This window comes from Zingiber officinale, chromosome 8A (genome assembly GCF_018446385.1).
Source record: "Zingiber officinale cultivar Zhangliang chromosome 8A, Zo_v1.1, whole genome shotgun sequence".
Lineage (NCBI taxonomy): Eukaryota > Viridiplantae > Streptophyta > Magnoliopsida > Zingiberales > Zingiberaceae > Zingiber > Zingiber officinale.
The window spans coordinates 599296-663067 of NC_056000.1; the positions used below are offsets into that span (position 1 = coordinate 599296).

General features: G+C 36.7%; 4 protein-coding genes across 8 annotated transcripts; 3 read left to right on the top strand and 1 right to left on the bottom strand.

The window, feature by feature from the left end:
- The first annotated feature begins 8264 nt into the window (after window positions 1-8264).
- LOC122011732 (phospholipase A-2-activating protein-like) lies at window positions 8265-36970 on the top strand. Of its 3 annotated transcripts, XM_042568104.1 has the most exons (22): window positions 8265-8414; window positions 8490-8824; window positions 10238-10341; window positions 11925-11993; window positions 12989-13049; window positions 20536-20675; window positions 20901-21090; window positions 21568-21629; window positions 21970-22058; window positions 23483-23555; window positions 23645-23704; window positions 24066-24212; window positions 24301-24339; window positions 24476-24513; window positions 25190-25276; window positions 25768-25930; window positions 26137-26214; window positions 26358-26491; window positions 33807-33883; window positions 35458-35527; window positions 35704-35769; window positions 36606-36970. In XM_042568104.1, exons 1-22 carry the CDS (start codon window positions 8355-8357, stop codon window positions 36738-36740), a joined length of 2277 nt encoding a protein of 758 aa, XP_042424038.1. In that variant the 5' UTR covers window positions 8265-8354; the 3' UTR covers window positions 36741-36970. The 3 variants fall into 3 exon arrangements, with proteins under 3 accessions (XP_042424038.1, XP_042424040.1, XP_042424041.1); XM_042568106.1 differs by lacking the exon at window positions 36606-36970 and having other exon boundaries at window positions 35475-35527; XM_042568107.1 differs by lacking the exons at window positions 33807-33883; window positions 35458-35527; window positions 35704-35769; window positions 36606-36970 and adding an exon at window positions 33674-33700.
- A 1084-nt stretch (window positions 36971-38054) lies between these two features.
- Window positions 38055-38737, top strand: LOC122008041 (putative calcium-binding protein CML19). Its single transcript, XM_042563616.1, has one exon. It carries the CDS (start codon window positions 38093-38095, stop codon window positions 38648-38650), a length of 558 nt encoding a protein of 185 aa, XP_042419550.1. The 5' UTR covers window positions 38055-38092; the 3' UTR covers window positions 38651-38737.
- A 59-nt stretch (window positions 38738-38796) lies between these two features.
- On the bottom strand, window positions 38797-40743 carry LOC122008042. 2 transcript variants are annotated; one of them, XR_006119177.1, is made up of 3 exons: window positions 40433-40743; window positions 39110-39433; window positions 38797-39015 (listed from the first exon to the last, which is right to left on the bottom strand). XR_006119177.1 is itself a non-coding variant. In XM_042563617.1 (2 exons), exons 1-2 carry the CDS (start codon window positions 40582-40584, stop codon window positions 39355-39357), a joined length of 231 nt encoding a protein of 76 aa, XP_042419551.1. In that variant the 5' UTR covers window positions 40585-40738; the 3' UTR covers window positions 39127-39354. The 2 variants fall into 2 exon arrangements, 1 of the variants encoding a protein (XP_042419551.1); XM_042563617.1 differs by lacking the exon at window positions 38797-39015 and having other exon boundaries at window positions 39127-39433; window positions 40433-40738.
- A 6308-nt stretch (window positions 40744-47051) lies between these two features.
- LOC122008147 lies at window positions 47052-51301 on the top strand. Of its 2 annotated transcripts, none has more exons than XM_042563757.1 (12): window positions 47052-47727; window positions 47841-47965; window positions 48211-48283; window positions 48522-48605; window positions 48739-48855; window positions 48993-49397; window positions 49483-49889; window positions 49978-50077; window positions 50169-50228; window positions 50341-50427; window positions 50546-50674; window positions 50834-51301. In XM_042563757.1, the coding sequence occupies exons 2-12, from the start codon at window positions 47847-47849 to the stop codon at window positions 51146-51148; spliced, it is 1896 nt and encodes a 631-aa protein (XP_042419691.1). In that variant the 5' UTR covers window positions 47052-47727; window positions 47841-47846; the 3' UTR covers window positions 51149-51301. The 2 variants fall into 2 exon arrangements, with proteins under 2 accessions (XP_042419691.1, XP_042419690.1); XM_042563756.1 differs by having other exon boundaries at window positions 47053-47727; window positions 47844-47965.
- Window positions 51302-63772: the final 12471 nt, after the last annotated feature.

Here is a 63772-nt window from a genome sequence, read left to right on the forward strand (position 1 = left end):
AGTCCCAAAGCCCCAAACCAACATCCGGTCAATCCTTGACTGTTGGAACATCATCTAGCATCGGTCACCCTTGACCTAGGGCCGCCTCCAAGTGTTTGGTCAATCCCTTTGACCCACCAGACTTTTCTTCATCTTGCGGTATCGGTCCTCCTTGACCTACTTGGACTTTCACTTGGTCAACCTTGACCTACTTGGACTTTCACCGGATGTCGGTCAACCTTGACCCATCTAGATTTCTCCGTGCGACTTCACTCACGGGACTTACTCGCTAGCTTCACTCACTAGGACTCCTCTTCTGGCTTTCACTCACGGGACTTTCACCTAGCTTCACTCACTAAGATTTTCTCCTGTAGCTTCACTCACTAGGTCTTTCACGGCTTCACTCACGGATTTTTCTCCTACCTAGCTTTACTCACTAGGTCTTTCATTGGCTTCACTCACCGTGATTTTCTCTGCTAGCTTCACCAGGTCTTTCATACGGCTTCACTCACTAGGATTTTCTTTTCCTAACATCCAGTTAGGATTTCCCGTCAAGTATCCGGTCAACCTCGACCTACTTGAACATTCTTCTGACCAACTGATCGGACCACGATCGGAGGGAATGCAGACAATCTCCCAAATACTGGCTGCATTATCGGAAACCCGAACTAAGACTCAAGCTTGGTCAACTCAGTTCCAACAAGAAGAAGAGAAGAGGAGAGGTAGAACCTCTAGGGCCGACCACAACCAAGGAAGAAAAGAGAGGAAGAAATAGAATAGAGTTATTATCCATGAAGGCACCTCTATCCTCTCTTTTATATTCCTTAGTCTTGGCAAATAAGGAAATTTAAATAAAAACCTCCTTAATTCCTATGCCATGAAAAGGAAAATTTAATTGATTTAAAATTAATTTCCCTTTTCTTAAACAACATGCCCGGCCACAACCAAATCTCCAAGCAAGGAAAGTTTTAAATATAGATTAAAACTTCCTTATTTGTTTCCAGAAATTTTAAAATAAAATTTCTCTAACAATTTATCCCTTCATGGTGGGTTATAAAAGGAAATTTTATAAATTAAAATATTTCTTTTAAACATGTGGATGATTTCCAAAAAGGAAAGTTTCTCTAAAATTAAAATCTCCTTTCAATCTACAAATAAGGAAAGATATCAAATATTCTCTTAATCTTTTGAAGAAACTTATAAAAGGAAATATTTAATTTTAAAACTCTCTTTTAAATCATGAACATGGTTAAAAAGGAAAGTTTTATTAAAATTAAAATCTTTCTTTCAATCTACAAATAAAGAAAGATATCAAATCTTTTCTTAATCTAGAAAGCTATAAAAGGAAAGATTTAAATTTTAAACTCTCTTTTAAAATCATGATATCCACATAAGAAATAATTTTAAATAAAATCCCTTTTTATTTTCTAGTGGTAAACCACCTAAGCTTGGGACCCAAGCTTTGGCCGACCACCTAATTTGGCTCCACCATTAGCTTTGGCTGGCCCTAGCTTGGGCTCCAAGCTAGCTTGGACGACTACCTCAAGGTCGGTAGAAAGGTGGATATGCGGTGGGTATAAATCTCTATATACAAGAGACTATGATAGGGACCGAGATGAGGAATTGATTTTCGCCTCCCGATGAAATTAAGATTCCCGTGTTCTGAACACCAACTTAATTTCATCAATAATAACTTAAAAAATTATTATTGAGCTACCGCACAATCCCAAATTACATTTTGGGCTCCTTTTATTATGAGTGTGTGTCTCTGTGTTTAAGATGTCGGATGTCCACTAATTAATTGAGTTCGACAACTCATTTTAATTAATATCTTAGTCCAATTTCAACCTTATTGTCATGTCGGACTAAGTCCCTGCGGGGTTTAACATCAATCCTTATGAGTTCCTCTTGGGGCATTCTCAACCTAGATTACTAGGACAGTTCCTTCTATAATCAACAACACACACTATAAGTAATAATTTTCCCAACTTATCGAGCTTATTGATTTATCGAGCTAAATCTCACCTTTGATAAGTCGAATAAATAAATACTAAATATATGTGCTATTATATTAGGATTAAGGCACACACTTCCATATAAGGTATTGTTCTTTTATTAAGTCGGTATAAAAGAACTTACCTTAAATGATCTACTCGATACACTTAGGCGTACTAGTGTAATTTATTAGTCAAGATAAACTAATACCTAATTACACTCACGACTTTCTCAACGATTTGTTTCTTTACATCTTGGTAATGTCAATAATTTATAAAGAAATAACATGATCTTACGTATGTGTGACCACATGTTATCTGATATAAATTAATTGAACAACTACATTAGCAAATAAATGTAGACTTTTGAATGTGATTCTATTTCTAAATAAATATTAGGCTTTTAACACTCAACCCCGACTATGCCCCATTTAGGAGAGTTTGGGTCTTGAAAAGAAAGTGGACAATATAGTATACGCTCGACCCCTTAGCAGGGGTGATCGCGGATCGAGTTGGTTCGGTTATTGGGATAAAAAATTATCCGACTCTACTAGATTAGATAATGCAATATCAGGGCCTACATCCGACCCTATATCCGGCGATTTTTATGTATCAAATATTCGACGAGTTGCAAGTTATTTGGATATCCGACCCTATATCCAATGAAATATAAATACAACAAAAAAATAAAATATTTTAAAATGATAGTAAACATTACTCACTACACGTTGTAGCAGCTAATCGACAATAGTTGTTACAATGTGTAGCAGTTTATTGGCAGTAGCTGCTACAACGTGTAGCAGCTTATTGACAATAGTTGCTACAAATAGGGGTGATCTCAGATCGGGTTAGATCATTTATTGAGATAAAAAATTATCTGATCCTATTAGATCAGATAATGCAATATTACATCTGGGCCTATATCCGGCGGATTTTTTTTCGGTTCGGTTTGGGTCGGTATGAGCAGGTTGGTTGATTTGACGGGTTAACTGCTCACCCCTATGTGAGGTTGATATCACAATCGAAAGGATCTCACTATGCTCTAGTCGTGAGAGTTTGAGCCCTGAAAAGGACGCAGATGATATGATATATGCTCAACCCCTTAGCAGAGGTGAGGTTAATATCGTAGTCAGAAGAATCTCGACCTTGACTATGCCCCAGTCAGGGAGTTTGAGCCCTAGAAAGGACATGGACAATATGGTATATTTCGACCCCTTAGCATGGGTGAGGTTGATGTCGCAGCCGGAAGGATTTCGACCTCGATTATACCCTAGTCAGGGGAGTTTGGGCCCTAAAAAGAACGTGAGTAATATGGTATATGCTCGACCTCTTAGCAGGAGTGAAGTTGATATTCTAGCCAGAAGGATCTCGACCCCGACTATATCTCAATTGGGAGAGTTTAGGCCCTGAAAAGGATGCGGACGATATGGTATATGCTCGAGCCTTAGCAAGGGTGACGTTGATACCGCAATCAGAAGGATCTCGACCTCGACTATACCCAGTCGAGGGAGTTTAGGATCTGAAAAGGAATTGGGAAATAATGGATATGCTCGACCCTTTAGTAGAGGTGAGGTTGATACCGCAGTCGAAAGGATCTTGACCTCGACTATGCCTTATCCAGGGGAGTTTGGACCCTGAAAAGGACATGGATGATATGATATATGCTCGACCCTTAGCAGTGGTGAGGATGATACCACAACCGAAAGGATCTCAACCCCAATTACATCCAAGTCGAGGGAATTTGGAGAATCAATCTCAAAGAAAATGCTTTCATTCATGCATAATTAGTGAGTACATACTGTAATAAAAGGAAATATCATAAAAAATGACAAACATAATGATTAAATACATAAAGGTACTTGTTGGATCATTACGCATGTGAGAGAAGGGAAGATCATGTGATTTTAAAAATCTTTTTTTTTTTAATTTTTAAAAATAAAGCGTGTGCAGTGGAACAAAAAATAGAAACGGAAAAAGTAAGAATTCGATTGGTTACTTGGTTTGGAGCCTTCGACCACTCCTGCTCCAAGACCTACAATCTCACTGATCGTATCGATAGGCAATTCACTATAATCCTCTTCTGGAACCGCTATAAAAGGAAAATGAGTACGATAGAAAAGTTAGGATAAGTATAACAAGCTACACTTTCCTTTTAAGCAATAATTAAATATACAAAAGAAAACTTTGTTACCCAACACTTGTAGATGATCGGATCAAGCTTAGTGTTGGACGACTTCTTAGCAATAATCGGGTGCAGCAACGTTGTACCAGAGTAGCAGCATGAAGTTTGGAGCGATCGGAGCATCGAATGAATGCGTAAAGGCTTATAGAAGAGTTGTGTATGAGTTATACTAAACCTAAAACCTTTTCCTTCTAGTGTTTTCCGTCAAAATTCTAGTTTAACTTTTACTCCTTCACGTATTTTATCTACCAAAATAATATCATCTGCAAATAACATGTACCACGGTACTGTGTCTTCAATGTGTGTAGTAAATTTGTCCATAATTAGTGTAAAAAGATAAAGACTTAGAGTTGATCCTTGATGTAACTCTATCTTTATTAGAAATATTTCAGTTATTCCGCTTGAAGTCTTTACTCTGGTCATTACATCCTAGTACATATCCTTAATTAGTTTAATATATATTACGTTAACACTTCTCTTTTCTATAATTTTTCATATATTTCTCTTGGGACTATATCATAAGTTTTTTCTAAGTCAATAAATACCATATGTAGATATTGTTTGCTCTTGATATTTTTTAATTAGTTGTCTAAGAAGATATATAACTTCTATTGTCGACCTTCCAGACATGAACCCAAATTGATTTTCAATTACCCAATCTCCTTTTTTAATTTTTTTCTATTATTTTTTTTAAGTTTCATGGTATGACTCATTAGTTTAATTCCCTTATAGTTTGCATAATTTTGTGTGTCTCTCTCATTAGTTTTATTTACCTTCTATTGATCAGACATTTTTTTTTATTTTTAATATCATGTTAAATAATTTTATAAATCATTCAATACCTTATTTCCCTATGTACTTCCATACCCCTATCAGAATATCATCTGGTCCAATAATTTTTTTATTGTGCACCCCATTTAAAACTTGTTCTACTTTTGAAATTTAAATTCTACAATAAAAATTTAAATTTCTATTCTCATTTGACCTATTTAAATTACCTAAGTTAAGTCGATCACCTAAATCTTCATTAAAAAGTTGATAAAAATGTCTCTTCTATTTTTTTTTGTATTTCTCCATTATTTACTAGTATCCTATTACATTTATTTTTTAATATATTTTATTTGAATAAAATCTATTGTCTTCCTTTCTCTCACTTTAGTTATTCTAAAAATATCTTTTTCCCCTTCTTTTGTATCCAAATTTTGATATAATCGTTTAAAACTTTTATTTTTTTAATTCACTACTTTTTTAGTCTATTTCTTGACTATTATATATTTTTCTTTAAGTTTTTCTTGTTCTTACAAATATATAATTTTTTATAAGTTATTTGTTTTTACTTCACTTTCTCTTATACTTTCTCATTCCACCACCAATATTCCTTACTTAGTGGTGCATGTTCCTTTGATTCACCGGGTACACTCTCTTAGCTACTATTTTCAACTTTAATGTCATTTTATTCCATATCATATTATAGTCATTATATATTTCACATAATACTTGTACTTCTACCTTCTCATTAAATATATTTTGCTTCCTATCTTTTAACTTCTATTACTTAATTATAGGAGTCGTATATATTTTCTTTCTATTGATGCTTTGGTTGAGGCATATATCCAACATTACTAACATATGTTAGATAATTAAGCTTTTTCCAATGTTGACCTTACAATATTTACAAATCTTTATGTCTTTTTTCCTAACCATATGATTTATTATTCTCACTTTTGAACGTGACTAAGGGTGCGTTTGGTACACGCGTTTTTCATTTCCATTTTATGAAAAACATGTATTTTTTGGAAAATGATGTTTGGTTTGTGTTTTTCGTGCCTGTTTTTTAAAAAAATAGACAACGTTTTCTAAAAAAACAGAGAATGACAAAAAGTCATTTTCTATTTTTTAGAAAACACGCGTTTTTCAGAAAATGAAAATAAAAAATACGCATACCAAACACACCCTAAGTGTTTTCTCTTTTCTTAAAAAATGTATCAGCTAATATAAGATCATATGCTATCACAAAATTTAATATATTTTTCCTTTATTCATTTCTTGTTCAAAACCTATAACCTCCATGTACCATATCATATTTCTCATTTTTTACTCCGACATTCCTATTTAGATTACCTCCTATTAAAATCATTTAATTTGACTAAATATTTTGTAATATTTCATCTAAGTCATCCCAAAACCTTGATTTGGTAGTTTCATCTAATCCTACTTGTGGTACATATACGCTAATTATATTCATAGTTTCTTTCGTTACTAGTATTTTAAGGGCTATAATTCAATTCTCTTTTCTAAATACTCGTGCAACTTTATCCTTTAACAAACTATTTACAATAATACCACTTCATATCTTGTTTTACTATTTCTGCGTGTCATAACTTAAAACTTGAGTTTTCTATCATCTCTGCCTTCTCACCTAACTATTTTATCTCTTGCACAAAATATTAATTTTTCTCCTAATCATCGTATCTACTACCTCAATCGAGTGTTCCTATGTTCCATGTTCTATCTCTTGAACTATTAGTTTTTCTATCATATTTATTCTTATCCAATCTATGGTGTGAGAATTTTGTCTATTTAACACTATGCCTAAGTTATCATGTAAATATAGCGATTATTGTCGATACGTTACAGTCAGACCCTACAATGCGATTTTTTACATATTTAGCACTATACCCGAGTTCTGGAGACGTAGCAGTCCTTACTGAAATATTACAGTCGGACCTTACAACACGTTCCTTCCGGGGAACAACCTAGCGTTATGATAATAATTTAATGGATTCATTTATTGAACATTTACCATATTTTTAACAATGGTTGACAACCTAACGCAACACTCTTCCTTTATCCAGATTTGGGATTGACCATGATTGATTCAGGCGAAGTTATTTTTAATAAAAAAAATATTAACTTTAATTTTTAATAAAGTTTTAAAATAATTTTAAAGAATTTATCAACAGTTAAACACTTTCATTATTTTTATTAATTTTTATAAAGTCCTAACTTTAAAGATAATCTTAATGGAATATGAAATCCTAGCTTAATTAACTTAGTGTATTTTAATAATTTATCTTTTAAAAGATCATTTTGAATAATTTTTTTGAATATAAATATATTTAACATATTAATCTAATCATTTTAGTGCTTTTGCTGGATAGGATTACTTTGTTTAATTAAAGTTAGAAAGATAAAATTCACCAAACTATTTATGGAAATAATAATTTAAAATAATAATTATTTCTTAAAAAAATTAAATTTTGTATTTTGATATTCTTAATAAAAAAGATATCGTTTAAGAATATTTTAATAACTTTTCAAAATGGTTTAAAAGATTATTTTTTATCAATATTAAAACATTTTTATTATCTTTATTTAAATGATGATTTAGTAAATAAAACCAAATATTTTAATTTAAAATATCAATTTTTTTTTAGAATTCCTTAAAACTTTTTTATACATGAAATAAATCAACTAACATTAAAAAAATATTTCCTAACTCCTAACCAAACTAAACTAAACTAATCTTCAACATTTTTAATATTAAGATTTCAAACTATGATAATTTTTAAATGATAAAATTATGTACTCATTATCATCTATTAGAGTAGAAAATGATATCATTTATTTCAAATGATTTAGTATCATTGGCCCCAACCGCCCATTGTCATTTATAAGAGCAAAGACGATAATAGTCACCCTAGGATCTTAGACGATCTAATATGTTAACCTCTGACTAAATATGAATAGATAAATTATAAAAGATATTTTATCCTAACATAATAACTCTTATACAAATAAAATACACCTAATAAAATATTTTACACCTATTAACTATTAACTATTAAAAATTGATTCTAACACATAAGCAACCAACCCATTGTATTGAGAGTAGTATAAGGGACCTAAACAAACTGTTTGCCTACCATCAACGTGCAGCACTTTCATTTATTTTCATTAAATAACCATTTTTTTTACTCTTAAGAGTAAACTAAATAATAAATTAGAAAATAAAAAAAATATTTTTAAAGAATTTTTATAGTCACTTAAGACCTTTTCTTTTGTATACAATAAATCAATGTTTAAAAATATTTTGACAAAGGAATTAAAAAAAAAGCTATAAAATCCCATGTTTATATTTTAACAACAAACCCTCCAGCGGCCCTTGAAGACTGAAGATTCTCGCCGGCTGTTTGTCGATGACGATCGACGGCTGTAATTACCGCCTTAGTTGCACACTCCGTGCTCATGAAGACGATGTAGGCCTCCTTTTCCGTTTCCTCTGTCGATCTTTTAGTTCAATTCAAGACTTTAATCTTTGATTTCGATTTTAGGTTCGTCGAATTTGCTTATGCGGGAACTCCGGAATCGCAACTTCCTCGAGGGACAAAACGGTTAGGTTCTGGGTTCCTGATCCGGAGAAGAAGCATGGCTACTTGTTGTCGAAGACCCTTGCCGGGCATACGAGTTTCGTTGGTCCTCTGGCTTGGATCCCTCCTGGGGAGCGGTTCCCCGAGGGCGGGATCGTGTCGGGCGGCATGGATACGCTTGTATTGCTCTGGGACTTGGGCAGGGGAGAGATTGTGGAGAAGTTGGAAGGCCATCAGTTTCAGGTCACTGGTATTGCCATAGATGACAATGGGGACATAATCTCGTCGTCACTTGATTGGTACTGTTATCTAATCTTTGTTATGAACTGCAATATTTATTCTTGTGCTCCTTAATCTTCTCCGGTCTTCAGAGATTTGCTATCATTTTTTTTTTGGTTTGTAAATGATGTGACATGGAAATACCAGCTTTCTTTGTTGTCATTTTTAAATGAGGGCACTTGAAAATTCTAAACATAGTGTTGATTTTTCCATCAGTCATTCTGAAAACAAATTTGATATTGATTACTTCGGTGAGGCTCTGAAATGCATTTTATGTATCATTTGCACCTCTAGCTGCATCTTTTTTACGCATCTAAACATCATTTAAGATCCAAGTGAAAACTGATCTGAGCAATCTACTGAAGTTGTTGCTTTTTCCTTTCTCTTATGGCACACCTTCACCTTTATCATAATCATGGTATGCATGTCCCAATTATCAGAGTCCCTTGCTTGTGACTGTCTTGCAAGTATATTTTATGATGTGATGTTCCATGGCCAGTTCCTTATTTTCTTTAGAGCCACATTTGCTCTCTTTTTCTGTTCTTGTTCATCTATACTCCCAAACATCGGGTAAGTAGCCATGTCAATATTTCTATCTTTATGTTGAATTAACAAGTCAACAAAGCTTAACTAGAGTTATTTTGGTGCCATTTAGAGGTTGGGAAAAAAAAAATTCTTTGTCAAGGGGTTTAAGGGAATGTGGTTGTACATCCAAAACCAAACAGTCAATAAAAAAAAACTCACATGGCACAAAGGTTTTGATAATGAAGATGCAACTCCGGCCGGCTACGAATTAAGGGTGCCAACACAGATTTGACACGCTAACAATCACAGCAAGAGTAAACAAATCGCTAACCATCCCCAATTACACGATCTGCAAGCCTATGACTATAAACAATATAACAAGATACATAAAGGAGAACTCACCAACTGGGGAAACCTAGGTGGAATCCAGATTCCACTATGGTCCAATGGCAGCAACTGCGCAAGGGTGACATGATGCCACTTTGTTAGTTGATGGTAGAAGAAAAAGTTTTAATCTTGCTGTACAGCATGTCGAATAAAGGTTTGCAAAGGGCATGGCAGTTTGAGGGAAGGAAAATACAGTTGGGGGTGTTCATGGCAATGTAGAACTTGTAGCGTTTATGTGTAGAGGGAGGGCTCAATATCTAAATGGGGTTGATAGAGACTTGACCAGGGTTCAAGAGATTGTGGGAGAACCAATTTAGGAGTGTGACTAGGCTTGCGAATTTCAGGTGTTGCAAAGGATTGGTATTGACTGCTGCACTTGAGTTGGGGGTTAATGTACATTGAGGGTTTTGACTGAGCCATTAGATTCATTTATATTCTTGTTTTGTTTATTTAATTTACTTTAGGTCTAATTCTTTTGGTTTTAATTGCATTGATATTATTTAATTGGCTACGTATTGCAGTACAATACGTAGGTGGAGGCAATGCAAAACTGTTGAGTTTTGGGAAGCTCACAAGGTGGCCATTCAAGCAGTCCTGAAACTATCATCTGGTGAATTCGTTACGGGTAACTTCTTTTCTAATTGTTTGCATCGGATACTTTCCTTAATTTTAGTGGCTTAACTCTGACTCTTCACATTTGAGCTAAAATTTCTAGCATTTCACAGACTTCTGTGCTATCATATGACTTTCAGCTTCTCAAGAGATTCCTTTCTCCTTGGTCTTTGGATAACTTGTTTGGTGATATTTATGATCCATGATATCATAATATAACATGGCTTCCGATGATTAAAGGATATTAATTCTTTAATTGGCGGTTGCATGCGCTATGTTGATTTAGTAGATCATTCCTTTGGATTAAAACTTTGATGTGTGTGTATACTCATCAATAGAAATCTTCTTGTTGTGGGAATAAATGTGAAAAAACAATTTTAATAATTACATTTTGAATGTAATAAAAATGATCTAATTGTGAAACAACATTCAACATCCAAAAGATTGTGATAAACCGGGGTGACAATGATGACAAGAAGATTATGTCTAGATTAGACATGAACAACTATTTTTCTGTAGGTTATGGGACGACGATGCTGATGGTGAGATAGTAAATTATACATTTGGCTGCTCTTCCAGCTTACCTGAGGCAATGTAAACCATATTGGTGGACTTCATGCCATACTTATTGTTTCTGATCTTCCTCATCCACAAGCCGAAAAACATGATTGAAGTCTTCTCGCACCAAAAGGCAAGGGCAAAGGCTTTGTTCCACTTTCTGAGAGTATCAATGAAACTTTGTTGTGCTGCAATTGATTGATTTGGTGTGCCAAGAGAATGCAATGAGTTCGACATTTTGGATCTCACAAAGAGAAAATTCTATGGAGTGGGTACAAATCAAAGTGAGGAGCCAATTCCCTAGCTGTCTTGCCATCAGATCAAATGTTGCAGAAAAAGCACAACAAAATGCCAAGAGACATTAGAGCACCTTGAATCGACAAATTATCCAGGGTGTTGGACTAGGGCCATTTGGGGTTTCTTAGAGGTTCACTCTCTCAGTTTCATGTTCCTTCATTTCTCATTCGTCTCACAAGTAATTTTGGGAACAACACGTACTTCACTTTATACTCCTCCCCCAATTCTATCATATTCATTTGGAGTGACTTCAAAACCCATTATCTATTGGATTTTGCTAGTAGGAAAGTCTTTCCTGCCTGGTGAAGCATCTGGAACAACATGGCGAATGTCAAAGTTTTATTTCAACAAGGTCAAAGTAATACATAGAAATAGAAGACTTACATTAAATAACAAAGAAAGAGCAGTCACACAAGCACTGGTAGCTGAACCATTCGAGTTGTGAACAACTATTGTGCTTTTCTGTTATGATTTTAATGCAGATTCTTATGTATCATGTTTCAACATTCAATTGTTTGAGTCTCCACATTTTTTGATTCAGTTGTGTTCTATCTAACAATTACTGCACTTATGATTGAAAGATGCCATCATGCGAGTGTGAAAAAGTGGTCAAACACTTGGATTATTATTAATCCAAACTGTTCTCTCTTCTCACATCATGCTATCAGAGTTATGGTCAGCATATATTGTACCTATCCATAATGTTCATTACTAAAATAGTGCTTTTCATTGCTTATATAGGCTCTAGTGATTCGACACTTAAGCTCTGGAGAGGAAGGACATGTATACAAACTTTCGTTGGTCATGCAGGTTAATTCTAGTAATTCTTTCACTATGCCAAAGTTCACTAAATATATAATTCCCAAAAGAGTTGCTCAATGATTTTTTTTTTGTAGTGTGGTTTCAAATCTCAACCAGCATTTTACATGATGGCTTTTGATTGTTTATTTTTAATCATTCCCTTTTTTGGTTTCAGTTAATATTTCTTCTAATTGTCCATGATTATTCAATTCAGTGTCCTAGTTCTTCATGACTATTCATGTATCTGATGTTGCCTCCAATTTTCCAGATGTCTGTGCTTTTTGTATATAATATTTTAGCTATGACAGTAAATTTTTATGTGCTACTTGTTAGCAATTTTTGAAGATCAAATAAAGTAGTTGATGATGGTGATAAAATAAATAATTTGTTCAAAGAATAACTTCACTGTTCTCACAATGTACTTCTGGGGGGCTTTGAAGGTTAATAGATCCTTTGGTTCTCTAAAATTTCATTACAAGCTATCTAGATTCTTGAGCTATATAATCTTCCTGATAAGTTGCTGTTTACTTCAAACTTATGAGGTTTGCTGAATTTAATAGTGTCATATTTTGGAATTTTGAGTACTGTTACAGTTTTTAATATAATCAATCATGTTGCTTACCAGACTTATTAAATTTTAGAGATTTACTGCTTCCGTTGCTTTTCATTCCTTTAAATATTCACTGAAAGCAGTGCCTGGTGATGATGAATTGCCGAAGAAAAGAAGTTGGTCACTTGAATGGAACTTTTTGTTGTGTTTATTTCTCCTGTAGAGATGTCAATTTAACTGATATCATGGTCTCTCAGCCATTTGTAGGGTATTTATCTAGCTTTTCTGGCTGTTTGTATTGTTCAGAAGCACTCATTTTGGCCTCTTGCTTTTCTTGATAGTGTTCACTTTTGACAACGAATTTTATTGTGTAACTTCCTATGCCGAGCTTGAATTCATTCTCATGCTAACGTTTTTCCATTGGTTAAGGCTAACTGTACTAAGCCTTGCACAGATACTGTTCGTGGATTAGCAGTGATGCCCGGATATGGACTCCTTTCTGCATCTCATGATTGGTAATTCATTCTCATCACAGTTTTAAAAGGGCAATTAAATTTCTTATTTCTTGTTGCATAGCTACTTTCCTTTTACAGGCATTTTTTTTTTGCTTACGGATTTACAAGGTCGTGCCAAGTAACAGAATAATTATTTGCATATGACGAAAGAGGAAAATAAGCATTCTATACTTATTCCCAAGTATATTACCAGTTATTCTAAAAGTTCATTTTTTGTCCGTCCTTATTCAAATCCATCTTGAAGCTTCAAGATCAGTCTTTTAATTACTTACTTATTTGGACTATTCATTTGTCGAGAGTCTAGAGATGAGTGTTTGCTAAAGGTTTTATGAAATTATATTCCAATTAATGGATTGTAAGTAGTATTTATAAAGAAGGGGAGCCTTAGTGCAATAATAAAGTTGTTGCTGCGTGCCTTCTTAGTCACGAGAGAAGCAACCTCTTGCAAAATAAGGTAAGGTTGTGTGTAATAGACTTTTCCCTGGAACTCATATTGGCAGGCGTTTTGTGTGTCAGGCTTTCCTTTTTAAGCAATATTTATAAAATTATATGCAAGGTGTATGTGGTTGACCACTTGATTATCCACATTGAGAATGCAAGTGCATATGATGGGGATATATAGTCCATATTAGTTGCATTGATAAAAAATGCTTGAAATATGTATAATAGAGTACTAATCAACCTGTCTATTCAATAATTTTGACAAAAATGTTAACTTAATTAATCTCTATAACTTAAAACACATTCACGACCATTTATATGAAATCAACATATAGAACATATACCATAAAAACAAATAATTTGCATAGTATTAAATCCAAGTTTTTAAGGTTTCAAAACATTGAGTGACCATACTATAACTGAAATACTATTTAACAGTAACTAAACACTAACAATTAAGTAACAAAATCAATAAAAAAAAAAATAATTCATTACTAAACAATCAAGCCAAACAATAAGGGAACAACCATAATCTTACTACCTTCTCAGTTATCAACCACTAGTTCACCACCTTAATTATTGTGATATAGTCACAGACTAGAGAGAGAGATGATACTTGTGGAGAGATTGAGAGGAGAAGTAGCAATATTGTGGAGAGAAAAGAATCTTGGAAACCTCACTAAAGCTAACTGCTGTTGAGGAAACTGACCACTTCCAGATGAAGCTGCAACTGGAGAGAAGAAAAGAAACAACATCATGGAGAGAAAGTAGATAAATTAGGGTTAATTTTCAAAGTTGTAAATTTTTTAAAGTTGTTTGTCTCTGGTGTTCCTAGTGCTACATCAAAGAAGCAATCAGGAGAGAAGTGGTTGCAACTTGCAAGAATGCTCAAGAAGCAGTATTTTTCATCTCTAAGAAGAGGTGAGCCTTGAGTTGAGAAGTGGAAGAGGCAAGCATGAGAAATGGAAGAGACAATCAAGAGAAAAGGTGACTAAGGTAGCCACATAAGTGGAAAAAATTAGTTTTTTTCAACTTATTTATCCCACTGATGTGGTTTGAGTTGACCAGAGATTGATTTACTGGGCAGCCTCATATACAGGCCGCATGTTGCATACAGAATATGTAGATACCTTGTATGCATTTCACTAATGTTGATGAACGTATATGCTTAATGCAGCCTGCATATTGCATGTGGTTGCCACTTGCCATGGGTCCCTTTGAAGCCATGATTATGAGTACCAGTGATGTTAGTAAAACTTAATTGACTACAATTTTTAGTCAGCACCTTGAGGATCTATTTCCATGAATATCTTGTTTATCACATATACTTACCATTTTAGTACATTTAGAACCATTAAATTGTAGGTGGATGATCTTACATAGATTTGGCTGACTGGAATTTTTTCCTGTGCAATTTTTCTAAAAAAAAAAAACTGGTTGAAATTCTTACTTTGATTCTATTGTTATTCTGAAAATTTAGGAATTCATGCATTTACAGTGATGAAACACCATGGGATTCAAGATCCTCATCCCTTACATTAATAATGCTGTTTTGAAAGTACTCGCAGTCTGCATGGACGACCAGTGTATGCTTATTGGGACACATAACAGAAGACCTATGGCAACAGCAGATAAATCTTTGGAAGTGATTTTTGTTTAAGTTGAACGTACCAACTTCGAGATGATATGCAAAATGCAACAAGATGCTAATAGGGGAACCATATGCTCATTTAGCATTGATCACTTTGTTAAATAAATTTCACTAATATTTTGATAACTGGATCTGATTTTAAGATCTCCATGTTTCTGCCACCAGCCTCCTTATTATATATATATAAATATAAATTAGTTACCATATTTATATATATATTTGTTACCATATTATCTGTATATATTAGTTAATATATCGGTTAATTAGGTAAATTGTCAATAAGCCAAATTATAGTTTTCTAAGATAGATTCTAGTTTGTATATAAATATGTCTGACTCTTTAATAAAAAGTATGAATTCTTTTTATCTCAATTAACATGGTATCAGAGCTTTAGAGATTTGAAATTAGGGTTCATCTTTGTTGCTACTCTTGTTTTTCTTGACGTTGCCAAATTAGGGTTTGCCACTCCTCTCCTACTCGGGCGATTCGATGATGCTGCCTCTCTGTTTGTGTGCTACCCAACGAGCTACCACCGCCTCTCCTATTTGTTGCGACCTAACAAGCTATCGCCACTGCTACTACCTTGTTCACGTGTGACCCGACGAGCTCGTGGCCCCGCGCTCGTCTTGCCGCCTCTCACCCGATGAGCTTCGCACGGAAGATCCAGTCGGCTTTGCACTTGTGAGTTCTCAGCGAGTTCTTCCCATTGCCGCGCGCGACATCGAGCATCCTCACGGTTCCTTGCCGATGGTCTCTACTCTCAAACCTATCTTTGTCTCCTTTCCGTCAGCATCCTTCCGGTTCCTCGAGCCCTAGTTTTGGTTTTGGATTGGGTGCTTCGACTCCCAACTTCAGCTTTAGTTCGTCTTCCACTGTTGTCGCTGTTTGGTACTTCCGTTTCCCCTCTGACGCTATCCTTGTTGGATGCTTTGACACTGTTTGCTTTGCCAGCTAGTGTCGCACCTTCCGTGCCTTCATTTGCTACATCCTTCATCCCGTGGTTCGAGCAGTCGTAGCCGCATCTTTGTCTTCCTTTTTGCACAAAACAGAGAAGTCTTCCCTCCTTCGTCTCTTATTTCACCTACTTTGAGATAATATCTTATGGTTGAAAATAAGTCTTCTATTGTGACAGATGTGGTGCGATGTCTAAAATCACGGATTGTAAGCTAAATGGTTTGAGCTATTTGGATTGGAGTAAGTCTATTCGTTTTTATCTACGAAGTATTGACAAAGATGGTCATTTGATTGATGACCCTCAAGATGATTTGAAGTAGACATGGCTTAGAAAGGATGTTCGCTTGTTCCTTCAGATTCGAAATTATATTGATAGCGAAGTAATTGGTTTAATTAATCATTGTGAATTTGTTAAAGAACTAATGGATTACTTGGAATTTCTATACTATGGAAAAGAGAATCTCTTTCGCATGTATGAGGTTTGCAAAGCATTTTATCTTGTGGAAAAACAAGATCAACTTCTGATCAATTATTTTATGGCATTCAAGAAGATATATGAGGAGCTTAATATGTTGTTGCCTTGTAGCTCTGATGTTAAGGTTCAACAACGCCAACGAGAGCAGATTACTATCATGAGCTTCCTCGTTGGCCCATTTCCTGACTTAGTCTGCTAAGTCAAGTTTTCTCTGGTTCTGAGGTCTCCTCTTTACAAAATGTATTTAGTTGTATTCTCTGTAGAGAAAATACTGCACTCGTTTCGCTTAGTGGTGCTTTGGTGAGTTGCAAGACTAATTATGAGCAGGGAAGATCAACTTATCACAATGGAAACAAAGGAGGTGGCTCACAGGACTTTGGGACTCGAACGCCGAATTTGGGTGGTATTGTGTGTAACTACTAAGACCATACGAAGTTTGAGTGTAGAAAGCTTCAGTATAAAAATCAACAAAAACACTTGGCCCATATTGCATAAACGGTCCTTATAAATTTGCCAAGTTCTCAAAATATCAGGAATCGCTCGAGTCTTCATCTTCCTCTGTCATTACTATTTCTGATTTAGGTAAACAAAATACATGTCTTTTTTCCTCATCCTCCAAATAGGTCATTGATTCTCGTGCCACATAGCATATGACACGTAATTCTAGTCTCTTTTCTACTTTTCAGTCCAAAGCTAATACTCCTACCATTACTTTAGCTAATGGTTATCTATCCCTTTTCTTCGTGGATCTAGCACAATTAATCATACCCCTTTTCTTCCTCTGTTCTCTGTCTTACATTTATCTAATTTGTCCTTTAATTTGCTCTCTGTCAGTCAACTAACTCGTAATCTTAATTGTTGCATCTCATTTTTTCCTGATCATTACTTATTTATCTTTTGACAAAGAAGATTATTGGTAAAGGACATGAGTTTGAGACCTCTATATTCTTAACATACCGCTCCCAATTTTTTTTGCTGGCTTGAGTGTCACTTCTCCTTTCGAGGCTCATTGTAGGTTGGGATGACCATCTCTTCCTTTGCTCAAAAAGCTTTGTCCACAATATGATAATGTGTCTTTATTAGATTGTGAGTTATGTTAGTTTGTAAAACATTACCATCTTAGTTCGAGTCCTAAAGTAAATAAACACGCTACGATTCCTTTTGAATTAGGTCATTATGATATTTAGCGTCCTTGTCCTATTTTGTCTAAACCTGGTTTTAGATATTTTGTTACTTTTGTGGATGATTATTCTCGTGTAACTTGGTTATATTTAATGAAAAATTGTTTGGAATTATTTTTTCGATTTTGTGCCTTTTGTGCCTAGATTAAAACTCAGTTCAATGCGTCCATCCGTACTTTGCGAAGTGATAATGCCAAGGAATATATATCCGGTTCATTCTAGTTTTATATGGGTCAGAATGACATGCTTTATGAAACCTCTTGAAATAATAATCCATCTCAAAATGGTGGGGTTGAGCGTAAAAATAAGCATCTTAAAACTGTACGAGCCCTTTTATTTCAAATGAATATTCCCAAACCTTTTTGGGCTTATGTAGTTTCTACACCATGTTTTCTCATTAACTGCATGCCATCCTCTATTCTCATGGTGAGATCCGTTACAAAATCCTTTATCTCAATAAGTCATTGTTTCATGTTAACCTAGGATATAGTTTTATTCGGGATGTTCGTCCGTATGTCACTAAATTAGATCCCAAGTCTTTGAAGTGTATCTTCCTTTATTCTCGTAAAGGTTATAAGTGTTATTGTCCCAATATTAACAAATATCTTTTTTTCAATTGATGTTACTTCTATCGAAGATACACCTTATTTCCTGTCCTCATCTATTTTGACTCGTTGAAGGAGGATGATAATTTGTTGATATATTCTATCACATCCTTTGCACCCGTCCCATAACTGACTTTTGTTAAGCCGCCTATTATTCAAGTCTACTCCAGGCGCTAACATCTTGATTCATGTCCTACACCTACTACTTCATCATCAGATCCAGTCCCGAGCGATGATTTTCCTATTGCGTTACACAAAGGTAAACACCAGTGTACTTATCCTGCTTCTTTTGTTTCTTATAATGGCTTGTCGTCTTCTTCGTGTTCTTTTATTGCTTCACTTGACTCTATCTTTATTCCTAAAACTGTCCATGATGTCATATTTCATCTTAGTTGTAAAGATGCAATGATAGAGGCGATGAATGCTTTAGATGACAATGACGCTTGGTACTTGGTTGATCTATCTTAAGGGAAAAGGGTTATTGGATGCAAATGGGTATTCACAGTTAAGGTCAATCCGGATGGATCGGTTACTAAATTAAAAGTCTGTCTTGTTGGTAAAGGCTATGCTTAAACCTATGGTGTGGATTACATACTTTTTCTCTTGTTGCAAAGTTGACATCTATTCCATTCTTTATTTCAATGGTTGTTACTCGTAATTGACCTTTACATCAAGTTTTACATCAACTTGATATTAAGAATGCTTTAAGAGGAGGTGTATATAGAGCAACCTCCTAGGTTTGTTGCTTAGGGGAGCCAAGGCGAGTTTGTCGTCTTCGAAAAGTTTTGTATGGTTTGAAACAAAGTTCTTGTTCTTTGTTTGGAAAATTTAGTTAGGTTGTTTAAAAATTTGGTATGATGAAAAGCAAGTCTGACCATTCTGTGTTCTTGTCATTCTATTAGTTGTGTATGTGAATGATATAGGAATCTCATATCTTAAATCTTTCATTCATACTTAGTTTCATACGAAAGATTTGGGGTGCTAAAGTATTTCTTAGGTGTTGAGGTTACAAGGAGTAAAAAGGTATATTTTTATCTCAGGGAAAATATGTCCTCAATTTGTTAACTGAGACAAGGACAAAGGAAAATTAGGGGCAAAGCCTTGTAGTGTTGATTCAGAACATGCACCTCAAACGAGATAGGAAACTATTGAACATTATAAGAGATATCGAAGGTTGGTTGGGAAGTTGAATTACCTTACCGTAACTCGTCCAAATATTACATATTCAGTTAGTATTGTCAATCAATTTATATCATCTCCAACCGTTCATCATTGGGCAGTGCTAGAATAAATTGTGTTACTTGAAGGGAGCACCCGGACAAGGTATCATATATAAAAATCACGGGCACACTTATATTGAATGTTTTTCGGATGCAGAGTTTCAAAGTGGATAGAAGATCGACTGCAGGTTATTGTAACTTTATTGGAGGAAATTTAATCTCACGGAAAAGTAAGAATCAAAACATTGTGTCACGATCCAGTGCAGAGTCATGGTTATGACACCGTCTGTGCGTGAGATAATGTGGATATATCAATTCTTGACTGAAGTAGTACTTAAAATTTCAGTACCAGCAAAACTGTGGTGTGATAACCAAGTTGCTTTTCATATCACATCAAATCCTATGTTTCATGAGCGAACTAAGAACATTGAAATTGATTGTCATTTTGTTCATAAGAAAATTCAACAAAACTTGATTTCTATCATATATGTGAAAGACAAGAACAACTTAGGGACATCTTCACAAAAGTTTTTAGCGGAGTTCAGGTTGATTATCTTTGTAACAAATTGGGTATGATTAATATCTATGCTTCAACTTGAGGAGTATTATATATATATATATATATATATATATATATATATATATATATATATATAAGTTACCATATTATTTGTATATATTAGTTAATATATTGATCAATTAGGTAAATTGTCAATAGGCCTAATTATAATTTTGTAAGATAGATTTTAGTTTGTATATAAATGCGTCTGACTCTTCAATAAAGATTACGAATTCTTTTTATCTCAATTAACACAATATTTGTTGACATGCACATGTTTTATGCTATGAATTTGTTTTTCTCCTTTTAATGAATTGCTTCCTTTCATACATTTTGTTTCATATGGAATTCCTATATATTTATCCAAGTTCTGATCATGACAAATTTTCAATGGTGCCAGTACCATCAAATTATGGGCATTGACTGGTCAAGTCCTGATGGAGATGGTGGGTCACACTTCTCTGGTATATTCTGTAGATGCTCATGCATCTGGACTTATTGCTAGTGGAAGTGAAGACCATTTCCTTAAGATATGGAGAGGTGATTTTTCCCCCCTAAATATCACACACACTAAATGGAAAGTGTTCCCTTTTACTGCTCCCATTTTTGAATTTTTTTCCTCTCTTGTTAGTAAAAAAACTTGCAAAATATTAGGTTTAGCTAACAGAAACATGCTATTTTGAATGCTTGTTTTTCTCATTGTAATTGTAACAAATATGTCTTAGTTGATTATCAGAATCTTATTATAAATCTTTAACAAAGCAGATGGAGCATGTATCCAAAGCATTGAACATCCTGGATGTGTTTGGGATGTCAAATTTTTGGAAAATGGGGATATTGTTACCGCATGCTCAGATGGAACAGTTAGAATATGGACATTAGATAGAGATTGCCTCTGCGATCCATTGGAACTTGAAGCGTTTGCATTGGAGCTTTCTCAATATAAAACGAGCAGGTAAGTTGTGCTCTCACTGTGCAAAGTTAGCAAGCCTAGTTGTTGGCTATCAAGAAAAGTTAAAAATTATATTGTGCTGAATAGTTGGATGCATTAATCTCATTTAGGACCTTAAATATTAGACAATTGATATTTCTCACTGTTGTGTTTGACATGCCTGTGAGCATCCAACATAGGTGTAGATAAAAAGTGTGTGAATTGCTATGTCTAGAAATGGTTACACCTGATCAATAGGGGTACCCAAATAGTTTGGAAATTTATACTAGACATAATAGTTTGTAAGGATAAACATAATTTCCTTATTGAGTCAGGTGACATTTTATGACCTAATGGTTGTATACTTGTATGCAATTAATTTTGTTCACTTATTTCATAAGATAGTTTCATGAGCCAAAAATCGCAACTCTATATTATGCTTGTATATGTTGTTTCAACAATTCATTCAAGTTTGTTATTAATCTGGTAAATCTATCTCAGGAAGAAAGTTGGTGGCTATAACTTGACAGATCTTCCTGGTTTGGAGGCCTTGCAAGTTCCAGGTCTAATATCTTTTACATCCCAATTTTTGTTGAGCATAAATGATCTGCAGATTTATATTTTGCTTTTACTACAAAGTATATAAGTGCTACACCTTTATGTAAGCTTTTCTTCATTTTATGTTTCTTTGGTTATTGATGAAGTTACATTTATTGGGTCCAACTCTGACAAAATTTGTAAGTCATCAATCTACAGCAAAATGGCTTATTGGTGTTTAGGGATTCCTTACTGCTGCATGAAAATTATTTTATGCTATATGTTTTCTTGATTTATGGTCATGCTCACTCTTCCATATTTTGGTACCTAAGTTTGCCTTTTCCTTATGCCCATTGTTGTAAATAGGTACCAAGGAGGGACAGACGAAGATCATTAGAGAAGGTGATAATGGTGTTGCTTATTCTTGGAACTCCAAAGAGTTTAAATGGGACAAAGTATGCCTTTAGATAGAAGCTATACTTTTTTCCAGTTATTTTTACAAAGAATCATCTTTATTTGATTTTTTTTTTCAAATTAGTTCCCTATTTGTTTCACTATCTTATTCAATCCTGATGATAAATCTTGATGGAAATAGTAACCTAGGGATGCAATTTGGTTTAGCAGGTCATAAACAGGTTGGATTGTGTCTTGCTGACCCGCTACCTGTTTAATTCAACCAAAATTGACCTATTTAATAAATGGCCAAATTCTATGACCCACACATGTCTTGTTTACGACCCATTTAATTAAACAGGTTAGAAAGGTTATAAATGAGCCATGTAATATATTTATAATTAAATGAGTCATAAATGGGTTGAATGACACGACCCATTTAATAAACTCAAATAACTTTTAATTAGAAATAAGATACGAAATATTTTGTAATTATACAAAAACTTAAAATATAATCCTATACTTATATATTATAATATGCTAGTGTGATTGTGCACACGCGTTGCGTGTGTAATATAATAATATATAAATTATTTGGGTCTTTGAAAATCCGAATTTTTTGGATTTTCTAGTATCACCCTTATAAACCAAGAATTAATTATTCGGATAAGATTCGTCAGACCCATACAATAGTGACGATAGAGAATCCCAGCAACGGGCTTCCCTATGTAAAAAATTATTTTAATTTAATATTATACTTGTCTTAGTAAAAAAAACTAAAAAAAGTATATTTTTTAACATCGTCGGCCTAAAATATTTATAAAAGCTTCTTTGATCATAGTGTTGTCAATTTTAAGATATGGGACTAAAGAGAACTATATTTTTTTATATAAAATAATGAGAAAAATTTATAATAATACGTTGTAGCTGAGTCTCGAACTCTAGATCACTAATTGTTTCACTTGTGGAATTACTAATAAATCTTGGAATTATTTTTAGTGTAAATAGAAAAAAGGTAAATGCATTTTAGGCTTCACCAAAGTTAGTTAGTAAAAGGGGAAGATTTTTAATAAAATAGTAAGATATATATATATATATATGCTATTATACTATATATTTATAACTTAGCTGACATGATCTACTTATTTGTGGTTCATAAATAGGTTGACACTGACCTCTATATGACCTGAGACCTGAACTCAACTTGTTTTTTCTCAAACCCAAACTTGCAAAATTATGGATTGGGTTGGCCATGTCAACTTTTGCCACCCCGATAGTAACTATAAATATGTGGTAAAATTGTTGCAGGATTAACCAGAGTGACGATTCAAAGTCTGATATCACATATTTAAGTTCATTTCTCTTTAATGCTTACAGTTTGGTTCTATTGTTATGTGCTTAAGCACCTTTATTTTTACAGTTTTAATCAACATTTTGACCTGTTGCCACGTTGGTAAGCTCATATTTTTTCTTACTAAATGATCAGATTGGTGAACTAGTTGATGGGCCAGGAGAGGGCTCTAGTAATCAGGTCCTGGATGGTATACATTATGATTATGGTATGCTTCAGAGTCATATGTTTCAGATATTTGTGTTCAAATAGCATTTAGTTTTCTATCTCTAATGAAGTTCTAATTCTGGATTTCAGTTTTTGATGTTGATATTGAGGATGGTGAGCCTGCTCGTAAGTTGCCATATAATCGAACAGGTAAGTATTCTCAATGTCATAAAACAAATTAAAGCTTGGCTCATTTTTTTTCTATTTTTTTTTTCGGTTTTATATTTTCTACTTTACTATTGTTGGATAGTGCATTGTGGCCTTTTTCATATATTTCAAGATCATTTCCCTTTTTTTTTGTAGAAACATATGTAATATTCAATTTGAAATGTGATTGGTAAGAGTTTAGCATTAAGGTGAATCTGATGTTTTGTTAGGGCTGCTATCTGTTGCATCTGTTTTAACATATCTTTAGGAGGCACGTGTGCAACCTTTTCTGCTTCCCTTGTACATAACCTTCTCTTGTCCAATTGTCTTGTTTCCTCATTGTTATGGTACTGTTCTTTTGCAGATAATCCTTATACAGTTGCTGATAACTGGCTTTTGAAAGAAGGTCTGCCTCTTTCTTACCGCCAACAGATTGTGGAGTTTATACTGCAGAACACTGGGCAAAAGGATTTTTCGTTTGATTCATCTTTTCAGGATCCTTATACAGGCTGTATGAGAAGTCCTTATTCATTTACTATGTCTAATATTTGGATATAACTATTAGCTATTCAAGCTGAATTTGTTATTTTCTGTTTCAGCTCACGCATATGTTCCTGGACAATCATCTATTACACGAGGTTTGTGCATTTTACTTTGTGCATATGTATTTTGAATGAACTATGAGAATTATGGTACTTTCAACTTTTTACATGGATCATTCATATGATGCATTATTTTTTTCTAACGTGTGTTGTTATGCTTTGATTCCTGTAGGGGCTGAACCAGTACCATTTTTCAAGCATATTCCAAAGGTTTCTACTAGTTTTAATTGACTATGGATATGGTTGGATTGAAATCTCTGTTTGTCAATGCGCCTTGTTTTAGCCGATCTTAGTATAGGTGTTTCTTTATGGATCGCCATTTCAAATATTGCTCCTATTGGGCTTCTTATGCCAAGGTATGGATCGAATAATAAATATTCTTTTCCAGGTGGTTTGCGAGCTGCTGCTCGATCCATTAGTTATGAAATACATTAACTCTGTGCATTATCAATATAATCTATTAGTTATCTTTGTACATTGGCATCCACACCAATATTAATGAATGAAAAGCTTTTCCATTCCCTTCGACTTTGAATTACTTTGGAGCTAATTGGTATTATTTAATTTATAATGATAATAAAACTCTTCTGGGTGGCATGCATATGATAGTCACACAAACATACAAAGAAACACATACAAGCAGACACCTTATCTGATCTTTTATACTTAGGGATGCTCTATCCCTTTCTTAAAGGAAAAAACTCAGTAAAAACACTTGTTTGTCTCTCCCATGCTAATATTTATTTGTGGATATTGCTAACCTTATGTGTCACAACTGTTGTGAAAGCAATTTAGCTGATTGAGTGCCATCTTTGGTAGTTTGCTTGTGCAACGAGATAGTTCTTATGTTATGCAAGTTAATTTTTCTTTTTTCTTTTTTTTCTAGATAGGGATGCTTTACTTTGATTCGGCACAGTTTGATGGAATTCTAAAGAAGATTTCAGAATTCAATGAAGCATTCTTGACAGATGGGGTAATACTTATGCTGCTTGTTAGATTTTGTTTGTTCTGTAAGAATGCCAGTGCAAGTATTCTATGCATGCTGTGGTCATCTTATATCTTTTATGCATTCTTAATCTATTATATGATGCCAATGATCTGTCCTCCTGTGTGTGCTATGAAACTGATTGTAGTTGATGATCTCTTTACAATGTCAGATCTTTTTTACAATTATGTTAATCCTAGCATAATAGATGTTTGCTATTTGAACAACTGTGTTCTCTTTCACCTTGTACGTACTTATTAATTGTTAATATTTGTACGAATTAGACCAGTACAGGGCTTCATCTTTCTTTTTAAACAATTCAAGTAATTATGAATTGCACTTTCTCATGTCTTTTCTTTGTATCTGCAAGGGGTCTTTATCTTTTTCTACTTATTTGTTAGTTTCTTAGTATGATTGTACCCACTGTGTTTGTTTATCTTCATATACCTCACTTGTTTATTTTATTCTCGTTCTTTTAGGAGAACTCATTGTCATTTTCAGAGCTTGAGTTGTCAAGGCTCGCAGCTATAGTGAAAATTCTAAAAGATAAATCACAGTATAGTAGCAGTTCCTTTGCAGATGTTGACATAACTCTACTACTGAAGATATTAAAATCATGGCCAGTGCAAATGCTGTTTCCTGGTATTCCCTTTTTGTTTCTTAATGTGCATTCTTCTCTTGCATTTACTTAAAATGGATGTTATAAGCTTTCATTTCTCTGTCCTTTCTGTGATGTGTACATATAGGTACCGTACCTAGTTTCATAATTATCTTCCCTTCATAATTTGTTTTTTTAGCTTTATCCAGTTTTTCATGTGTATAAATGATCATTTGGTTTTGTCATGCAGGGATAGATATTTTGCGAATGATTGTCTTGCACCCTAATGGAGCTACTTTGTTTCATAAACACATTGAGAGTGAGAATGGTATGTATTATCAAAAAGTCTTCTTTCAGTTGCCTTCTTCATATGTACTAGTTGTTTGAGCTTGGGCATGCAAGCAATCACAAATTTTTGAGTGAAATTTTTGTAATTTTCAAGTTTGATGTTGGATGCCTATGTGCTCTCAGCTGTTCTGATGGAAGCATTAGCAAAAGTCACAACAACTCCTCAACCAGCAAATCTTTTAACCAGCATTCGGTTAATTACAAATCTTTTCAAGCATTCATGTTTCACGAAGTGGTTACAATCTCACTGTAGTCAGGTACAATTGTTTACTTAAGCATTAGTTCATAAAATATTGTTAGGTAATTCGTTGCTATTAGACTGGTTAAATGGTTGTAAGCACATGCATGATCATTTTGTGGAATCTATTGTTGGACATATGTTTGCCTAGATATGCCATAACATGCAGCTTGTAACTCCATATGCAGTTGGACAGTGGTGAAGCTAGGACCCTAGGGTCAATAGGGAAAATATTATTAAAGATTATAAAACAAAATTCAAAACTGTCAACAACAACAACCAGATCTTATCCCACTAGGTGGAGTCGACTAGAAATGAAATCATTTCATAAATACAAGTACTATAGCTATTCGATATGTGCATTTAAAATTCTTGTAATTTGAAAGTTATTATAAAAAATTGTTGTTGGATATTGTTTTTGTAATTGTTTGAGTCGTGAGTCGTGAACTTCGATTATTTAATTTGAAATTAGTTAAAAAATGATTCTATTGGAATTGAATTAAAAAAAAAAGTAGATCCGCTACCTTAACGACCCCCCTAGTGCTGGTCCCATGGATATAGAGGGAGGTAAATGCAGGTACACAAGCGTTAGGCTCATGGTGGGTAAACCCCGGGTAGTTAGTATTTGAGAATTGACCCTTGACTATTATGCTAGAGATGTCATGCACCCACTATCTGCGCTACGGCCTGGGGGCTGGAACCAAGATTTGAAGTGTCGAGCCGTGCCACTAGAAATCGTCGGAATTTACCGTTCCGGTAAGGAAGCGAAACCGGCACAGCAGGAGAACAAATTTTGCCTTCGTCATCCGCCCGTGATCGATGCCTCTACCAGCACCGGAAGTGTCCCGAGTGCTGCTCACGGGACTCGCAAGATCGCGGTGCTAGTACGGGTACTATTTCAAAAGAAAAAAGATTTAATTAATTTTAACAATTCCCAACTGAAAATGTAGTATTTTGAATAGGTTTTTATAAACCCTAATTAAATTATCCCTATAAAATATATAAAAAATATTTATTTATATTATAAAAAATTCTTTTTTACTATTTTAAATTTATTTAAAAATTCTAAAGAAATTCTAAAAAATTTCTGATAAATCATATTTATATTTTGATAATTTTTTATTATTATTTTATATTTTTTTTTGCTGTTTAATTGATATTTTGATTTTTTTACTATTTTAAATATATAAGATTTAAACTAATAATTAATTAAATGAATAAACAATTAATTTATATAATTATGATGTATCAATTTTAATTTGAGTAATTAATACATATTTAAAGAAAACTATATTTAATTATTTTTTCTAACCATATAAGTTGTTCAAACAACTTATATAAAATCAATTATTTTTAAATTATACATGTTCAAAGCAAAACCTAAAATCTCGTGTATCTCTAGGAACCACGAGTTAGGCCTTTATATAGAAAAGAAGAAATAAACCAAAAGACCAAACTACCCCTATACTTATTCTAACACTCCCCCTCAAGCTTGAGAATATAGATCATATACACCAAGCTTGTTACATATGTAGTCAATCCGAGGACCTCTAAGTGATTTAGTGAATATATCTGCTAGCTGATCATTTGAGTTGACAAAACTAGTAGATATTTCTCCAGATATGACTTTCTCTCTGACAAAGTGACAGTCAACTTCAATATGCTTTGTTCTCTCATGGAAGATTGGATTTGAGGCAATATGCATAGCAGCCTAGTTGTCACATATGAGTGACATTTGTATAACCTCTCCAAACCTTAGTTCCTGAAGCAATTATTTTAACCATATAAGTTCTTGACTAGCAATAGTCATAGCTCGATATTCTGCCTCTGCACTGGATCTTGCCACAACATTCTGTTTTTTTGCTTTTCCAAGAAACAAGGTTACCTCCGACAAATATACAAAATCCAGAAGTGGATTTTCTATCAGAGGGAGATCCTGCCCAATCTGCATCAGAATACCCCACAACTTGAGTATATCCTTCTTTTTCATATAGAAGACTCTTTCCTAGTACACCTCTGATATATCGAACAATGCGAGTCACGGCATCCCAATGTTCTTTGCATGGAGAGCTAAGAAACTGACTTACTACACTCACTGCAAATGAGATATCCGGACGAGTGACAGTAAGGTAGCTTAGTTTCCCTACCAATCGCCTATACCGTTCAGGATCTGAAAAAGGCTCCCCCTGATTTGGTAGGAGCTTGACATTAGGATTCATGGGATTGTCGACTATCTTTGAGTTTAACATTCCTGTTTCTTCCAAAATATTCATTGCATACTTCCTTTGGGATACAATGATCCCATCTTTAGACCGTGCCACTTCTATCCCTAGAAAATATTTGAGTTTGCCAAGATCCTTTGTCTGAAAATGTTTGAAAAGATGTTGTTTTACTTGTGAAATCCCAAGATGATCATTACCTGTGATGACAATATCATCAACATAAACCACTACATAGATGCAACCAGTAGACGAGTGACGATAAAAAACAGAATGATCAGCCTCGCTTCGAGTCATGTCAAACTGCTGAATTACGGTACTAAATCTACTGAACCATGCTCTGGGTGACTGCTTGAGACCATATAAAGATTTCCGCAAGCGACATACAAGACCAGAAGACTCCCCCTGAGCAACAAAACACGGAGGTTGCTCCATGTAGACTTCCTCGAGCAGGTCACCATGTAAGAATGCATTCTTGATGTCCAATTGATGAAGAGGCCAATGGCGAATTGCAGCAATAGACAGAAAAAGACGCACAGAAGACATCTTGGCAACAGGAGAAAAGGTGTCTCCATAATCCAATCCAAATACCTGAGTATAGCCTTTAGCGACAAGACGAGCCTTAAGCCGATCAACCGTGCCGTCTACACCAATTTTTACCGTAAACACCCATCGACAACCAACCACTGACTTTCCAGGAGGTAGAGGAACGAGATCCCAAGTCCCACTGCTCTGTAAGGCACTCATTTCATCAAGCATAGCCTGTTTCCATCCTGGATGAGCAAAGGCATCACCTTTGGAAACAGACGACAAGGAAGACAATAATAATAGGATGGGAAAGACGATGATAGCTTAAAGAAACATAGTGAGGAGAAGGATTACGAGTGGAACGATACCCTTTCAAGTGAGGAACATCGAGTCGGGAGATGGGACCGGAGGAAACGACGGGACTTGGCTCCAGATGTGCCCAGCAGTGTCGGTGTTGGTGGTGGCGGGCAGAGCAGAGGACGACGGATAAACCCGCAAAGGAGGAGACGAGGTTGGAGGTGATAGAGGCGCCTCCGGAGGGTAAAGATAGTCACCGGTGCGGTGGAGAGGGAGAAACCTCGGCCTGTGGGAAGGACCAAAAAAAAGAAACCGACTCAAAGAATGTGACATCAGCAGATAGGGGAATAACACTGTACCCTTTCTGAGACCGCGGGTACCCAAGGAAGACACACTTATGAGACCGAGGAGATAGTTTGTCAATGCCGGGATCAAGAGCATGAACAAAACAAATAGAACCAAAGACCCGAGGTGGTAGAGGATGAAGGGACTGATGTGGATAAAGTACCTGATGAGGTATTTTACCCTGGAGAGTGGATGAAGGCATCCGATTGATGAGATAACACGCAGTAAGTACGCATCACCCCAAAACTGATGAGGGACATGAGAATGGAGAAGAAGGGTCCGAGTGGTTTCAAGGAGATGACGATTCTTGCGTTCTGCAACCCCATTCTGTTGAGGGGTATGAGGGCAAGACGTGTGATGCAGCACACCATAAGATGTCAAGAAGGTACGAAACTGAGTAGACAAATACTCGCGTGCATTATCACTTTGTAAAGTTCGAAGGGAAGTACCAAATTGAGTTTTTATCTCAAGGAAAAAGGATTCAAAAATAGAAAACAATTCTGAACGATCCTTCATTAGATATAGATACAACGGGAAAAATCGTCTATAAAAGTAACAAAATACCTTGACCCCATTGTAGAAGAAACACGACTCGGACCCCAAACATCAGAATGAACCAAAGCAAAAGGAGACATAGCCCGACTCTCAATACGAGGAGAAAAAGAACTACGAACATGCTTGCCTAATTGACACGACGCACAAGATAAAGACTCTAAGTGAGAAAGACTAGGATGTAACTGTTTCAACTTATTAAGACCTGGATGTCCCAACTGAGCATGGATAAGAAGTGGAGATGCCGCCGCCGAACCAACAAAAGAGGCTTGTTGAAGCCGATATAGGCCATGAGATTCACATCCGAAGTCAATCATCCTCCCCGTACTCCGGTCCTGTAAGGAAACAGACGTGTTAGTAAAAGAAATGAACAATAGATTAAAAGGAGCGCCAGGAACATAAAGAACATTATGAATTGAAAGAGATGAAGAAGGATGAACAATACCAATACCCTGGGATTGAGTTTGGGAACCATTGGCCATGGTGACCATTGGTAAATTACCAGAAGTAGTGAGACAGGAAAAAAGAGATTTATTACCAGTGATATGATCGGTGGCCCCAGAATCAAGAACCCAAGGACCCGAAGAATGGGATATGCCAGCAAAGGAAGTACCAGCGTCTGCAATGGTAGCAGCAGAACCCGAAGCCTGTCGATCCTCAAACCATTTCAGAAAGTCAGTATAAGAAGGTGTTGAAGTCGAATCAGGTGTTAACTGTGAAGTGGAAGCTGAAGGAGCAACAGAACTCTGAACAATCTGAGCAGCACGAGGAGGACGACCATGTAGACTCTAGCATTTATCAATCGTGTGTCCCGGTCGGTGGCAATGATCACACCAAGGGCGTCCTTTGCCACCCTTGCGAGGTGGAGGTCCTTTGTGTCGAGAGACCAAAGCTGACGAGTCGACAGGAACAGAAGTCGTCAAGACTTTGGCCGGGACACGGAGAAGAGTTGCCCAGGTATTTTCCATGGTAGCTTCTGTGGGGCTGCCCAGGATCTGGTCACGGACATGAGAATAATCCGTGGGCAGACCATATAAAGCCAAAGACATAAAAAATTTCTTCCGATTTTCAAGCTCTTCAACAGGATCGGCCGCAGGTGGGAGCAGTTCATTGAAGTCACAAAGAAGGCTAGAAACTGAACCCAGATAAGTCGACATTGAATCCTTAATCTGATGGGCGCTGAGGATGGACATGAGATCTTCACAAACTTGATAGAGTCGCCGAGAGGTGTTTGTAAAGAGTTGTTGAGCTTGTGTCCAAACAGCTTTGCAGGTTTTGTGAGTACGGAAGACATTCCTAAGAGATGAATGGATGGTGGCTCGGATAATACAACATAACTGAGCGTCAACCTTCTTCCACAGAGGACGATCGGCGTCTTGAACATCTTCTTCAGTTTGAGTGAGATGTGTCTCATATCCCTGTCCAACAAGCCAAAGCTCAATGTGAGATGCCCAAGAAACATAATTCGTACCATCCAACTGTTCGGAAGAGAGAGGTGCAGTGATGTGGTTGGTAAAGATTGAGGTATCCGGCTTTGGAACGCCGGATGTAGCCATTAAGCAGGTTGGAAATTCCGGCTTTAGAACTGCAATCGGTCGAGGACAAGAGATGTGATAAACGGAGCTCGCTGCTAGGCCCGTTCCTTGAAACCCTATCTTTTGCAATTCCCTCTGGCGAGAGCAACAAGGAATCAAGGAAAGAAGGTAACTCACAACCGCCGGAAGTAATGCTGCTGGTTTCTCCTTGCAGCCTCTGCCTCCAAATCGGGAAAGGGCCGGAAGGTATTGCTTGTCAGCGACACCCAACCAGAGGCGCAGGCTGCTGAGACGACCGGAAAGAGCTCACGGGATCAGAGTTTGGGAAGAGAGGCTGCGTGCGGCGCTGGAACAGGTGAGGGGGCGACGGGAAGAATCGCCAGTGCTGGCCACACGCCTGGACAGACGGAGTTGGGCGGAAGCGGCTCACCTCGAAACTCTGAGAAAGCGTGCGCCGACACCGATCGAGGCAGCGAAGAAAGCTGCTGGCCAGTGGCGAGGAAGAAGAAGAAAGCCGGCGGTGGTGGGAGTTGTCGCGAGCCCTAACCGCACGATCGAGGAAGAGGTCGATGCCAGTTGGCGCCGGTGAGAACTCGCGCGGAAGGAGGCGACACGAGGAAGGAAGCGGCGCTCGAGAACTCGCGTCGCGCCGAGAAAGAGAACTCGCGTCGCGCGGCGCGGCAGAAAGAAAAAAAGGAGTTCGGCGCGGGGAAGAAAAAAAAGAAATTAGGGTTTTGGCTCTGATACCATGTTCAAAGCAAAACCTAAAATCTCGTGTATCTCTAGGAACCACGAGTTAGGCCTTTATATAGAAAAGAAAAAATAAACCAAAAGACCAAACTACTCTAACAATACACAATAAACATATTTATCTAATAATTATTATATATAAATAAAAAATATACTGAAACTGTATCAACACACGATATGGTTTCGAGTCTGAGACTGAAACTTTGGCTGAAACTATATTAAATCATGTATTGTCAATTGCTTTCAACAATAGGATAACCAATCCTAGTCCACTCAAGTCGTAGTGACATCAATGTGATTGAAGTGACAAAGTTAAAACTAGATAAAGCAAAAGCAAATTATATAAAAGACATTTATATAGCATACTAGATTTTAGAAAAATAGAATTTTTTCTGGGCAAAATTTGCATATGCAACCTACACTATCTTGTAATGCATATTGTTTTGTTTCTTAATTTAACACTCCATAGAACTAAAGATGGCATTCAAAACACAAAAGTAAATAATTTATGTAAGGTAATATTAAATGAATGAGAGAAAAATATTGCTGCAACCACAAGAATCCAAGACTATAATGTGGGATGCAAGTGAAAATACATTATGACCTACTGTACTTGGGGAAAACAAGTTTATAGGTCATTGGGGGCAAATGAGATAGATTCAATTAAATTATGTTCATTGTTTACTTTGGGTAAAATTTTTAGATTCACTATTTGATAAAGTATTTATACCCTTTTTATATTTTGTGGGGTCTGGTAGATGCAATTGCACTCAATGGGTATTACTTAAATCTCCCCATGATTGGACAACATTAGAAGCCTACTCAATTTTGTGTGATGTTGTAAGAATGCCACATGCTTATCTTCCCAGGAGACTATTTTATTCAACAGTTTGTAGAGTTTCAGAACACTTGTAAATATGATTGTAAATCAAAATTAGATGCTGGCCTATGCATAATAAAATACTTTTTAATCAGGAAATTGAATAGAGTTGAATGCATGTGTCTCCCTCAGAAAAAATAGAGATGCATGTGGTATGTGAAAGCTTTGAATCTATTTTCCTGTTTGGTCATTATTTTTAATGGGGTTTATCATTCTATGTTTTCCCAGGTTTTAGATGCTATATCAAGTTGCCGGTCATCCTTTAACAAGAATGCACATTTATGTTATGCCACATTGATATTGAAGTAAGTCTTAGACTCAACTTTATGGATTTAATGATGCAGTTTTTGTACGTCAATTTGGTTTGGAAAAAAAAACTAAAGGAGTTATGGTTGTTTGAGATACCTTTTGACTATAAAAGACCTTTCCTTTTATTTGTTACTGGTGTGATGTGAACTCAGAGTCACAAAGCGTTCTTTAGATGAATCATACATTATTTTTGGCGTGGAGGGATTTTATACGCAATCTTTCTCTAATTTTACGTCCAGTTCAACTAGATGCCCAATGTGGGCAAATAGTTATAGGGAGTTGCTTAGATGCTAGCCTGGTTTAAGATAGGCATAAATATGCATGCTCATCTTATATTACCTCCATGAGTTTGACAATGTGCATATGTGAACAAATGGAGCAAAAACTGAAAAGAAAAAAAAAACCTTCAATTTTTTATTTTTTTTAAAAAACATGATACATTTCTTTGCTTGACAAATGGAGCAAAAACTGAAAAGAAAAAAAAAAAAGAAAACCTCGAATTTTTTATTTTTTAAAAAAACATGGTACATTTCTTTGCTTGACAATGTAATATGCTGTGACAAACTACTACCTAAATGTTGTTGCATTTGTGTAGATTTTATCCAAACCATCTATATTTGCACAATATCTATTTCCCTAGCTGTTTCTCCATTGGACGAAGATTATCAACAGGCCACGGGGTTGCTAGTTATGGAGTCATGACTCATCACACAATATGACATTTGACTGTCATATTCTTTTGGCAATTGTTCATAAAGGAATGGGGAGAGGGGCTAGCAAAGATTGTCAGAGCTGATCCTTAAAAGAGTAACTAGTGGGGTTGAGCTTTGGTGGCACTTGGACCAGCAGGAGGGTTTGCAGGATAAGAATTGTGTGTATGTTCATCCACAACGATGAGTGGGAATTAATGCCTAGAGCTCTCATTTATATGTTTTCACTTTCACATGCCTAGGTGGTCTAAACTTGTATACCAATCTTGTTTGCATAAGGCTGGTTCACTAAGCTTGAGATGCAACCATGATGGGGTGGGTCTAGGGTCTAATTCTCAGTTCTAGTGCCTATCTAACTCTGTGATAACGGACTATGAGATCTTACAAATTACAGAAAATTTTTTAAGATTAGAAGAAAGAAATATCTTCTATTTTAAGAAAAAAATTGAAACTAGGAATACGTACTTCAACAATGGAAAACAAAAGTGAATGGTGGAAGTATATACCTCTCCATAGTAAACTTTATAGTTTGTAATCATGATTTGTATGTCAAAGGAAGAGCGGCGAGACTAGTTCAAAAAGGAACATTGTAGCTTTTGAGAAATGTTTGATTCTTATGACCCCTTTAGCTCCAATGCCTTCATATATTTCTCTCTTGTTTGTGTATTTCCCTTTTTGTTCAACTGTTCAACTGAGTAGTTAGATTCTATTTAACTTTACTATAAGCTAAATTCAAATCTTAGTAATCCTTGAATGACTTTTAGATATTTCCTTTTTGGTATTGAAACTTGTTTATTGAAAAAGAATTACTTTCTGTGTGTTAATTAAAAATATTCCTTTTCTCCCTAAATTTTGTTCAGTTATACTGTGCTTTTAGTTGAGGCAAAGGACAAAGAAGGCCAGGCTCAAGTTCTCTCTGCTGCTCTTGAAGTACGACTAAGCGATTTACTTCATAAATAACCTTGATACATCTCGGTTACGCTTCCATCATGAGATTATATGCTGTTAAAACGCTGCTCATGCAGAAACATTTACTTATTTTAGCTGTTCTTTTAGCTTATGCAAGTGACTCTGTTATGTTTGTCAATCTTTTTGATGCATTGCAGATTGCAGAGGATGGAAATCAAGATGCTGATGCAAAATTTAGAGCACTTGTTGCTATTGGTACACTCGTATCCTTTTGGAAATTTATGTGATCCGTGCACTCTGAGCTCTGGTGCTTTAATTGTTTGTTTTCCCGTTAGCTTTTAGGTAATAACTGGATGAGACTACATTATGGAAGCATGGGATTATAAGTATATGTCGCACACAAAACAATTTCACAGTAGCCTTTCACGACCATGTCTTTTTAGAAGTCTCTTTGCAAGATCTTTTGATTGGTTGTGAGCCTCTGGTCAAATCCAATATAAAAATGTTCTCCTTCGAATCTAATAAGGAAAAGATGAAATGTTGGTCCAGTTCCTTCTTATGGTCAATTGTCTTACCCTCTTCCAACTATTTGTTTTAATCTACTTGTCATTTCATTTGCAATCTAAACGTCTTATGGTTCCTTCTTAATCTGCTTGTTTGCTAATGCCCATAGTGAGTCTGACACTCCAAATTACCTAGTGGCAGTTTCACACTGAAATTTGTTTAAATTCATGGCCAACTCTTTTGTAAACTCCTAGTTGACCTACCTATTTTTATGGTCACATAAGGTAGCATTCTCCATTTTTGTACTGTCTCCAGAAGTCAGTTCAAGTTGTTGATTCCTCATCCAAGGGCTTGATGAAATAAAAGGAAAAGAGGCCTTATTATCTCACATGCTACATTTTTTTTGCTTGCATCACCATGCTATTGACGCGTCATATACCATCTTATTGCCGCAGATTTAGCTAAACCAATATGACTTTCTGCTGTTCTCTTTGAAGGAGCAAGTAGCCTTTTGCTCACTGAAGCACTGTACTTTTTTTTGGTCATGTGGTATTCTGCAAGATGTAAAGCAAAAAATTTACCTTAACTATCTCAGATGTTAAATGGTCTCGTGAAGTCAATTGCAATCGACTTTGATGTCCTCAGCATAGCTAAAGAAGCAAAGAATTCGAAGGAATCAAAGCTCGCTGAAGTTGGAGCTGACATCGAGATGGTTATTAACTCGAAGTAACAGTGACTGAGCAGGCGGTACTGTTGTGTTCTACTTGCATTACATTATTTAGTCCACAAGATAGGATTCTGACTTGTTGATTTATATCTCGTATATTCGGAATTTTGTACACAAGGGAGGAGAGCTAATGCTTTTGGTATTAACTAGCTATTAAAAAAAAGAACATGGTGCGACTTTATCGAACTAAACTTTGGAAATTCCATTTAAACATATTTTATAGTTATTTGAAACCTGTATTGCAAACGTGGCAGCTTGATGCTGCAGGACCATCAACGTTAATTATCTGCCCGTATAAAATTCATGGAAATTATGATGATTTAGGATTTTTCTGATGTTTCTTTGGTCCATTGAATCTGATTCGTATTCTTTCCGAATTCGTTATCTTTAACCTATTGAAGATAAATAATCGTTATGTAAATAACGACATATCTAATTAAATATGACGTCTGCCCAATAAATAAATCCAATAAATATGAAGATATTCCAGATTATCAATTAGAAAGGCTGATTCGACTGACACTCAGCTCAGACGATTATTCTTACAGTGATCACATGGAGAATTAAATGAAAGAAGAATTTACCTGACGATTTCCTTGGATACCTAAAAAAGCATGTTTCCGGCAGATTTGATCCGGTGTATTTTGCGCTTTACTGGATTAGATTTTGAATGATTTTATCGTGCAGTCTTTGCGACACAGAAGAGCGAGCAAGAACTTGGGGAGGACGAATTGGGTCGCCGTCAATTTAAATAAGATGCTCAGTTTAACGAGCTAGTGAGATTTATCTTTGAAATTTATAATATGTGAAATATTTATTTTTGAAAATTATAATGTTCCAATATCACTTTAATTTGAATCAAATTGAACTCTTCTTCCTCCTGTTATCTGCCGTTCCTTTCAGCAATTCTTAGGAAATCTCCATATATCTAACTTTACTGTAGTTCAAATCTCCATCTACTACTCGTGGTCCCTGTTGTTTTCTCCAGGAACCAATAAAGAGGTAGAAGAAAATTTCAGGAACCTCACAAGTACCTACTAACGACCAATCTCCTTCGTGCTAAATCCAGAAAAAAATAAAAGAAAGAGAATAAAAGCATCGGTTTCCACAGACCAGTGCCGAAGGATCAATTCTTTCCTCTAAAGACTAAAGCCATACGCCAAGAAGAGACCTATAGCTACTTTGGTGGCCTTCTAGGAAACCGTCAGGAAATTTCCTAACATTCAATTCTCTCAATTAACGTGACTTGTGCATCTATCTAAGCAACTCTCTCCTTTTGATCTGCTTCGTATCTTTTCTTCCATATTTATAGTCGTCGCTCATCTGAATTAGCTACTTCATCTCATGTTCACACCATGGCCAGTGTGGTTGCGTCTAAAGCGTCAAAATGGTTCTCTCTCAAGAGATCCAAGCTGAGACTATTTGTCCCTCACCTGCCATCCTCCCCCGTTGCCGTTCCTTGCTCACCATCAAGTAGTAGAGATAGAACGAGTGAGTTATGGGAGGTCTTCAAACACTTTGATCGGGATAGGGACGGGAGGGTCTCCTACGCGGAACTAAGGGCCTCGTTTGACTTGCTGGGGGAAGAGATGCCGGCGGCAGCGGCCCAAGCTGTCATTGCCGACTTGGACTCCGATGGCGACCAACTTTTGGACTTTGAGGACTTCGTTAGATTAGTAGAGGGGGAGGGGGAGAAGATCGAGATCAAAGATGATGAGGAACTTAAGAAGGTGTTCGAGATGTTTGAGGTGGTGAAGGGGTCAGGAAGGATCACACCCAGGGGGTTGAAAACAATGCTAAGTAGGCTCGGCGACGAGAGGTCAATCAAGGAGTGCAAAACCATGATAGGAGCATATGACCTTGATGGAGATGGCGAGCTCAATTTCCATGAGTTCTACCAGATGATGACATAGATAAAATAATCAGTAAGTCGATGCATATTGTATCCATCCATGTCAACAAGTCTGAAATTAATTGTATCCAAGTTTCGGGTTTTATCATCGATTCGTTTGCGAATCCAATTATCCAAATGGTGTGCGTGTTCATCTCTAATGGTTTCCAAAACTAAAACATCTTGAACAATAACGCGATAACAAATTTTAATCAACATTCTGCTCATAATTATTAAATAAAAGAACTTTCAACCATGCTCTTAAACAATAAAGCAGGAAGTTGACACTCACCGCCGAATGCCCTCAGAGATGACAGCATGCTGACTGATAGTATGATCGCTCTGGTTTGGGTGGATGCTGACTGATTGTACAATTACAATACACCTCTGAGAACACAAAATTCCAAATATTACATGATAAAAATATTCAGAGGCAATCCCAGCTAAAGAAAACAAAAATAATCTTAGAAAAATGCATTACTTGAATTCTTCAATAGGTATTTCTGTCTATGCACCTGGAAGAAGAATGAATTGATACTTGGAAGTAACATCCCCATACTGAGGCAGTCAAGTTACAGTGAGCTAGCTGGTTGCCAACACTAGCAAGAAAATATTTGATTTTTCATGAAAAACATTATTTGTATGACCAAGATTCAAACAACACAAACATGTACATATGTTGGCTTATGCCTGATTTCTAAACAATCGTCAAAAGAAAATGATATTCTAATGCTTCTCATCCTTCGGAGTTTCTTTTTTAGGAATCTGAGAATCCAACTCCTTGGCGGATGATCGCTCCATGGTCCTGCGACAAACAAAAGAAGAAGAGGAGGTCCAACACATTAGGTTTTGCAGCGGCCACATATTCTTATGCTTTGCGTGTGAAAAATTTTATTTAGATGTTTAGAAAATGCTACCCACACACATTATGAGTAACTTTTTTTTCTTAATTTTGAATTGCCTTAAGTTATTGATTGTAGAATATCAACTTAACAGATGTTTGCAATTATTCAAGAACGGATAAATATATAAGAAAAAAAACTGCATTTTAACAAAATGTATGAATAGCAAAAAGAAAGGCTTCTGTAAGTTAGAGAGCAAATGGAGCAACCTACTGCACAGGTATATGAATTTCACACGATTTGTGCCTGCATATTGAAAAGGCATTGTTCCTATGTCCGAGAACCAAAAAGCAAAAGTTTATACTAAAAAGTTGTTCATCCAATCATAGAGTTTAATGTTGTGAATTGTGATTGAAATTCATTATTATAACTGCTTGAAAGATACTACCTTGGTTTTGTACTCTCCTACTTCCTGTGCATTTTCAACAAGAGAGAATAAATATCATAAAACTAGTAGCTAGTTCATGATTCTGTCCTGCTTCTTAACATCTAGATTAAGCGACACAAAATGGATGATAATATCGTCAAAATATTTTCTATCAGGATTCTCAATTGCGTTCAATAATATGCAGGGAATTTATCCAACAATTTCCTGATCATAAATTAGTGTGCATCTTACATCAGGTCGATGAATAGCACCCTCAACTCATCACTCTGAAATCGGAACACAAATTCAAATAAGAAAATTCTAAAGAAAATGTTTTTTTTTCTTAAAAAAAAATCAACTAACCAATGAAGACTGATATCGAAGCAAAAATAAAGCGTGGTCGCGTAACCAATTAAATTAAAAAGAGGTTAAAAATTTTGATTCTTTGAACCAAAAGATAATTACTACCAGAAGCTTTATACCAACAGAAAGGTAGCAGAGAAAAACGAGAAGAGAAGATTAAGCGCGAGCTTACTTGGCAGTGGAGGCGGTTTCTTCTTCGAGCCAATTTCGGATCTGGCGGAGGTTGCGGCGGAAGATGGCGGCAGACTGCCTAGCATCCGTGCGGAAAAGAAGGATGGCGGCGCCGACGCCCACCACCGTCACAATGAAGTTGGTCAACGCCATCTCCCAGCTGAAATCTCAGAATGAACTAATCTCAAGCGATAAGGATTTCTCGAGGAAAACCCTAACCTTGAACTGCGAAGAGCAGAAGCCCTTTCAAGGAAAAGCTTCGCCTTGCGACGGAAGATGCCCTAGCGAAGAGAAGCTACGAGGCAACGATCACAGCCGTTTATTGGGCCCATTTTGTTTGTTCTAAAGCCACATATGGAAATTGGCCCATCAGCCCACCCTGGTTGGGCTTCGAACCCTATTTCGACATTGTAGCGTTGAGTGTTGGGTATGGTTCCAATTGGACCGGGTTCGGGATCTATCGGTTTTCTTGGTTCCAATTGGACCGGGTTCCAATTGGACCGGGCTCAAATCAATCTCAACTTCTCAACTCACGTTTATTCGCGGTTTCTTCTTTTCTCTCGCTCTCTGTCGTCGTCATTTGCTCTGATAATTTTTCTGTCGTTTACTTAGAGCTTTTGTTTTGTATCGATTGTTGCAAAGGTATAGTGAGCAGACTCTACTTTCTTAATAGTCAAAGATTCATCTGGCATTGAAAATTAATGTCATTATATATGTTTCGCTAAATAGCTCGATTCTTGATTATTCTAAATCAAGCTCGATCTTTGGGAAAACAGCGGACGATAATTTGTTCTTGGAAAAATAAACTCGATCTAATTTAGGCATTTCAAATCATGGAAATTATATATATATATATATATATATATATATATATATATATATATATATATCAGTAAATTTTGTTGGCCAATCTGACCAGTTAGAAATATGTATCCTCTAATTATAATACATGTATATATATGCATGCAATTAATATACACATCTGATATTACTAAAATACCTCTTTTATATATATATATATATATATATATATATATATATATATACATATATATATATATATATATATATATATTCTAGCTGATCATTTAACATTACCCTATATATATATACTCTTTGAAAAATATTTGCTTTAAAATTCAGATAAAAATTGCCTTGTGTCTAATTTTTTTTATCAGAAAGGTACTCTTGTTTTGTAAAATATTGTTCTGATCAATTCTTCCTCCCGAAGGCCTAACCTCTCCTCTCACCTTTGTATGCACGTGGCCTCTTGTTTGCGTCCCCTCCGAGGTCGTCGCTGTTGCACGCAAGGTCCTAGTTGTCATCACGTGAGGCGGTTGGCCCAGTGATCATCACGCACAGTCGTAGTTGTGGTCACGCGTGAGGTCTCGCTGTTGCCTCAATTCGAAGTCAAGCCTGTCAAGGCCTCGCCACTGACTTGTTTCAACGTTGACGGCCATTTCCCCATCCTGTTCCGTGCGAGGCAGTGGCCGCGACGTCACGCCCGGCGGTGGCTGTGACCTCGATGAGGTAGTCGAGGAAGCAGACCGGGAGAGAGGGTCACAGTTACAATGTCAACGGAGGAGGAAAATTGGCGGGAGGAGGGGAGACAAACAGGAGGAACGTGTGGTGTCTACTTCGACTGTGGTGCGGTAAAGGAGCAGGGGGAGTAGTGCCGACGGAGAGGAGGACGATAGCGACATTTCGGGGAAGTGGACGTACACCGTCAATAAAAATTCAATAGTTTTTTTTATTGAATTTAATAGATAAATTTTTGGAATATCTAAATTACTTATCACAATGTTAAAGTATCCCCCCATTCTATGTTACCGTCATTTTCAAATCGATTCGAAAGAAAAAAAAAACAAAAATCAGTAGGTTATTTTTTTCTTAGTCAAATTAATTTAGTCGAATTAATTTCTTTCCGTATGTTTAAAAAATTTATTAGTCAATTTCAATAAATTTTGAAACTTTAAAATAATATAAAATTAATTCATATGTGTTCCTTTATTATTATTATTATTATTATTATTATTGTAAAAATACTATCAAATATTAATTTAACTCAATAAATTGAAAACATTAAATTTTTAAATATGAATATATTTAAAAAATAATAATTCATATTCAAAAAATCATTATTCTCAATTTATTTGATTAAATTGATGTTTGATATTATTTTAAAATAAGAGAATTAGACTAACATATAAGAACTAGTTTTATATCATTTCGAAATTTCTAGGTCCATCAGTCAGTTTTAGTCAAAATCGATTGATTGATATAGAGACCTCGAAATGATATAAAATCAGTTCTTATATATTCATTTAGTTTTCCTGATTGTAAAAATGTTATCAAACATAAATTTAACCTAATATATTGAAGTAGTGATTTTTTGAACATTAATTGGATTTTCAGATATATTCGTGTTTAAAAAATCATTGTTTTCAATATATTGAATCAAATTAATGTTTGAGGGCATAAACATAATCATAAGAACTAGAAGAACTCATATGATATGATTTTACTTTATTTCGAGGTTTTTTAGATCCATATTTTGACCAAATGAACTTAATTTAATTTTATTTAGGTTTATTTGGCCATAGTTTAAAAAAAAAATCATCATAGTTTATGTTTGATGGTATTTTTGTAATAAGGAGAACTAGATAAATACATCGGAATTGGTTGCATATCATTCCGACGTCTCTATGTCCATCAGCCAATTTTGGGCGAAATTGACTTATCGATCTAAAGATCTTAAAATGACATGAAACTAGTTCGTATGTGTTTGTCTATTTCTCTTGATTGCAAAAATGTTATCAAATATTAATTTAACTCAATATATTGAGAACAATTATTTTTTGAAATGAATGTATCTAAAAAAATAATTCGTGTTTAAAAAATCACTAATTTCAGTATATTTGATCAAATTGATGTTTAATAGTATTTTTATAATCAAGATAATTTGATAGAACTGATTTCATGTCATTTTAAAATCTCTAAATTTATTAGACGATTTTAGTAGAACTCGCGGTTGCATATTCAGCTATTGTTGCAGCAGTTGCTGCTGTTTTCTTGATCTATCCTATTGGTCAAGGAAGTTTTTCTGATGATATGCCTTTAGGAACATCTGGTACTTTCAACTTCATGACTGATGATTTTTCAAAAAAAATTGATTTAATTGAAAAAAAATACTTTTACCATTCGAATTGATTTGAGAATTAGAATAAAATAAAAATAGATGTATAATTTAATAATTTTAAAATTTATCTACCTTCGATTAAAAAACACAAGGCTCAAAATTCAAAACGATTCATCTTTTATATATATATATATATATATATATATATATATATATATATATATATATATATATATATATATATATATAAACTAATAGCCTTTTAATTTTGTCCTCGATAAAACTAATTAAAAGGATTCTAGCTATAAGCTTTGACCTTGCTGTATAAAAAAGGTCCCAGAAAACTAGATGCATGGAGTTGTGGATTCTTCCCCTGAACAGATGCTTGCATAAAGGCTTCTTTTGCATGCATGCATGCATATGCTAATCTTAATTAAGAGCTTTTTAATTAAAATAAATTTAAATAGTTGGACCTGATTCTCCTTGTCTTCTTCTTATTAATAGATTAACCAATTGCATTAATGGGTGCATTTTCCAATTATTACATGAAACCACGAGCACGAGCATGTCTGTCAGGCTTTTGCACTTAGATTAATTGATCTCCATCATAGGACATCTCCCATAATTAAATCTCTTTTAAGTTTTTTTTAATTTTCAATATGCCACATCAATGCAACATCAAAACCTTCATACAACTCCATACAATCAAAAAAACCTATTATTCTCTCCACAATCAAAAAACCTCCATACAACTTTTTTTATAGGTCCTACATTACAGATTATACATCTTTATTTTTATTTTTTCATTTAATATCTCTATATAATTTTTACTTAATATTTTATTTAATTCTCATCTTTAAATTAATTTATTTATAATTTTTAATTAATAAATTAATAAACTTATGATTTTTAATTTAATTTAATTTGTAATTTTTATTTAATATTTATTTAACTTATGAATTTTAATTTAATTATAGTCATTTGTATTTTTTTTAACTTGCCAAATATATTTATTTTCAAAAGAAAAGTGTATAATTTAACTATTGAATAAAATATTTAATGGTTTTAAAAAAAATCAAACATGCAATATTAATTTTTCAATGATTAATGACTCCATCTTCAAGAGAAAAAAGCAGGTTTGAAATATCAAACCTGTTCTTAAAATAAAAATCTCAAAGATTATGTCTCCACTCATTAGAGTTTTTTTGTTGAGTTTTTTTAACTTTACAAACCTGTTAAAAAAGAGGCATTGGAGATGCTCTTAGGGTGCGTTTGGTTCAAGTTATCATGTATAATCTTGGTTATGTGATTACCAGGTAATCACATAACCAAGATTATGGGGAATAAAACATAACCAAATGTTGTTTGGTTCAACCTAGGTAATGCAATAAAAACTTGTTTGTTTGAAGGTTTTAATGAATACCTTAGTTTAATATTTTACCGTATTACCCTCAGTTACAAAATCAACTATACATAATATTATTATTATTATTTATTTTTTTTATGTTTTTTTTACTTTTCTTTTTCTTGTATATATATATTTGTTTACTTTTTATGTGTTTTTTTTATTTTTTTAATGTTTTTATATTTTTTATATTATTCATATTTATATTTTTTACATTTTTTTAATTTTTAATTTTATTTATTTATTTATTTTTTAATTTTTAATTTTTAAATTTTTAAAAAAATTTTAATTTTTTTAAAATTTAAATTTTTTATTTTATATTTTTTTAAAAAATAATTTTTTAAAATTATTTATTTTTAAAATTTTTTAATTTTTTAATTTTTTTACATTTTTAATATTTTTTCTTTTTTTTCCATGTTTTTTCTTATCGGAGGGTATTTTTGGTATAAAAAATTCGTTAACCCTGGAATCAAGAAAAACCTTAGGGTGTATTTGGTTTACACCGTTTTCATTTTTATTTTCTGGAAAACGCGCATTTTCTAGAAAACAGAAAATGACTTTTGTCATTCTCTGTTTTTCTAGAAAACGATAGCCGATTTTTTAGAAAACGCGCGCAAAAAACACAAACCAAACATCGTTTTTCAGAAAACGCGCGTTTTCCAGAAAATGAAAATGGAAAACGCGCGTACCAAATGCCCCCTTAGTTTTCTAAGGTTTTCCGATTCCGAGCTGCATGACCCTTTTGCTGACGTGTCGGGCATGGAACATTACTCGGGAATCATCGAATACCTAAACCAAACAAGGTTTTTGTTGATAACCTTATATGGATAACCAAGATTATCAAAAATAACTCCGAACCAAACGCACCCTTAAGGTTTTTGTGGATCACATTAATGACCCCCTATAAGTATATGATAATGTTAGAATACATTTTGTAATAACATATTTATATTAATTACATACATTTATTACAATTCATTTCTAACTCGTCAAACACTAACCAACAAAATTTACTACATATTATAAACATATGATGATCAAACATCGATTCTTATAAACTGATAATCTATAATTATTCTGTCATGTATCTAACAAATATATATCTGTATTTATTTTCCTTCGTATATGTGGGATCGGTATTAGGGGTGTTAAAATATTGGATCTACCTTTGTGAATGACAATAATGAATTAGGCTCCCACTTGAGAATCTCAAAAGCCGTAATTGCGAGAGGAGGTTTAAGTCTTTTAAATCTATGGTCATAAACTCTGTTTTTTCTGGTAGACTATCATTGAACAAAGTCATGCAAAATATGAGTTTATATTTGCGTTCATGAAGATGCAATAAATGATTTCTTTTGTATTAATAAGCAGACTCTTCTTCCTGTCTACCAAGATGGAAGGAAAAATAAATAATATAGAAGTTTCCACTAATACAAACAAAGTTGGTAATTTCATGACAGGAAAAATTAAAACCATCTGAACAGTTAAATTAGAAGCTACCATCTTTGCAATCTCAATATTCTAAGTGACTAAACAGCCCTGTATACACACACACTGCATGCATGATTGCAGAAGATAAACATATTTTTCTCAGATAAATTATTTGCATCAGTTCTTCTATTGTTGGATTATCTTATCTGGCTCGCATAGAATAATACTCTCTACCACTTGCGGTGCCATAGGTCGTTGAATGGTTGATGACAGTAAGACCTATCACTCATGCCGGCTCGCACTAGAAAAGGCAAAAGCTTTTCCCTTTTCCCTTAACCAGAGGAAGAAAAGGGAAGTGTGGAGGCGGACCACTTTGTTCGCACACCGACCCCTTGTGCATCGATACTTCATCAATTATTTAAAAAAAGAAGAGTGATTCTTTGACAAGCATTAAGCTATTTGTAACAGAGGACAACATATTAAAAGATAATTGGTCAAAAAACAAGAGGAAAACCCAAATAGGAGTATCATTTGACAAGCCAGTGCCACTTTCCCTCTTCACTTTCATCCCTTTTGAGGCTTGCTTATGTATAGGTTTCCCCTTTAACGTGCTTCTTTACATTCCCTGAACAAACCGCTTTTTGTCCGTTTTTGCTGAGAAACCTTGCTCCGGGCCATGTCTATCTTGGCTCTAATCCATTCTTCACCAGAGAAGAGTGGCAGTTTAGTGAGGACAAGGCGTATTTCTTTATTGTTTCTTTTGAATTAGTGCACAAACATTGAGCTTTATCTCGATACTTGCTGATGCTCTAATTTCTAGTCAGTATCAATTCATAAGAAATACTTCTAATGGTTTGGCGTATCCTAAGATTGTATCATCTTTTGAAAAATATGCATAAGTGAACGAGTCCAAGAGATCAACATGCAACTTGTTATGTCAGGATTCCTGGAAAGAAGGAAAAAAAAAGTGTGGTAAGGACTTTGACATTTATTGCGCTTGTATGACTTTCAAAAAAAGGGTCCAACATTTACTTCTCAGATAGAAGCAGAAAAGTTGAACTACTCTTGATTGGTGTGTCAGTGTTTTGGGGCCTTTAAAAACACATATCAAACACACTGCAGTACTGCACGCACTTGGACTGTTACCGTCCGTCTTCAGGCTCAAATCCTCCAATTTTTTTGTTTGGTTGTTTGGTCTATGGTGTGGTTGTGCTTCATTTGTTCAGAGGAGTTGTTGTACTCAGTGGTAGCTGGAGTTTGTCTGGAGACCCATTCGGTCATTGTGTCACTGTCTCTGGTTCTTTTTCAGCTACATCTTTAGGTGACTCTCGTCTCCTAGCTCACGAATTAAACATGGGTTGCCTTTGCCATTTGATTTTGTTGCATTGCCCCCAAATGCTATGCGCTCACCCCAAGTTCTGCCTCGTGTACTAGTAGATCATGCTTATGGAATTTGAAGGGAGGGTTGAGGTAAAAATGCAGGACGAGAAACGCCAAGGCCACCTTTTGAAGGAAATGCACTCTAACAGGCTGCCTTCAGGGCACAACCGCTCCGAGAGGTACACCTATTCCCCTTTGAAAATCTACTACTGCTGATTTATTTATCTCTTTCTACGGTCTTTTCCGCTGGTGCTTGAAGAACGCCAAGGTTATTTGGGAAAGTGGGAAGTGTTAATGCCGGTGGTGAATGGGGGAACTGTTTCTAGTAGCTTTATGGCTTTCTTTTTTCTTTTCCTCCTAAATATTTGGCATTCAGTACTTCTTAATAATTACATTTCCTCATGATTTCTGGTCTGAATGCCAGTGATGCCCAGAAGAGGAATGGAGAAGATGAACTGAACCCTTTCTCTGGAGCAACCCATAATAATGCTAAAGCAGTAAGTATACTTAATTGGTCCTTTTGGTCTCTTGTAGTTTTTGAATCACATGGATACTTCAATCTCTCTTGATTTCTCTTTTCTGTTTGCTTTAATAACTCAAGCAATTGTAGTATTTGGTTGATACCTTAATTGTATTATATGTGGTGATCTATGAGCTGTTATTTCTTATTATTAGAGAAGACTATTATTGTTGTCCGTTTGAGTAAAACTTTAATGGTGCTTCTCTACGTTGAAGCTTAATGGAAAGCCCAATGGTGACGGCCGGATTGAGGACGATACACCACCAGGAGCTAAGGTCCACAGCACGTTGAAGCAAGAGGTACTGCTGCTAAATTGCGTCTGGTGTTTGTTCGGTTAGAAAATGTACACGACAATTTTACTGGCAATTAACTTGATAGCTAAGCTAAATTAATTGATTTAGATAACATTGACTTCTCGTTGGTATGCTGCAGATTTTGCAACTTGAAAAGCGATTACAGGATCAACTCACAATGAGATATGCTCTGGAAAAAGCATTAGGATATAGTTCTTCTGCAGTTTGTGCCTCAAAAGAAATTTCCATGCCAAAGGTATCTGAATTGCTAATAAAGTTACACTTAAGAAGGAATTGTGTTCGTATTTAGGTGAAACTTAACACGAGAAGATGTTTAGCTATGTTTTGTTAACTTCTATCTGCTGATGCATCTAAAATTACTCATGTTATCAGCCAACAAAGGAACTGATAAGGGAGATAGCTGTATTAGAGTTAGAGGTTATGCATCTGGAGCAGTATCTGTTGTCACTTTATCGTAGAGCTTTCAATCAGCCCATGACTAAATTGAGTTCCGAATCAGAGTTGCTTCATGAATCTGCAAAACTTAAGCCCTCGCCTACTAAAGGAAAATCAAGAGCTCCATTGAGTCGATCTGAAGTAACTCAGAAATTGATTACCCGCACAGCGAATGATGATTTTGAACTCAAGTGCCAAGACAAGCTACTTGGTCCTGGTGTCCACCGCAGCCATTCTTCGCTTTCTCACCGTGCAATTTCTTCTGCTAGGATATCTCCTTCAGAAGATAGCCTAGCAAGAGCTATCGACTCATTCCATTCTCAACCTTTGTTTTTTCATGAGGCAAGCAGATTTAGTGTTTCAATTGCAAACAAAAACTGAGTAAAGATATTTTATCCTAATTGCATGAATTAATTTCATTGAGCAGGAGCAACAAAATGATAATTCTGGGGTGATTAGCTTGGCTGAATACCTTGGGACTAGTATTGCTGATCATGTTGCAGACACGCCTAATAAACTTTCAGAAGACATGGTCAGATGTATGGCTGCTATATATTGCAAACTTGCCGATCCACCTTTGGTTTATCATGGTCTTTCATCCTCTCCGACTTCATCCTTCTCTTCCATGAGTGCACTGTCTCCTCAGTACTTGGGAGATATGTGGAGTCCTGGCTATAAAAGAGAATCCACTCTGGATTCACGATTGGTTAATCCATTTCGGGTTGAAGGACTGAAAGAGTTCAGTGGACCATACAATGCTATGGTGGAGGTGCCCTTAATTTGTAGAGATCGTCGGAGACTCAAGGATGTTGAAGACATGCTATGCAATTACAAGTGGGTTGAATGATTTACAATGCAAAAGGTGTTATATTCTTAAGATCCAATTTATTAGATAGGTATGAATTTTCAAATGCTATGGTAGGTTGATCCTTCATCGAGTAGAGAGAGTCGATCCAAGGAAACTAAAAAATGATGAGAAGCTTGCTTTTTGGATAAATGTCCACAATGCAATAATCATGCATGTAATTACTCTCCTTGCCTAATTTTCTCCATCATCTCATGGCAGTGTATGAATATATTTTCACCTTATGAATGATTTTCCATGCTCTTCAGGCACATATAGAACATGGAATTCCAGAGGGCAATGTGAAAAGGACTTCTTTGTTCATAAAGGTACATAGCAATTCAATGATTTTTAGGATAACAATAAGGCAAGCATTGTTTCTGTGAAAAAGAGAAACAAGTTGCTACTTAATTTATTTGTTTTTTGTTTAATTTATTGCAGGCTATGTGCAACATTGGCGGTCGATCCTTGAATGCTGCCATGATACAAGGTTACATTCTTGGTTGCAAAACACACTATACAGGGCAGGTATATAGACCAAGCTCAATCAGTTTGCTTGAAATTTTCTTAGTCACTTAGCTTTTCTTTGTCGAAACTAAGCTTGTAAAACATTGTGAGGCTTAATTACAGTCTGTTGCTCTTGCAGTGGCTTAGGATGTTGCTCTACCCAAGGTTCAAGCAAAAGGCTAAAGACGTCTGGCAAGGCTATGCAATTGATCAACCAGAACCTCTTCTTCATTTTGCACTTTGTTCGGGGAGCCATTCCGACCCCGCGGTAGACTTTTTAATCACATATCATTAGTTAAAGACAGTTTTTGTTCAAGGAGGCCTTTTAGTCAGTCTGGAGCAATGTTGCATTTTAAAACACACTGACAGTTTTAAGTTTAATGCCATTCTTTTACTAGCTAAAGGATGCTGAGTTTTTGATTTCCAGGTCCGTGTATATACTTGCGATAGGTTGTTCGAGCAGCTTGAATCAGCTAAAGAAGAGTACATTCGCGCGACAGTTGGCATTTGGGAAGAAGAGAAGATCATTCTGCCGAGGATCATAGGTTCATATGCCAAAGACACAAAGTTAGGCACCCAAACACTGGTTGATATGATCCAGTGTTACCTCCCTGAGACTCTCAGAATGGCAATGCAGAGATGCCAACAGAGCAAATCCAAGAAGATAATTGAATGGGTGTCTCACAACTTCAATTTTAGGTATTTGCTTTCAAGAGACTTGGCATTTCCACAGATAAATTGAGAACAGAATGAGTTGTGGTGTCATGACAGTATCATTCCATTCCTTTTTCTTTTTCTTTTTTTTTTTGTACAAAAAAAAGATCATACTGTTGTATATTGAGAAGCTTGCAATGTATTAAATGTGCATAATATAATTCAGATCAGGCTTGTGGAAGTTGTGGAATGAAATCCCATCAAACAATATAATGTGCATAGGTTTCTACTTGTTTTCCAAAATAAGAATATATAATACTCACAATAATCTACCTTAAAAAGGTAATGTGCATTTGTTATGAGAATCTCAAATTTCTAATTTTCTTATAAAATAAAAAATTATTCATGAGAATGTCCTTGAAAAGTAAATTTCAAACAGTGGAAATTAAAATAAATTGTTTTGCATGCGTTTTGGGACAATCTTGCTTTGTGTAAAAATGAATAAATAATTTCTATCTTTACTCTTCTACTAGCAGAACCTGTAGAAAAAATAGCCATGGATCCGACCCGTTGATTAGGAGTGGTAGATCCGAATTCCGATCCGTCAATTAACCATTCCGAATCTCCAACGTCAAGCAACTCCTGAGCCTCGTAGCAAGCAAGCAAACGAACATGTGGTGCACGGCAATGGATCAACGTCAGAAGTTAGGGTTGGAAATTAACTTATTTTAATAAAGATAAATTATTATGGATGGAGATAGAATGATGAGATTTAATTTTTGATGAAAGTTCGTGATAGGATAGAGATAGAATTTGATGAGGTGCAAGAATGAGAGTTTCGTATAGATAAAATAAAGAATAAAAAAAATCTAAGTTCAATGTATCTGAGATTAATGCTTATCCAATAAACCTATAAATATGTACTTTTTTCCAATGAATAAAATAAGTTGAGTTTATTTGTTTTATTCTCCTCCTCTTCCACGTAGAGTGAATTCTTCTCCCATATCTTTTTTATTTCTTCTTCCATAATTCTTTTTTCCAATACTCAAGGTGAGTAATTATGATAATTGGAGTATTTAGATGAAGGTGCTTCTTGGAGCTCATGATATTTGGGAGGTTATAGAAAAAGACTACATTGAGTCGTGTCATGACTTGGTGTTATCTCCAACTGAAAATAACAGTCTGAGATATTTAAAAAAGAGAGACAAGAAGACTTTCTTCTTCATTTATTATGTTTTAGATGAGGATTGTTTTGAGAAAATCTCAAGTGCTACTTCAGCCAAACAAGTATGGGAAAAGCTCCCAGTCTCATTCAAGGAGAAGAAAAAGTAAAAAATGTATGACTTCAGACATTAAGAAGTCAATTTGATGCTCTTCGTATGAAGGAAGGTGAGTTGATGTCTGATTATTTTTCCAGAGTCTCTATCATTTTCAATCAACTAAAGAAAAATGGTGAGAAACTAGAAGAAATAACTATCATTGAGAAAATTCTTCGATCACTGGATTCAAAATTTGATAGCATTACAACCATCATCGAAAAAATCAAGGATCTATAAGTCATGACGATAGAGCAACTCCTGGGTTCATTACAAGCTCATGAAGAAAAGAAGAAAATAAATGAAAAATTACTCAACAACTTCTAAAGACGACTCTTCAACAAACAAAGAAAGTTGAAAGCTTCAGTAACAATAGAAGTCAACGTGGAAGAGGTCATGGATATGAACGAGGCTGTGTTAATGAGCAAGGATGAGCTTCCAACAACAACAATGAAAGAGGAAAAAATTCAACAAGAGGATGTGGAAGAGGGCACATAAACTCGAGGTATGATAAATTTTAAGTTAAGTGTTACAATTGTGATAAATTTGAGCATTATGCTAAAAAATATAGATCATCCCAGAATAAAGTATATGAAAGAGCAAATTATATGGAAGAAAGGAAAGAAGAGGATGACACCCTACTGCTAGCATATAAAGATAATGAAAGAGGTGGAGATATAATTTGATATCTCAACACTGGTGCAAGCAATCATATGTGTGGAAAAAGAAACATGTTTGTAGAACTTGATGAATCAATTGGTAGTAATGTATTCTTTGGAGATGAATCAAAGATCGAGGTGAAAGGAAAAAGTAACATTCTCATTCGTTCGAAGAATGGAAAACATAAATTTATCTCAAATATTTTCTTTGTGCCACATATGAAGAGTAACATTTTGAGTTTAGGACAACTCTTGGAAAAAGGATATGATATCCATCTAAAAGATAATATGCTTATCTTGAAAGATGATATTGGTTTCTTAATTACTAAGGTGCCTATGTTAAGAAATAGAATGTTCTTACTTAATATTTAAAATGATGTTGTCAATTGTCTCAAAGCTTGTTATAAAGATATCACTTCTATAACATCTTTGATTTGTGCATCTCAATTTCGGAGGACTAGAATTACTTTCAAAGAAGGAGATGATGAGATAACTATCTTGCATCAAACATTCTGATCAATTATGTGAAGCATGTCTACATGGAAAGTAATTTAGAAGAGGTTTTCCAAAGGAGTCAAATTGAAGGGCCCAAAGTCGCTTGAACTTATATATACGGATGTTTGTGGTAGAATAAAGCCAAGTTCACTTAGTGATGTGAATGTATCCTTGGGGACTTAGGAGGAATTAAGGTGAAAGAGAGGGGCATTTCGGTCTTTTTGCATGTGGAGGGTTTTGGTTTTTAGGGGAGAACTGTTCATTATGCGAGAGGTAGAGAGGGGGGTTGGGTTTTCTTTCGCCGCCGCTACCACAGGACGCACGCTTGGGTCACCTCGCCGCCTCTCCTCTCGCCAGAATCCCTTTCCGAGGCTAGCTTCCTCGCGCCTGGCCACTAGTCTCCCTCGGAAGGCCCTCTCTCACGCGCACTGATAGCCTTATTGATCGACGCCACCTCCACTCACACACAAGGAGGGCTGGGCATCGAGTCGCCACTGCTGCCTGAGCTTGTCAGCATGCCGGCAGCCCATACCCCTCTAGGTCTGTCCGTGGTGATGCCACAATGTCGTCCGCGCCTCCCGCTGCCTACGCAGTCGTCATCGCTCACCGCTTCACCAGCCAACGTGGCCCTGCCGCAACCCCCCTCTCCATGCCTATGCCTAGGTTGAACGCACGTCGCCTTCTCGCTAGGCGGCGCCGGCAGCTCCAGTGAGCAGCATTCAGTGCCACAATCCACGCACCGACTCCACCCCCTTTCAGTCGCCGCTGCCACCAACGACCTCCTTTACGACATCCACAACCATTGTCATCCTCCTATCCATGTTGTCGTACACTTCCGACACCGATCCGGTATTCGATCCACATTGATGTGCGTTTTCGGCATTGATCTAGCCTTCGAGCCACCGTTGTGTTCTGGCTATCGAGCCGCTATTTCGTTCCCTCTATGTCGTTATTGTGTTTCAGCCTTCACACCACTATTATGACTGTGAGCTGTTGGTATTATCCGACCTACATGTCATATTCCGGCCTGCGTGCCGCTGTTGTATTATGGTTGTGTGTCGTCTTTCGGATCCCTGCTATGTTCGGCTTCGTGTCGTCGCCTCTGAACCTAGTTCCTCATCTGGCTTATATTCACCTACCCTTTCGGATCATGAAGACTCGATCATCCTTATGATCAGCTTGCTAATCCACCAGAGGGCGCCCCTCTGGGTCAGGATCTGCCTCGAGCATCAGGGTGTCAGGGGGTGGAGCAACCCGGACCCTGGTTGCAGGTAGTGTTGACCAGAGATCTTTTGACGACTTGGTCAACATAGAAGACAGCTTATCACACTCCCTCTTCGAAACATGGCGACTTTGTCAACATTCTAGCCACGCCATTTCGACAGCTCGATCTTCTCAAATTCTCGACAGGATCACTTAGTAAAAGTAATTATTTCATTCTTTTCATAGATGACTTTTTTCAAAAAACTTGGGTATACTTGAAGTAAAAAATTAGAGATTTTCAGCATATTCAAGAAATTTAAAGTTGCTGTAGAAAAGAAGAGCGGTCTCGAGATCAAAGCTATGCGTTCTAACTAACGAGGAGAATTTATCTCAAAGAAGTTTCAAGAATTTTGTGAAGCCAACATAATACAACGACCTTTGACAGTTCCAAGATCCCCTCAACAAAATAGAGTGACAGAAAAAAGAATTGAACCATCCTTGACATGACAAGAAACATTCTCAAAAGTAAGGGACTACCAAAGGAAATTTGGGCAGAAGCAGTTGCATGTGCAGCATACTTATCCAGCCGATCACCAACAAGAAGTGTGTGGGGGCAAGACACCACAAGAAACATGGAGCAGAAGGAAATATGAGATTTCTTATCTAAGAGTTTTTGGAAGTATAGCCCACGTTCAGTGTCTGATGAAGTAAGAAGTAAACTATATGATAAAAGTAAGAAGTTTATTTTTATTGACTATGATACTAACTCAAAATGGTATAAGCTATACAGTCCAAATACTAGGAAGACAATCATCAACCGAGATATTGTATTTAATGAAGAAAAAGCATGGAATTGACATTCTCAAAATGAAAATTACAACTTCTTCCCATACTTTGAAGAAGAAGATGTGGGGCAACCAAGGGTGGAGCAAACAAGAGATGAGCCTACTACTCCATTGATAACACCAACATCAAGTACTCAAGGAAATTTATCTGTATCAACTTTAAGTGAAAATTCAAGTGAAAGAGTACATACTTTAGAAGCTTACCGAAAATTTATGAGGTAACTGAAAATCAAGATAATCTTACTCTATGTTGTCTCTTTATCGATTGCGAGCCTATATATTTCCAAAAAGATATAAAGAGTAAAAAGTGAAAAGATGTGATGGATGAATAAGTCAAGGTGATCGAAAAGACCACCTCCTCAAGGAGGTGACTTGTCCAAGGATCCACACTACCGTCACTCTTCTACTATAGAACTTCTCCTTCTCGGAATTACACCGATGGTGGAGAAACCTTACACATTTACAGTTCTCTCTCTCTCAAAAGGAACTCACAGCTACTACAAGGAAGAAGAAGAGGATGATTACAAACTTGAAATAGCTTCTTCTTTGTAGAGTATGTTGGTTGGTCCTAGGAAGATCGTACCGGTTCCACTGCACAAAAATTTTATACAAGTGTCGAACCTTCCCTAAACAACCTATTGTGTTCTTTAGAAATTAAATTAGGAATCGCAAATGGAACTTAACATTATTGATTCTAAATTTAACTTATATGTTCTTAATGGTTTAGATTTGGATCGCAAACGATGCTTAACATTATTGATCCAAATCCACCTATGTTATAAATTTAATTAAATATTAATTTTTAAAATTGGCTTCCAGGACTGCATGGAGAGGCACTAGTCCTTCTTGGGTATGGGATCATCCACCACCGCCTAGACAAAGTCTTTTAAAGAAATTTAATATTTTATTTCTTTATATAACTCTAGGTTTAACCAAAAAGAACAATCGAATCATAAATTCGAAAAACAAAAAAAACACAAACTCGAATCACAAATTCGAAACTCTAGAATCATATGCCTCTTGTGTTTGGAATTCATACAAAGAAAAACTAGCATGACGCGGAAAATAATTACTAGTTATACCTTTTTTTGTATACAACGACATCTTGATCTTCTGCCGTATTCCTCGTCTCCTCTTGGACGTCGTGTGGGCGACGAACCTCCAAGATGAACACCGCCCAAAAGCTCCTTCTCCTTCTCTAAGTTTCGGCCACAACTACCACCAAGGAACAAAGAGAGCAAGGGGAAAGGAAAGGGGAGAGGGCCGGCCACAAGAGAGAGCACAAGCAAGAAAATAAGAATTGATGCAATCCCTACTTCTCCTCTTCTTCTCCTTCTCTTTGTATCCAACCACACAAAAGCAACCACAAGAGGTGGCTGGCCCTAGCATGAAGAGAAGCAAGGGCCGACCCTTAGGAGAAGACTAGAGAGAAGAGAGAAAAGAATAGAATTCATCATGAGGCCTCTCCTCCCCTTCTTTTATAATACTTGTCCAAGGCAAATAAGGAAAGATTTTTACAAAAAAATTAAAATCTTCCTCTTGATTTCCTTTCCCCTTTTTATTTTTCCTTTTCTCCTCTTTTATACTCTTAATGGTCGGCCCCTTGCTTGGACACCAAGCAATGGTGATCGGCCACATCATCATGAAGAGAAATTTTTTTTTATAAAATTTTATAAAAGAAGGAATCCTCTTATAAAATTTTACAAGCTCTCTTTCCTTTTGTGGATGCTAAAAAAGAAAAGTTTTAAAAATTAAAACCAAGTTTAAAATTTAAAAATTTTCTTCTAAAATTTTCTTTTTTAACATGGTTATAAAAAAGGAAAATTTTAAATTTAAAACTCTCTTTTTTAAAAACCATGTGGATGGTTAAAAAAGAAAGTTTTTATACTTTTAAAAATTTTCTTTAAAACCATGTGGCCTAATTCAAATAAGGAAATTTTTATAAATTTAAAATTCTTCTTTTAAAACTTGTAGATGTTTAAAAAAAGAAGATTTTAAAAATTTAAAACGCCCCCTAAACTTTGAATATAGTGGTCGACCCCCTTCTTGCTTGGGCACCAAGCAAGGGGTCAACCCCTCTGTGGAGGAAGTGGTCGGCCCCCTCTTGGACACCAAGATGGGCTCTTCATGAGTAGATTTGAGACTTCATTAAGGCTATGACAGGAACCTAGAGGAGAAATTGGTTTTGGTCTCCCGATAAAATTAAGCTTCCCTTGTTCACCCCGAACACCCAACTTAATTTCATCAATAATAATTCATACCACTAAAGAATTATTATTAAACTACTGCACCAATCCTAAATTATATTTTGGGCTCCTTCTTATTATGAGTATGTTAATCTTCCTGTGCTTAAGATGTCGGATGTCCACTAATTAATTGAGTTACTGACAACTCATTTTAATTAATATCTTAGTCCAAGAGTAGTACCACTCAACCTTATTGTCATGTCGGACTAAGTCCACCTGCAAGGTTTAACATGACAATCCTTATGAGCTTTTCTTGGGGACATTATCAACTTAGATTAATAAGACACAGTTTCCTTCTATAATTAACAACACACACTATAAGTAATATCATTTTCCAACTTATCGGGTCTATTGATTTATTGAGCTAAATATCACCCTTTGATAAGTCAAATAAATAAATACTAAATATATGTGCTTGTTATTATATTAGGATTAAGAGCACACACTTCCATAATAACAGAGGTATTGTTCTTTTATCTAGTCAGTATAAAAAAACTACCTCAAATGGTCCTGCTTAATACACTTAGAATGTACTAGTGTAATTTTATAGTTAAGATAAACTAATATCAAATTACACTATGAATATTCCAATGGTTTGTTCTTATCCATCTTAGTCGTGAGCTACTGTTTATAATTTATAAAGAACTGATAACATGATCTTCTGTGTATGACACCACACACCATGTTATCTACAATATAAATTAATTGAACAACTACACTTAGCATGTAGATATTGACCAATGTGATTCTTAAATGCTTATACAAAAAGCTAGACTTTTAGTATACACTTTAATAGTGTACAACTTGAAAATATGGCAAGGAGAGCTTGAACTTTTTTTAAACACTTGAGAGATCTTGAGCACTTGAGAGCTTTTTAGCACTTGAGAGCAATATAATAGTGTATTTACGGTGAAGTTTTTGTTGCGTATTTTTTGAACTTTTAAACATCTTCAAATATAGTTGTTTCTCACATAATCGTCGCTGTGAATCGATTGGATATATCTCTAATCGATTCAAAAGTATTCGTTGAGCGCCATCATATCAAGATCAACGATGTAGATCATTTGGTTCGAACCTCAATCGATTGGCCCAGTATTCTCAATCGATTGAATTCATCAATCAATCACTAGATCGATTCATACACACGCTGAGTTCTTCGCGTAGAAACTTCTTCAATCGATCGGCTGATTGATCCAGGAGTGTTCTGTGCTTCGGGCAGAAGCTTCGTCAATCGATCGATCGATCGATTGGTTTACTCCAATCGATCGGTTGATCGATCCAAGAGCATTCTGTGTTTCACGCAGAAGCTTCCTCAATCGATCGGTCGATTGATTGGTTTACTCCAATCGATCGGTCGATTGATTGATTTACTCCAATTGATCGGTTGATCAATCCAATAATGCTCTGTTTCACAACCACGCGTATCAATCGATTTACCAATCGATTGTTGGTTTCCCAATTAATAGCAAGTGGATTAATACATATTTCTTATAATAAATACCTCATGCCAGATGAACGTTTGTTCCCTGGACTTTCTTGCCTTGCATCCAGCCTTCTGACCTGCAAGGACTTTTCTTGCCAAGACTCCGGTCATTGATCTTCTTGGACTTTTCTTGCCTTACATCCGGTATTCTGACTTACAAGGACTTCTTTTGCCAATAATCTGATCCTCGACCTCCTTGGACTTATCTTGCCTTGCATTATGTCTTCTGACCTACAAAGACTTTTCCTGTGAACTTATAATACATATTAGATCTAAATGTATTAACCTAAACTAAAATAATTGTCAACACGTTGAAACTTTTAGGACATGATTGCACCAACACAACCAAGATTCGAGTTCATAACAAGTCTACAATAGCACTAGCAAAAAATTCAGTCTTCCATGATAGAAGCTAGCACATCGATACGTGCTATCACTATATCAGAGAGTGCATTACAAGAAAAGAGGTGCAAGTGGAATATATAAAGTCTCAAGATCAAGTGGTTGATATTTTTACCAAGCCAATCAAATTTGAAGACTTCATCAAGATGCGATATTTGCTTGGAGTCACAAAATCAAGTTTAAGAGGGGATGTTGGAAATTAAACTTGATTTTGATACAGATAAAATATTATGGATAGAGATAGAATGATGAAGTGACAATTCTTGATGAGATTCATGATAGGTGATCCTGTCCGAACCAGAAGTCAACAGACGCTGGGCACGTGGCGCTCCAAGGCTCGCTGATGTAGATCTCCAACTAGTGTCGAGATGCTCCGGCTACCCTGCACAGAAGTCGAGCCGGGAAGGGGATTCCCAGCGACGACCCTCCGACGCTCAAGTCAGGTAAATCACGATGAACAAGGTGGCTCCAGAAGTCTCAGAGTACGTACCAGAATCTCCCGTCGATGAAACCTGAGGTTCTTTATATAGAGCTGTGAAAGGTTTGGGCACGCGTACCAAGGTGCATAAGTGTCCTCTGTCCTATCCTAGGTATGCGGCTGTCAGAAAGCTTACCTGTCCTTTCCTAGGTACGCGGCTGTCAGAAAGTTTACCTGACCCATATCGCTACAGTCAAAGCATGCCCTCGATGGGACAGCAGAATCCCCTGTCACAAGATTTGGAGCATGACACACACGTGAAACCTACAGGTTGTCAAAGAAAGAAATCCTCTGGCCTTTTCCTTTGCTCCAAACTTGTAATCCGAGCGGACAGATACCTAAACATCCGACCGGACATCCGCAGTGGTTTACTTGTGCTTTGTGGAGACTAACAAACAGGGGTGCTTTATGACTGCGGTCGGTCAAAAGGTCAGCTCGGTCCACGACCTTTTTAACTGAGCGTCGGAACCCCGATTTGACAGGGTGCCTCCCAACTATAAATGCGAGCCGGCCGGACCCCTCCGGGTACTCGATTCCATCGACCGGCCGGCAGTCCAATCGGACCGGCTGTCTACGGCCGTCCGTCCGGTCGGACCACACTCTCCTCTGGGTGGGCGGCTGTTCCGGTGACTTTGACTTTGCAAGAAAAGGGGGGGGCCCACTCTTACTACCGGATCACTTGCCTTCCCTTCAAGTCTAGTCGAAGGAGGCGCATAGTCCGACTGACTGGACAGTGAGTCTAGCCGGACGGCTCATTCATGATGGTATTCTCCGCCCGGTCAGCCGTAGAGATGTCCTTGAATGAGTCAGTGATGGCCTTCACCGGATCTCCTCGCGTTCTGCGCCAATCTTCGCCATCAAGGTTGATCATACCTTCATTAAATGCTCCGAACGATTGACTGCCACGTGGAGCGATGCTCTCGGAATATGGAGGCGGCAGCGTGATATTTTGATGTGACCGAAGCAATTCGAAATATACGGCTAGATGTATGCTTTGATTCCCGTGACCTGGATCCGACGGTGGAGGCCGCCCGGCCCTCACCCTATAAATTCTTCATTTCCTCCTCACCTTTACACGCCTCCGTCACCTCTACTGTTGCTTTCTGCGCTCTGGAGCTCCGGCGATCTCGCTTTTGCCCTTTGACGCTATCCGGCGCCTTTCTTCGATCCCTCTTCCCCCAGTAAGGTTTTAGATCTTTCCTTTTTCCTTTCCGATATCTAATTCACACTTCTGCTCTAGTTTGTGAAACTCCATTTCCTCGTCTTTGAAACTTCCTTTTTGATTTTTCTGTCCCGATCATGGCCAGTTCTTCTCATCCCGAAGAACAATCCCTAGGCCCATGGTATACTACCATGCGATCTCGTTTCGAACAACGGGATTTTGATATTTTGGCTGACAATTTTGAAATCCCCGAGGATATCGAAGTTCGCCTAGCTGGTCCTGCCGCTCGGCCTCACAGACCACCGCGCGGCGGTTTCTGTGTCTTTCGCGACCAATTCATCGCCGGTCTGCGGTTCCCCGTACATCCTTTTATAGTAGACGTCTGTAACTATTTTAGCGTGCCGCTCGGCAGTTTAGTACCAAATACCTTTCGTCTGCTCTGCGGCGTTGTCGTTTTGTTTAAGATTCACAACATCCCCCTCCGACCGGAGGTCTTCTTTTATTTCTATTATCCTAAGCAAGCCGAGCCGGGCACCTTTATGTTCCAAGCTCGGCCCGGTTTGGTCTTCTTCAATAAACTACCCACTTCCAATAAACATTGGAAGGACTATTATTTCTATATCCGCATGCCCAGTCAGCCAAACTTTCCGACCCAGTGGCAAGTCAGTCTACCTCCCCCTCCCGAACTGAAGAAATTCAAGACCCGACCGGATTATCTTCACGCCGCAAATGTACTAGCCGGTCTACGGCTTGACATCAACAAGCTTCTTCACGAGGGAGTGATGTACATTTTTGGGCTGAGTCCTATACGGACCCCACTTCCGACCGGCTTCGGTAAGAACTTTGCTTTGGCACTTGCTTTAATTGCTAACTGATTTCTTTTTCTCTTCCTGCAGCTGACATCGTCATGGACTCGGTGATGGCCGGCGTTCTAAAGAGAAAGGCAGCGGCGCTGGAGGCCGTGGCAGCCAAGGAAATGAAGGCGCTGGGTATTCAGCCGGTCGGTTCTCACGAAGGAGAAAGCGGCACCCAGGCTGAATCGGCCGCTCAGGCCTCTCAACAGCAGGTGGACAGCGGAGCTACCCCCTCCAGGGAACCAACGGCCCCCGAGGAAGGGTCCGTTCGGGAGGAGGATCAGCCACTGCAAAAGAGACGCCGAGTGGAGACACCGCTACGCTCGGCTACCTCCGCGGTCCAACCCTCTGACCGGGCCGCCTCGACTGCGAAAGGGAAGGCGCCTGTGCCCGAGACCATTTCGTCCGACCGGACGCCTTCTGACTGGGACGAGCTGACTGCTCCGGTCGAGGCCACTCCGGTCGAGGCCACTCCGGTCGACACTCTCCCCCCTGCTCGCCGTTCAGTCCAACGTTCGACCATCCATTCGCGATCTTCTGCGCCAGCTTCTGATCCCGGTCGGGCGATCCCTGGTCATGGCCGCACAGTACGGGCTACTCTTCATCTCCCTACTGAAGAGTTGCTGCCAGAAGCTGACCGGACAACCGTGCCCGAGCACACTATCACTTTGAAAGGGCCCCTCGCCGAGATGTGGGCCGACGCTCGGGCGCGCGTAGCACTGATCCCTCTCCAGAACTTAGCCAACAGCCACATGCAAGCGGCTACGGGGGTAAGTTCTTCGTTGTTTTTTGTTTTTTGTTTTGCCTAAAATATTTCCGCTCGGCTTCTAACAACTGCGCCTTCTCGTTTCAGAGGTGGGTGGAAGAGATAGCCGTTTCCAGCCGTCTGGCTATGGCGGACGAGGAGATAAGGCAACTGCGGGCGGCAGGTGGTCCGAGCGGCTCCCAAGGACCTTCCTACTCTGAGCTGCAAATCTACTAACTGCTGAGCAGAAGAAAACAGGTGACCGTGCCCACGCCCTAGCCGAGTCCGAGCGACAGGTCAAGTCGCTTGACACAAAGATAACTCTTGCCACCACTCGGAAGAACACGGCCATCTCCGATCTGGAGAAGAAAAATGTGGAGGCCCAGGGCCTGGAGTCGAAGATAAAAGAGCTGACGGAGCAGCTCGATCGGGAGAAGGCAGGCCGCTCGGCTGATGCGGAGAAGATCGAACGTCTGAATGAGGCCCTCACAAGCTCCCAGGCAACCTTCAAAGAATACCAGGATGCCGAGCCGAGCCGAGTCGCCGCTCTCCGACAAAGCCACATCCGATCGCCCGAGTTCTCGGAGAAAATTTGCGAGCGGATGTACTCGGCTTTCGACTTGGCCATTACGGCTACTATGACCTATCTGAAGTCGAAGGGCCTTCTTCCGGAGTCTACCAATATTCCGGCCGGCGATCAGGTGGAGCTTCTGAGCAATATTCCGAGGGACCTCTACGACTACATCGAGTAATTCTTGTAATTTAGCCGCTTGGCTGATCTTGAACCTTTTTGTATTTAGGCCACTCGGCCTAAGGTTTTAATT

Coding starts and splice junctions, on each gene's coding strand:
- LOC122008042 (XM_042563617.1), bottom strand. CDS start 40,584: ATGGCGTTGACCAACTTCATTGTGACGGTGGTGGGCGTCGGCGCCGCC. Junction 39,434..40,432: donor GAAACCGCCTCCACTGCCAA/GTAAGCTCGCGC, acceptor TGTTTGTCGCAG/GACCATGGAGCGATCATCCG.
- LOC122011732 (XM_042568104.1), top strand. CDS start 8,355: ATGACGATCGACGGCTGTAATTACCGCCTTAGTTGCACACTCCGTGCT. Junction 8,825..10,237: donor ATCTCGTCGTCACTTGATTG/GTACTGTTATCT, acceptor TACGTATTGCAG/TACAATACGTAGGTGGAGGC. Junction 24,213..24,300: donor TCAGGATCCTTATACAGGCT/GTATGAGAAGTC, acceptor TTTCTGTTTCAG/CTCACGCATATGTTCCTGGA.
- LOC122008147 (XM_042563757.1), top strand. CDS start 47,847: ATGCTTATGGAATTTGAAGGGAGGGTTGAGGTAAAAATGCAGGACGAG. Junction 47,966..48,210: donor GGGCACAACCGCTCCGAGAG/GTACACCTATTC, acceptor TCTGAATGCCAG/TGATGCCCAGAAGAGGAATG. Junction 50,428..50,545: donor AAACACACTATACAGGGCAG/GTATATAGACCA, acceptor TTGCTCTTGCAG/TGGCTTAGGATGTTGCTCTA.
- LOC122008041 (XM_042563616.1), top strand. CDS start 38,093: ATGGCCAGTGTGGTTGCGTCTAAAGCGTCAAAATGGTTCTCTCTCAAG.